This window comes from Hemicordylus capensis, chromosome 1, assembly GCF_027244095.1.
Source record: "Hemicordylus capensis ecotype Gifberg chromosome 1, rHemCap1.1.pri, whole genome shotgun sequence".
NCBI classification, from domain to species: domain Eukaryota; kingdom Metazoa; phylum Chordata; class Lepidosauria; order Squamata; family Cordylidae; genus Hemicordylus; species Hemicordylus capensis.
Window position 1 is genome coordinate 312307602 of NC_069657.1, and position 72089 is coordinate 312379690.

Consider the following 72089-nt stretch of genomic DNA (forward strand, 5'->3'; position numbering starts at 1 on the left):
AACGATTGTTAGCTATGCCGCTTTGGATCGGACCACAGATATCCAAGTGTGTCTGTTCCAAAAGATCCTGTGATTCTCTCTGTGTCTTTGCAGAAAAACTGGGTTTCACTTCTTTATTAATTAAGCAACAGTGGCACCTGGTGGCCATTTCTTTACATGACTCTGCTCTGAAGTCATTCATCAGTCCATTTTTCTTAAGTTCATTTATCACATTCATTTCTCTATGCACTAGTCTTTTATTCAATATGTTAGAACAATTCTTGTGCTTGCACAAGGCTGCAAGCCTTGCCTGTTCAGTTACACAGTCCAATTGAAAAAGACCTTTACGCATATAGGCTGCCATAATTAAATCAACATCTTTGGTAATGTAGCAAGCTTTGTCCTCAAAAGTAACCTTGCAACCTTTATTGACTCCATGTCCCACAGAGATCAAGTTACACTCCATATCAGGGACTAAGATGGCATCTTGAATCAAAATGTTTTCAATTTTTCCATCAAATTGCCTACAATACAATTCATCTGGTCCTCTCCCTGTCAAAAAAAAGTGTGGTTCCATCATCAGTAGCAACAGAAACTTTGTTTAATTCATGTCTAAATGTCTAAACCGCCCTGAGCCACTTTTGGAAGGGCAGTATAGAAATCGAGTAAATAATAATTATTATTAATAATAAATCAATAAACAGTTCAGGATGATTCATAATATTCTGGGTAGCATCTGAATCAATAATAAAATCATTTCTCTCATTTGCAGTCATTCTCACATTATAGCTTTTGTTCATTTGGCTGTCCCTTCCTTTGTTCTCAGAGTGACCACAAGGTCTGTTGGTAAAGTTCACCCCCCCCCCACTCCTTGTTGCACTGTCAGTCTCCTCATCTCTGTAGCTATGGTAACCAGGCTTCCTGTCTTTGAAGTTCCTTCCACTTTTCATGCCTTTTAACTCTGGGCAATTAACTTGTAAATTGAAACCGTTTGTTTGTTTGCTGGAGAAAGCTGTAATGCTGTTGCCATGATTTGCAGAGTCTGCCTCTTGCTGTTTAACATTACAATCTCACAGGCATGCAACCACATTTTCCAGTCTGAGTTCATTTTCAGAAACCTCCAAAACCATTCTGAGAAAATTATAACTTCCTGGCAAAGATTGCAGAATCATTCCAATAATCATCACTCACGTTTTGGATAATTAATCCAAATGCTCTTTCATTCCATGCATCCCACTCTGCCTGGGGGCCCGCGCCTTCTTCTGGTCTCTCTTGTGTGAGGATTCCATTAAGCCCTTTCGCCATTAGGAGCCTCTTCATCTTCATGACCCATTGGTCATAATTCATCCCATTCAGCTTGGAGAGACTGGCATTGCTCACATCTGGATCCATTGCTATCTTTCTGATTCACTCATTCAGCTTCGCTTTTGGGCTGCTGGGCCCATAACCCTGTTGGGGTTTGTGATTATTTAGCAAAGCGCCAAAAGAAGCTACCCACTCCAGTTACAGAGTAGAGTGCTGAGTTTAGTTGCTGCAGTCATTTAAAGAACACACATGAAGATTGTTGTACAATCTAAACTAAATAGGTTTATTGGTGAAGTACATTTGAGATAGGAAAGGCCTAGTCCTATCTATCAGCTATCAAATCAAATCAATATTTATTACGGTCACAGACCAGTATACTGTAACTATCAGCTAAATAATGAATAGGGAGGGAGAGTGAGAGATGTTTCCATTGTCTCACTAGGAGAAAAGGAAGAGGACTGACTCTTCACAGGAGTCATCACAGGAGTCAAGGCAGGGGTCACAAAGTAGAGGTAAAGCAGGTAAAGGAGACCCTCACTAACTACCTCTACCCCCAATGCCCCTTGTGGTAATAAGGATAGTTGGTACAAAAGGTCGATGCACTGGAACTCCATCTCCAACAAATTGCACAGACATTGTAATGAAATACAGGGGAACAAGATCCTGCCCACTCATCTCACCCCTCCACACATTCAGCATATCTTCTGGAATAAATTGTAGACAGTGCCAAAAGATCTGGACTGTCCTAGAATCTCTTAACAGTCAAGGTATAAGGTTTGTTAAGCGACCCTCAATATGCACTTCTCTTTTAAGGACATTAGGGGCATCTTCCTGGATCAAATCAGATCAAGATCCAATATTCTTTGCAAGTGTAACTTCCCGTTACACAAGCATCTCAGCAACAAGCAGTTTCTAGCTAGTACACTCGAAGTCAGGCAACTAGTAGACTGCAAGCTACCTTCTGTTCCACCCCACCCCCACTCTTTTGTGCTACTAAAATATTGTTAGCTTTGGTTTGTTTGTTTTTAAAGACATAAGAACATAAGAACATAAGAACAGCCCTGCTGGATCAGGCTCAAGGCCCATCTAGTCCAGCATCCTGTTTCGCACAGTGGCCCACCAGATGCCGCTGGAAGCCACAGGCAGGAGTTGAGGGCGTGCCCTCTCTCCTGCCATTGCTCCCCTGCAACTGGTACTCAGAGGCACACCCTTGAGGCTGGAGGTGGCCCACAGCCCTCTGACTAGTAGCCATTGATAGACCTCTCCTCCATGAAGTCATCCAAACCCCTCTTAAAGCCATCCAGGTTGTTGGCCGTTACCACATCCTGTGGCAGAGAGTTCCACAAGTGGATCACGCGTTGTGTGAAAAAGTACTTCCGTTTGTTGGTCCTAGACCTCCTGGCAATCAATTTCATGGAGTGACCCCTGGTTCTAGTGTTGTGTGAGAGGGAAAAGAATCTCTCTCTATCCACTTTCTCCAAACCATGCATGATTTTATAGACCTCTATCATGTCTCCCCGCAGTCGTCTTTTTTCTAAACTAAAAAGCCCCAGGTGTTGTAGTCTTGCCTCGTAAGAAAGGTGCTCTAGGCCCCTGATCATCTTGGTTGCCCTCTTCTGTACCTTCTCCAGTTCAACAATGTCCTTTTTAAGATGTGGTGACCAGAATTGTACGCAGTACTCCAAGTGTGGTCACACCATAGTTTTGTATAAGGGCATTATAATGTTAGCCGTTTTATTTTCAATTCCCTTCCTAATGATCCCTAGCATGGAATTGGCCTTTTTCACAGCTGCCGCACATTGAATAGACACTTTCAACGAGCTGTCAATCACAATCCCAAGATCCCTTTCCTGGTCCGTCACCGACAGCTCAGATCCCATCAGCATATACTTGAAGTTGGGGTTTTTCGTCCCAATGTGCATCACTTTACACTTGCTAACATTGAACCGCATTTGCCATTTTGTCGCCCACTCCCCCAGTTTGGAGAGATCCTTTTGGAGCTGCTCACAATCCGTTTTGGATTTCACTACCCGGAAGAGTTTGGTATCATCTGCAAATTCGGACACATTGCTGCTTACCCCTGCTTCTAGATCATTTATGAATAAATGAAAAAGCACCGGTCCCAGTACAGATCCCTGGGGGACCCCACTTCTTACTTCCCTCCATTGTGAAAACTCTCCATTTATACCTACCCTCTGTTTTCTGTCTTTCAACCAGTTAGCAATCCACACATGTACTTGTCCCTTTATTCCATGACAGCTAAGTTTCCTCAGGAGTCTTTGATGAGGAACTTTGTCAAAAGCTTTTTGGAAGTCCAGGTAGACTATGTCAACTGGATCACCTTTATCCACATACTTGTTGACACTCTCAAAGAAGTCCAAAAGGTTGGTGAGGAAAGATTTACCTTTGCGGAAGCCATGCTGGCTCACTCCCAGCAGGGCCTGTTCTTCTAGGTGCTTTACAATTTTATCCTTGAGACAACTGTTGTCTGACTTTCATGATTACTGACAGTATCTAAGAAGACCAGTCTTGGTGTCTGCAACTGCAATCCAATGGGCCATGTAAACATAGGCGAAAACCCCATAGAACTGAACTCAGCAAGGCTTCCTTTTGAGTAAGCATACCCAGCACGGCCCTTTGCTTCCACCTCAGCAGCTTGGATACTTCACCGTCCTACGGCTCTGCTCTCTCCTTTCTACAGACTCCCTTGGGTAAAGCTTACCTGCACCTCACCAACTCCTGGATATTCTTGCCCTTCTTCTTCTTTGTGCCACCATCTCCCTGGTAACTCATCGTCAGGCAGCCACAGAGCCTGCACCCGTAAAAGCCTGCACCATCCCCTCCACCCACCCTCTCTCGCTGTCTCTCTCTCTCGTGTCAAGCCAAGCCTGCCCCATCCTTTCCCTCTTTCTTTCCCTTTCTCCCCTCTCTCTCGTAAAAGGGGAAAAGAAAGATGACCCGTCAGCCGAAATCATCTCCCATACAAAAAAATGCCCTCCCAAAGCCCAGGCACCACAGCTCACGACAACGTTGAACAGCATGCTGTCTTCCATGTCAGCCAATCAGTGGGATGCGAGAAGGCCCACAAAGCAGAATGAGACTTCTTGTCTGAGCCCAGAGCAGAGCTGCTGCCACCACCCCTGCCCAGGTGGCCTACTGACCATTCCTTCCTTCCCCTTCAGGGATGTGCAGCACGGCCCTCTCCCGCCAGCATCATCTCCCAGAAAGAGAAGCCAACCACCTCTTTGCTCGCCTGTCGAGAAGGCTGGAGGCAGGAGCTGGCCTTGGAGGTGCTGGCACGGGGGTGCACAGGGATCGCAGGCACAGGGGCACACCAGGATTGGGCCTGGTGGCCCAGTCTGGTCTTTGCCTTCCCCCACACCTGCCCACCCGGTTGTGTAAATTGTCTCACTATCTCACAAACAAAACAAACCACAACTCAAGGAAGGAATGCACCCAAGTTCTGCCTTTGTCAATCTGAGATCCAGCAAAACCAGATAGTTATACCAGTAATAGCACAGCATATTATACTCAGTGCTGACTAAAGAAAACCACAAAATCAAGCCCATCTCTCCTGATGTATCTTCAAGAGAGGAATAAGGGCTCTCTCTGCCTCGCAGTCCCTTTGAATACATTTTGAAATTTCCTCCTTTTGTGTCCCCCCTTCCCCCCAGCCAAAGGGGGAACAGTTGCCCATGACAACACTTGATTTGTATGAAAAGAAACCAACCTGGAAGCAAGGAGATCGCAAACCAATTGGAAACCAGAGCAAGGCGATCAGCAAGGGGGAAACCAGCCTCAAAAATGGTACTTGAAATGTTTCGATCAAAACGGGGTTATTCTGCTCAAATCTTGAAACAGGCCCTCTTTTTTGAGGGTGTTCCTTGAAACACTCAAAATGCTCGTTTTGCAGTAGGGATGTGCACGAAAATCTTCAGCGCCAATGGGGGTAGCACTTTAAGGGTGGGGGAGGGTGTACTCACCCCTCCCGCCGCATTTCCCCCGCCGGCGCGCTGTTGATTTTAAGCCCCTCGGGGCGGCAGCGTTCCTCCCTGCCGCCCTGTTTCCCACGTCGGCCAGAAGTGGCCGGAAGTTGCAGGCGCGCAGGCGCCCGTCGTGCATGCGCACCCTTCTGTTGTGTGCACGTGCATGCACGACGGGCGCACACACGCTCGCGACTTCCAGCCGGTGGGAGAAACAGGGCGGCAGGGAGGAACGCTGCCGCCCCGAGGGGCTTAAAATCAACAGCACGCCGGCGTGGGAAATGCGGCGGGAGGGGTGAGTACACCCTCCCCTGCCCTTAAAGTGCCACCCCCGTCGGCGTTTCGGCGCCGAAACCGCCCCCAGCGCCAAAATGTTTCGGAGGCCTTCATAATGGCCTCCGAAACGTTTCGGGCACAAGCCTATTTAGCAGTTGAAACATTTTGCAGTCAAAACATTCTGCACATCTCTAGTGTTCACCTCTGTATAATAAGTGCCTGAAAGATTGTTCAACACCAGTACTGATAAATAAATGGCTTCTACAAGTGGGGCATAACTATTACCTCAAAAGAATATAAAAGTTATGTAGTACTGTTTGGGATGGAAGATTTGCATATTTTTGAAACGGGGAAAAAGAATTCACTGAACTGCTTGTCCTCATAGTCCTGATGTAACATCTAATCAGTTTAACAACAAATTAAAATTTTGAACCTATCCCATTATAAATCCAGACTAACTGTCATAGCTAAGCTGTTTGCTTATTTTAACATGACTTTATTGGTGACCTTCAGTGGAGATGAGTCATGGAAAATGTAGTCTGAAGTTGTAAAGTAAAATGGGACTTGGTGGCCACACCCGCTAGCATTTAGCATTGAGCTACTACAAACACTTTGAAAGCTGATGAGAAAATTAGTATATGAGGGTGTTCTTGAGGTCAGAATTAGCACTGTTCTATAGAACATCAGGCTATGGGGAAAGATCTGAAAAATGAAGCGTCTATGAAGCATTGAACCAGAGCAGCTTATTCAGTCACAGTTAAAAAGGTCAGTTTTAGATACTTCAGTGTCTTTGTTGTTGGTTCAAGTCTGAAAGTCAAAATCCAAGAATAGGGATGACACAGCCATAATAATTATTATGTTTGTTAGAAGTGTTCAGCAACACATTTAAAGCTGTGCAGAAAAACAAGTGGGCATTATTACCTTTTTTCTAAATCAGAAAAATGTGGAACAGAGCAACTTGCTCAAGTCCACAGGCAGATTCACTGACAAACCAAAGAGCATATTAGCGCTGTTAAACACATACATGGCAAATATCACTTGGGTTCTCTTCCCTTGCAGGCGAATATGTGAACTGATCCAATTGTGACCTCTCTTCAGCAGTGAGAATCAATGTTGTGATGCCAATAGCAAACAAATCTCTGGCTGCACACATGTTTCTGTCCCACACATGTGCATCACTTTTTCAGATCATGGCTATTGTGTTGTACCATCACCCCTCGCCAACCGCTAGGGTTCCATTCAGGCAAAACCTTGCCATTGGCAAATTCATAGTTGGTGAGGCATTAAAGTCTATGGGAAACAGGGTCAGGGGAACCACAACCGCAACCAGCCCTAAAAATAAAGGGGGAAAATACAAAAATAATTGTTTAAAAAATCATTTTTAAATCCTGTAATATCGCCTAGAGTCACCAAGAAGAATGAGCAGATCAAACCCCTGGGAAATTTTTGAACCCCCCAGAATCACTCAAAAAGCATTTAAAATTGGCAAGGGACAGCAAGGTCAACAAGGGTCACAAAGAGGAATGAGCAGATCTAACCTCTGAACCCCCAAATCACTTAACTCCCCCATCACTAAAAAAAACCTCGCCAACTGTGGGTACTCAGGTCGTGGTTGGCAAGACCTGTCACAATTTCCTATTCGCATATACTCAAAACCGCAGTTGATAAAACCGTGGTTGGCAAGGGATGACTGTATCATGCTTTGGGAAATTAGTTTGCAATTAGAGGTATAATATAGATTACTTAAATTTGATTTATTTGATTTATATTTTTAATGTTATGTATTTATTTATTTTTACATTTATATCCCGCCATTTCTCCAAGGAGCTCAGAACAGTTTACATGCTTATTTTTATCCTCACAACAACCATGTGAGGTAGGTTAGGCTGAGAGATACATGACTGGCCCAGAGTCACCTGGGTCTTCCCGGTCCTAGTCCAACACTCTAAAAGCTCACAGTATCCCCCCCTCCCCCGAAAAAAATATACCTTTTCCTAAGGAACTTAAAATCTAAAAAAAAAATGAATGAATTGGAGGATAAAAAGGGCCAAATAAAATCAAAATGACCCTGTAAACATAAAATCTATTTTTAAAAAAAGAAAAGAAAGAAAGGCCCAGTCCCAAATGACTTGATGATGGTGTATCTACCACTCTGCTCAAGAGAGAGGCTGGTGTTATCTCCCCTGGAATGCTCTTTTTCTTTCAGTAGCAGCATTAGCAGCACCTGCTAATGCTGGTCAAGTTTTGTTTCTCTACAGAAAAACATATTTTCACAAGTCTTTTGTTTCCTAGGTGGTGCAGAAATTGCTCTTCAATTTCCATAAATCTCTGAAAGATCTTAGCAATCTCTGCAAATGAACATTCTCCCTCTGCCATTTTTAAAATTTGTTACTTCTCATTGGTTACTGCCTTGTAGATAGAGGCTCAGTTTCAAGCAGGGAATTTCCACATATTTAAGGTACAAGAACAGCAATAAAAGTGCTTAGGCTGTAATCCTAAGCACACTTATCTGGGAGGAAGCTCCACTGAACACAGTGGGACTGACTTCTGAGTAACTATACATAAAGGATTGTGCTGTAAGATTTAAGTGCAATTGTAAATTCATCTTTGTCATGAATCAATTTTTAAAATATATAGATCACTTAACTCATTTATTTACAGTCAACAACCAAATAAAAACTACAGCAAAGAACAATACAGTACAATATAATAACATCAGTAAAAATTAAAAAACCAGTTTGCAAACACCTTATTTTACACGCCTCCAAACAAAAACAAGCAATCCTATGAGTAATTTCTTTATGCTTATTTTCTAAAAAATAAACAATAAAATGTTCCTCAGTCCAATCCAAATGTTTCTTTTGATAGGGGGCGATCTGAATGGAATGGGCAACATCATAAAAAGGGCAGTTAAACAAAGTATGTGTTAATGTTTCCACCTCAGCAGCTCCACATGGACACAAATGTTCCTCCAAGGGGATCCCTTGAAATCTGCCCTCTAAAACAGCTGAAGGGAGGACATTAAAACAGGCCTGAGAGAAGACCCTTCTCAGCCTGGGTGTAGGTAAATGTGTAAGGTACGCAGCTGGCCTCGGGTTATTTGAAAAGCTGAGATAATTATATCTGGAAGCAATCAGGCTAAGGTCACTCTGCTTTTCTATGTCTCTTACCCTCTGTGTAATGATTTTGTTGTTGTTGTTGCCTGATCATAATTTAATGATTGTATATATTACTCCGAAAAGCCACAATTACCCAGGGTGTCATGTATATTCCTCCTCCAAGTGGAGCATAAATCAAATATATATATAAAAAATATTTCAGACATTCACAAGTACAGGAGGCCCTCAATTATCGTGGGGGTTACGTTCCATAATACCACCGCAGATGCTGAAACTGCAATAATTGAAACTTTGTGCCTATGGGAATGATGGGGTTCAGTTCCTTGTACATTAAACAAAGTACTAACAAGTTGTTCTAGTAAGAACTTATCTACCTACTTTCCTTTTACTACCCCTACAACTGGATTAAATTTGGTCCAGATTGGTTAGGTAGTTCACAAATTAGCCCACTTTCACAAAAAATGTTCATGTGTCTGCCACCTTGATTTGAGGTGGATGACATCATCACAAACTATATGTTTGAGGTGTTCGTACAACTATACCAAATTTGATCCAAATTGGTTCCTACTTGCATCTCAAGCATTCATGTGTCCGCCATCTTGATTCGGGGGGATGTCATGATTATAAACTATGCCCTTGAGTCGTCCCTTTGTGTCCCTACACATGTAGCAAATTGGTCCAAATCAGTTAGGCAGTCCACAAGTTAGCCCTCTTGCACCTCAAACATTCATGCGCCCACCATCGTGGATTGGGGTGGATGACATCATTACAACTACACCATTGAGATGTCCCTATGTGTTACTCACTACAGCTGTACCAAACTTGGTTCAAATCAGTTAGGCGGTCCACAAGTTAGCCCTCGTGCACCTCAGAAGTTTAGGCATCCTCCATCTTGAATTGGGGTGGATGACATCATCACAAACTATGTGGTTGAGGTGTCCCTATGTGTCCCTACAGCTATAGCAAATTTGGTCCAAATTGGTTAGGCGGTTCACAAGTTAGCCCTCTTGTGCTTCAGATGTGTACACATCTGCCATCTTGAATTGAGATGGATGACATCATCACAAACTATGCCATTGAGGTGTCCCTATGTGTCCCTACAACTGTATCCTATTTGGTTCATATTGGTTGAGGCATTGAGAAGTTGATGGGGGGGTGGGGGGAACAGACACATGGAACACCAAGTGATTTTATAAGTCTATCTGAAAGTAGGCTAAAAATTACCAAAAAATAGATTAAAAAACAAAACAGAAATCAGAGAGTACTACATACCTTGGTCACTCCTGTTCTCCAACTCCTCCAGTAACATCCTCAAAAAACAAAACAAAACAATATCTTTCAAATTCCACAAAAACATATCCCATCAGAAACACTGCCTCCAGAAGTGCCTCTCTCCAAGCTAGAAATACTACCAAAAATGTGAAATGTGCTCACAGGAACAGCAAAATTTACTCCAGCAATATTTGAACTGTGAGTAGGTGAAACTGGGAATGCAGAATCCACAATAATTGAAGGCTAAACACAAATATTGTAACATGCTAAAAAGTATGATTAAACACCTTTAGAATGACATTTTTTAAAAATAAAAAATCTTTCATCCTAAAATGTTTATATGAATGAGTGGCCTGAGTTATACTAGCCAGAGTAGCATGGGAGGAGAACCTCATTACTGCAACCCTGCCCAGTCCATCCTGCAATGTTAGTGTGTTCTTCTCATGTGATCCTGACCCTCTTGCTTGGTTCCTCCATTCTTGTGTTATCAGAGCAGTGTGGGAATTAGCTACAGCACTTTTAAGTATAAACAAGACCAGTGTCCTATAGAGTTAAATGGGACTTCCAGTTGTTATGCTTAAAATTGCAGCCACAGAATGTCATCTTCTGGAAGTGTTGATAAAAAAATTAAATCCAGAAACAGTCATTAATAAAGTAAATCAATTTCTCCCACTTGCAGAATAATCATCATAATTCTAATAATCTTCTTAGATGCTAAAGTATGAGCTTAAAATAAAGAAAAGCTTGGTGTGCTTGCCACTAGATGACACTGTTGAGATACATTTAGTTTCCCTTTTTTCTAATTTACTATGTGGAAGGAACTTCCCATGCCAAAATATGCCATGTTTACAAAATTTGCTATTATTTAAAAGATGGATTAAAAGTGCCTGCTTTCCCACAATTACAGGGAAAGTAAAATTGCCTGTTCTAGGTTTGAAGTTAAATACTCTAGCAAAGATTTCCAATATATGTGGACTTTATTTTTTATTTATTTGTTTTTTTAAAGCCGGGGGGGGGGCAGGGTGTTCCCAAGTAAATCCTGCATGTTTCTGTTAATATGAGTACTTGTGTGTTAGCATTATGGTATTTGTCACTTTCCTCTTTTTTGTTAAAAGGCTGGATGACATTTTTTTAAAACTAGAAAAGTGTAGCAGCAGAAGTATTTGACCTCCAGAGAAGCTTTTAGAATGTAAGAGTTGTTGTGTTGCTATCTCAATAAGTACCTCCGACACCCATGCAGCTATATTTCACACAACATCATAACCAGAGCTGCTGTGCTTGCTGCAAGGAGTGGGTAAATCTCATTTCCCCAGAAACAAAATACTGCTGATGGAAGGCTGGGAAGTTGTGGTATCTGCACAAAAGAAACCCTTTCTTAAGGACAGCTATCTCACTCCCCCACAATAAATGAGTAAGAACTACATCTTTAGCCAATTATATAGATAAAAAATAACACCTTATAGTACATTTATTTTTGCATACTTATTGTATGAAAAAAAACCAAATAATAATCTGATGAGGCCGAGAGCTCAGTGGCATTTACATCCATGTATTTAGGATCTGACTGTAAATGATAGATTTGGATTTTCCTGATCCTTCTGGCACAGTCCATGCTCATTTCTGTGGTGACTCCTAGCTGAACACCTGCCTAAGGAAGTTTTGGAGACTGGATTAAAAGTTTTGGAGTCTGGATACATTCTTTTCTTCATCTTTCAGCTGTGCTCAGTTGTATGGAGTCTGCAGTAAAGACAAGGAAATTAGGTTAAACAGTTTAGCCATCAGAAGAAAAAGAGCAAATGTCTATGTAAGTAAGGACATCAGTCAGAGAGCACAATATACCCTTTTTGATTAATCACCAAAAAATACAACTAGAAACAATTACACCCCTAAAGGTCCACTCCTGGTCTTCAAGTCTGCATATGCAGCATTGTAGTGCACATTCCTAACTTCCCCACAGGTATACTGTTATCTTTGATAGCACCACTTTTCTGTGCATGGAGAAGTAAGTTCCAGAATCAATCCACACAGCATGCATGGATTAGGAATCAGCATGCTGAATGTGGACATCCTGCAACAGGAATTGTGCAGATCACATCCTTTTGCATATAATATACATAGAACTCAATCCAGTAACTTCTGTGTGCCTGTTTCTGTGCATGAGCTGATAAGTGGCTAATAAGAGTCTGAATCAGAAAGTTCCCAGTTCAGATTTTGTCTCTACAACAAGCTTACTAGGTAATCTTATGCAAGCCACTGTCTCTTGAGAATAAACAGCAAACCTGGAATATGGAGATGATGATGAAATAATAATAGTACTGAGCTATTTATAGACTGGAGCTGTTGTAAGGAAGACTGAAATAATGTGGAACATTTTAAACACTCTAAAGTATTATTATTCACCTAAAACATACCAGTTCAGGAAGACCACTCCTAGGTTTCTTTGTTTACCTGTATATATCATGCAAAATAAAAGAACAAAGCTTGACATACCTGAATGTTGTTGCTCATATAATAATATGGGGAAAACAGAATGCAAACCAGTGCTGTGGGGATATGCCTTTCGTCAACAAGACCAAGATGTGTGCATGCGGGTATGTCTTAACATTATTGTAGAGTGGAACAGGACTAAAAAAAACTATTTCAAATTACTAGGTGCCAACATCAATTCTCTCTCCCACCTCTTAAAGAAGCTAGCATTAAAGTTAGTCCTGCATTGAGCTAATTAAAATAATAATAATTCATTTTCTCAGTGCTCAACATCCTGCAACCTGGGATTTCTTAAGCTCTAATGCCCACAGGAGGCAAGCCTAGTCTCTGAGAGATTCTGCAAAAGAGAATGAATCTTTTTGTATATAACTAGAATGTAATACGCATTAAAGTATCTGTCTTTTGAATTTATTTATTTATTCATTTACTCATTTGTTCATTCATTCATTCATTTTATTTAATATACCACCTTACTCCAAAAGCTCTAGGCAGTTCACAAAAATAAACACAATAAAAACAAAATAAAACAAACTGTTAAAACAGCAATTTTTTTAAAAAATCATTCAGAGATTACTAAAAGCCTGGCTTAAAAAATGTGCCTTAATGGCTCTTTTCAAGGCTGGTAAAGAAGTCAAACCATTCATTTCTATAGAGAGCAAATTCCACAGCCCAGGAGTGACTAGAGAGAAGGCCTGCTCCAGAGTCACCACCAGACAAGCTGGCAGTATACAGAGACAGACCTCTCTCCATTATCTTGGGGATAATAGGGGCAGTGGGGATCATGCAGAAGAAGGCGCTCACCCAGGTAACCCGATCCTAAGCTGTTTAGGGCTTTAAAGGTGATAACTAGCACTTTGTATTTTGCCTGGAAACCTATTGGTAGCCAATGCAATTGCTTTAAAACAGCCATAATATGGTCTCTCTGAGACAAGCCGGAGACCAATCTACCCACTGCATTTTGAACCAACTGAAGTTTCCAAACTACATGCAAAGGCAGCCCCACGTAGAGCACAATGCAGTAGTCAAGCTTAGAAGTTACCAGAGAGTGGCTGATCAACTCCATAATTAATATATTAATTATTTTAATTCACTACTTCTTTTGTGTGATGAAAAAGCGTTATCAGTGAAAAGCATTGCTTTTCATTGTCTGGAAGCTTTAGAGTATTGGTCAAAATACTGATTCAATAGAATCTACTGTTGTTTGAGCACAAGGGACTGAGGAGAGTGCTCAGGACTAGAGCAAAAAGTGGCCATTGTGCCACATGTTGTGCTACTCTGTTGCCTAGCCAATCACAGAATTGGACTGTTCACCTGATAATTCTAGACTATGACTGTAGTTTATAATCTCGCCCCTGCCCCCGACACATACTATATCAGTGGTAGCAACCTGAGGCTCTCCAGCTCTTGTTGGACTATAGTTCCCTAAATTTTCTGGCCATCAGTTTCATTGGATGACCCGTGGTTCTAGTGCTGTGTGAGAGAGGAAGAAGAACTCCTCCCTATCCATTCCTTCCACACAATGCATACTGTTATAAATCTCTATCATGTATCTCCTTTTTCCTAAACTAAAAAGCCCCAAATGCTGTAGCCTAAGGGGGGGTGGTGCTCTAGTCTAGTCCCCTGATCATTTGGTTGCTCTCTCCTGCACCTTTTCCAGTTCTCTATAAAATCCTTTTTGAGGCATGGTGACAGAACTGCACACAATATTCCAAATGTAGCCATACCATATATTTGTACAGAGACATGATATTAGCCGTTATACTTTTGGTCCCCTTGCTAGTGGTCCCTAGCATGGACCTGCTTTTTTCACAGTTGCTGCACACTGAAAAACTGCTTCTTGTTAGGCTTGTGAATTCCAGGCTACATCTCCTGAGGTAAGAGTTCATCATGTTATGAAACATGAAAAGTAGTTTTACATGGCATCACATACCAGGAGTTCAGTGGAGGTGTCATGAGCATGAGATCTAAATTGCCCGTTACATTGACTCATAGCATGTTAAGCAAGTAGCTGTAATGGAAGAAGCTCCAGAATTGGCACTTTTGCGTACTTAAGCCAAGAAACAAAGCAACACAGAGTCCAGAATTAAAGAGTAGGCAGAACTAAATACTCACGGGGTCAGCTCATTAGGAATATTGCTTGGCACACGGAACAACTGGCAGCCATTATAGATTCCCCCCCCCCCCCAAAAAAAGCTTTTTTAAAGAAACAAACAAAACTAATTAGTGTTGGCATAAAAAACAGTCTTCATAAACATCATGTGCTGTTTAAAAAGGGCTGAGAATGCAAACACACACCTGCAGGTAAGTCCCTGATCTTCTCCCACTCATCCTTTCATTTTGGATCAAAATGGAAATTAAAAGATGCTTTAATTATATAAACATAGTTACTCCTGTCCTTTAACTGCCTTTTTTAAAAGGCCTTTAACTGTCCTTTGTGTTATAGTTATCTGAGGATACTTGCAAGTATCACTCTGGTCTCTCTTGACCCTGAGTGCTGTGAACATGTTTCAGAGTCCTTCTTTTAGCCCTGCCTTACATCAGTCCTTCTCTGTTTTCTCTGCTCCTTTTTTCAAGCTTCTTTCACACCTCTCTTTCTTTATCAATCTGCACCCATCTTTCAGCTCCTTAACTCTTGGCTTCTCTACATCCCAGGACCTCTTTCCAGTCATCAGCCTGCCCTATGTGAGCTTTTTGTCCCAGCCAAAGAGACAACTTTCCTTTCCCTCATAGAAGTTGGACTGCAAAAAGTTTAATTCACTGAACAAGTGAACATTTCATGCCACCATATCAATTCACCTAATTATTGTCAGTATAAGAGACATTACAATAAGTTTCCAATTCTCTATAATTCCTACAAAATTGACCCTGGCAAAGCTTCCCCCTGGATTTTTTCACTTTGGGGCATTGAAGAGAGTGAGGCTTGCATAAGAAAGAAGAGCTTTCTTAAAAGCCATGTCAATCTCAGTGCAATAAAATGCATGCCAAAATCTGATAATATTCAATCGGAATATCCATGGAAATGCCATGGATGGTTTGTGCAATCTACATGTCATTGCACAGCCAGTCTTGATTAATATCCCTGATTTTTTTTTTGAATGAAAATTAGCCTATCTCTCATACTATGTGCATACAGATATGAAGCTCATATAATGTTCCATATCATGTTTGGAAGCCAAGATCAATGTGAATGGTTTCATTAAACAAAACTACCATCTTGTTCTCAGTGGCAATCTGAACATGGTTAAAGGTTAAGAAAAGGTTAAGAAAATCGGCATAAACCTGTTTGTTCTCTGCAGGCATTCCTTCATTAGATAAAGAAGGGATGCGAAACTCAGATATTCTTCCCTCTCCCCTTAACCTTATTTCCAGACTTTGATTTTAGGGAAAGGAGCCCAAAATGATTTAAAAAGAAATTGGATAGTTTAATGTTAATACTGAATACTGAAGCCTATCTTCAATAAGCTGATATGACTTCTTCATGACAGTGGCAGAGTGGGCAGTGCAGCCTTCCAACCAGCTGAAGAGACATTGTCACCAAATGGGACTTGAGAAAGCAAAAAAAAAAAAAAAAAAGTTTGAAAAAGGCATTTGGAATACCAACAATGTGAGAGTAAAGCTGTGTAAGGCAAGGGGCATTAATAAAACACTGGCATACTGAATAGTTGCTGACTGCTTACTCACTTATTACAGTTACTCTCTGTTAGAATATTGGCATATAGGCGCAGTACTAAAGGCAGGGATTTTTTATTCGATCCACTTCAGCAGCCTGTTAATAATACAGAAGGAGTTTGGTCTGCTTATAAGAGCATCATAGGAGAGGTGGGCATATCCTTATGTGAACACCAGGCTTTGCCTCCACAAAAGTCTGAAGTGAAATTTCAGGTTCCTCCTCAGGCAAAGTTTTTGAAGCATTTTGAGGTGAAACCAAGGAACTTTAATACGACTAGTATAAATTACTTCTCCATGTCGACCTCATCAGGAAAATGTATATCTTCCTGAAATGCCTGCCTGGAGGTGGTAATGGGCTGGATAACAAACTGAGGTTGAAGCCAAATAAGACAGAGGTACTGACTGTGGGGGGTTGGGACCCAAGAGATGTTTTAGATCTGCCTGTTCTGGGTGGGGTTACACTCCCCCTGAAAGATCAGGTATGTAGCTTGGGAGTGCTCCTGGACCCAAAGTTCTTCCTGGTTTCTCAGGTTGAGGCAGTGGCCAGGAGCACTTCTTATCAGCTTTGGCTGATACATCAGCTACGTCCATTTCTAGAGTTCAGTGACCTTATAACGGTGGTACATATGTTGGTAACCTCCAGACTTGACTACTGTAATGCATTCTACGTGGGGCTGCCTTTGTACGTAGTCTGGAAACTACAATTGGTACAAAATGCGGCAGCCAGATTGGTCTCTGGGACAACACGAAGGGACCATATAACACAGTTTTGAAAGAACTACACTGGCTGCCTATATGTTTCCTGGTGAAATACAAAGTACTGGTTATCTATTATATTAACTAGTGATTTTAAGCCCGTTAAATTAACGGGCGCTAGTAGACCTTTGGGGCCAGCTTTCTCTGCCTCCTGTGGCTGGACGGCGTCCTCCTCCTCCCGGCCGGGCCCTCCGCCTCCTCTGGCTGAGAGTGGGGGTTCTTTTCTGAGAGTTGTGTTCTTTCTGCTCTGTGTGCCCTCATTTATTTTATTACTGTTTGTGTTGGCTTCTGGGTGTTTTGGCGGGAGGGGGGTATTGTGCTTAGTGCAAACGTGTGTGTGTGTGTGTGTGTGTGTGTGTGTGTGTGTGTGTGTGTGTGCGCGCGCGCGCGCATTGCAACCTTTTCTTTATTTTCGGGCTGGTTCTCCCTCGCCCGGTCTGGACCTGCCCTCGATGTTTCTCCCCTCCCTATGGGCCCCGGTCCCCGCTTCTGCTCCTCCTTCTGCCCTCCCCAGTCCCCGCTTCTGCTCCTGTGGCCGTTTCTCCCTCAGCTGGCCACCGCCTCTGCCCTCCCCGGTCCCCGCTTCTGCTCCTCCTTCTGTCCTCCCCGGTCCCCGCTTCTGCTCCTCCTTCTGTCCTCCCCGGTCCCCGCTTCTGCTCCTGCGGCCATTTCTCCCTCAGCTGGCCACCTCTGCCCTCCCCGGTCCCCACTTCTGCTCCTCCTTCTGTCCTCCCCGGTCCCCGCTTCTGCTCCTGCGGCCGTTTCTCCCTCAGCTGGCCGCCTCTGCCCTCCCCGGTCCCCGCTTCTGCTCCTCCTTCTGTCCTCCCCGGTCCCCACTTCTGCTCCTGCAGCCGTTTCTCCCTCAGCTGGCCACCTCTGCCCTCCCCGATCCCCGCTTCTGCTCAACATGGCCGCCTGGTGCCTTCGGCCATATCTTCCTCGGACGTTCTGGGCATGTGCTCCGCGCATGCCCAGAACAGCCGAGGAAGACACGGGCGCAAAGACACGGGAGCACACCCGGGCTCTTTATTATAGAGGATTCTCCTGGGTGTGCCTTGGAATGTGCGTCCCAGAGCCCAGCTGACTGGATGGGCGGCAGACGTGCCTGATTGGCCGAGGTGCACCCAGGAGGATTGGTTGCCGTGGTGGTGGCCCAGCTGTGGAGGCCAGTGGCGGCGGGCCCAGCCACAAAGGCAATGCCCAGGAGGGGTGAAAGAAAGGTGGGGCAGAAGTGGCATTGGGGAGGAGAGGTGGCTGGGCCTGGAAGCAGAGACTGGGGCAGAAGTGGGGGGGAGAGGTAACTGCTGGCCCCAAAGAGCGCACAGATGCTCTATGTGGGGTCGGCTAGTTATCTATAAAGTCCTCAATGGTTTGGGTCCAGGCTATTTAAGAGACTGCCTCCTTTGTCATGAACTCTGCTGCCTTTTACGATCTTCTGGAGAGGTCCAATTACAGTTGCCACCAGCTCATCTGGTGGTTACTCAGGACCAGGCTTTCTCTGTGGCTGCCCCAGGGCTTTGGAATATTCTCCCTGCTGAAATAAGAGCATCTCATTCTCTGTTTTCAGGAAGAACCTCAAGACTCTCCCTGTTTTCACAAGCTTTTAATTAGAATTAATTTTAATAATTTTAATAATTTGTTTTATATTGTTTTTATTATGTTTTATCTATTTTAATTTGTGATTTTAATATTAAAATTTGTACACCGCCTATTGCTGTACATATCAGGTGGTATAAACATATGATAAATAAATATGAATATGATTTCTCAGAGGGGTTTGTGCATCCCTAAAGACCCTTTGTAAGTGGCTTAACTAGAAGCCTCCATTTATAAAGATACAAGGAAGAGTCCAAGTGGCCTTATACATTCTTAACTTAGACTGGATTTGTCCTTTGCTTCTTTCTTAATAAGTCATATTGCAAATGAGAGGGTTAAGTACTACCTGTCTCAATTTCGTGTTTACATTTAACAGTGTAAGATTCAGATCTAGTAAATGTGTTCCAGTTATAATTCGTCTACATTATTTAGCTGAAGATGACAATATGAGCAACCACTGGAATAGTTATATTCCAAAGATCCCTTTTCACGTATCAGCATCAAGACTGAATATATTTTTAAGTGGTGTGTGTCTGGTAGTAAACACTCTGACTCACTCCAATTGTATAAAGTAGCTGATAGTCATGTGAGTTGTCTGTGGCACATCCAGATTTCTGGGGTGAAAAAATGCAGTTGATCAGTAGACATTCCACTTTGCATAGCAAAATTAAGTTATTCATAATGAATATTGTGAACCCCATTAATTTTCTGAAAATGGTTTTCTATTTGAATAGCATGAATTGACATTTATTAAAGTTAATTTAGATACCTACTAAATCACTTCCAATGCTCTCATTAGCTAACCTAGAAGACAGATATTGAGGGCCATAAATTTGCAGCAGCCAATAATGGATTCCAAGAAAAGCTAAGAAAAATAGCTGTGGAAATGATGCAAAATATACATAATATAACACATAGTGATGCACAAAACAAAATAAAGAAAAACTTGATAACTATGATAGAAACCAATACCAAGCCCCATATACAGATTACAATAGCACAGGAGCTTACCAGCCTGACAGAGGAAGCACAAGCCCTCAAAGATGAAATCGATGTGCTACATCACTCTTCGGACAGGGTGGGGCGGCTGGAGGCCATGGTGGATTCCTACAAGAAGAAGCTGGAAGACTTGGGTGACCTGCGGCAGCAGGTCCAGCTGCTTGAGGAGCAAAACACTGTCTACATGCAGCGTACCTGTGAGTTGGAGGAGGAGCTGAGGCATGCCACTGAAGACACACAAAAGACAGGTGCAAGAGCTTACAGGCTAGACCAAGAAAAAGAATCTCCATTAGGAATCACACATGTGAATGCTTCAGTGGGTTTTAAGTTAGAAGTATATATTTGAGATGGATAAATTTTAAATGGATAAAGGGCTCCCCTCACGATCAATTTATGTTGGCAATATAAGGAAGGTTTTGTTTAATGCAGGATGTCTGATATATTATTTATTTATTTATTTTAAATGTTTACACCCCGCCCCTCCAGTAATGGTTGGGGCAGCTCACAACATCAATAAAATAGATACAATCTTCTTCTTTACATTTATTTCTCTAAGACGTACCCGTGGCTAATCCCATGTGTGGCAGCTCTTGTGAAAGTTTGAGAGCAGCTGCCAGATAGCCATGGGTATGGGGTGATAAAATGGCGGCGGGCAGGGAAAACATCGGCCAGGCCGGCCAGTGGGGGAAACAGGTTGAGAAGGAAAATGCCGGTGGAGGAAAATGCTGGCAGGTGGAGAAGGAAAATGCCAGCCTGGATGGTGAGGGAAACCACTGGCGGCGGACGGGCAGGGAGGGAAAGCACCGGCCAGGCCAGCGGGCAGGGAAGAAAAGTGGACTGGGAGGAGGAGAACGGACTGGGGCTGAAGGAAGGGCGAAGAAGCACAGGCTGAAGGGGGGAAGGAGCACGGACTGGGGCTGAAGGGAAGGGGGAAGGAGCATGGACTAGGGCTGAAGGGAGGGGGGAAGGAGCACAGACTGGGGCTGAAGGGAGGGGGAAGGAGCAACTGGGGCTGAAGGGAGGGTGGAACGAGCACGGACTAGGGCTGAAGGGAGAGGGAAGGAGCACAGACGGGCTGAAGGGAGGGGGAAGGAGCATGGATGAGGGTGAAGGGAGGAGGAAGCAGCATGGACTGGGGCTGAAGGGAGGGGGAAGGAGAATGGACTAGGGCTGAAGGGATGGGGAAGGAGCACGGACTGGGGCTGAAGGGTGGGGGGAAGGAGAGAGTGACTTTCAGCTGAGAGTCGTACTTTGGCTGCCGTGGGCCTTTTGATGGGTCTGGGCCCCTGCCCAGTGCCTGACCAGAAATGTGGGGTGGACAATTTTCCCATACATTTTTGTTTTTCTCTGGTGGAAAATTTCCCATTTCTAAAATTGCATTGGCTGAGATCCAGGCTAGTCCTGTGCACATGCAGCAGTGTGAGTTCCAGAATACTGCTGCACTGTTGCTTGAGTGGAGGAAGGGGCAACCTTTGTCTTTCCTCCCTTCTCTCTCCACAGAACCAGATTAACATATTTGTAGGCCCTAAGCACTCCCATAATTGTAGGCTCCCAAAATAGATGTATAGATAAATATTTTCATTGTGTACCATGTACAGGTCCTCTAATATGTCCCACAATATGTCTAATGTTTCAGAATGGCCATCCACAGGGCTGGATGATCCATTATTTCCTTACAAGAAGATACAGGGTAGGGTGGAGTAGGGTGGGGAGAGTTTCTTACAAGTTACTCTTACTTTTTCAGTTCAAGGCAAGAGCATTAATGTTAATGTTTTAACATCTGCATGAAACCACTGGGAGAGATCATCAGGAGGTTTGGTGCTGGGTGTTATCAATATACTGATGACACACAGATCTACTTCTCCATGCTGACCTCATCAGGAAATGGCATGTCTTCCCTAAATGCCTGCCTGGAGGCAGTAATGGGCTGGATGAGGGATAACAAACTGAAGTTGAAGCCAAATAAGATGGAGGTACTGACTGTGGGGGACTGGGACCCAAGAGATGATTTAGATCTGCCTGTTCTGGATGGGGTTACAGTCTCCATGAAAGATTAGGTGCATAGCTTGGGAGTGCTCCTGGACCCAAAGCTCTCCCTGGTTTCTCAGGGTGAGGTGGTGACCAGGAGCACTTTTTATCAGCTTCGGCTGATATGTCAGCTACATCCATTTCTAGAGCTGAATGACCTTAAAACTGTGGTACATATGCTGGTAACCTCCAGACTTGACTACTGTAATGTGCTCTACCTGGGTCTGCCTTTGTACATAGTCCGTAAATTACAATTGGTACAAAATGCGGCAGCCAGATTGGTGTCTGGGACAACATGAAGGGACCACAAAACACCAGTTTTAAAAGATCAGCACTGGCTGCCAATATGTTTTTAGGTGAAATACAAAGTTCTGGTTATTATCTATAAAGCCCATAACGGCTTGGGTCCAGGCTATTTAAGAGAGTGCCTCCTTTGCCATAATCTCTGCCGCCTGTTACCATACTCTGTAGAGGTCCGGTTACAGTTGCCACCAGCTCATCTGGTGGTGACTCAGGACCAGGCTTTCTCTGTGGCTGCCCCAGGACTTTGGAATATGCTCCCTGCTGAAATAAGAGCATTTCTTTCTCTGTTTGTTTTCAGGAAGAACCTCAAGACTCTCCTGTTTTCTCAGGCTTTTAATGAGAATTAATTTTAATAATTTAAAAACTTGTTTTAATAATTATTTTAATCTATTGTTTTTATTATCATGTATTTTAATTTGTGACTTCTGAATATTTTAGATTTTGTATACTGCCTAGAGATGTACCTATTAGGTGGTATTAAAATATAATTAATTAATTAATTAATTAATTAATCAATAGATCCATCAGGTCTTGAACATGCATTCACAGATGCATTTCTATTGTTCTCACATATGTAGGCCCACAAGAAATCTGTGGTATAAATGATCAGTGCACAAATAGAAGACAATTTGGTGACAGGTTTCCCAAATGTTAACATTGCTTTTAGAATGTATCTTGCCATTTTTGGAACAAACTGTGAAGGAGAGCGCTCTTTTTCAAAGCTGAAATGTATGAAGAACTTACTTAGGTCAACCATGGGACAGAAACACTCCTCTCAGTTGAGAATGAGCTTTTGCAAAAATTGAAATTGATGTGTAGTCCGTGATTTTGCTAACAAAAAGAGCCACAAAATTGATGTGCATTTTAAGTCAAAGCTAATATCATTAAATTTAATTTTTTGCTGTCTTTTCTCATTTTTTGAATCGTCTGATATTGGGGGGTGGGGGTGGGGCGCTAAAACCTTTTCATAGGCCCTTGGGAGCTTTGTAGGCCTTAAGCACTATGCCTGTTGTGCCTGATGGATAATCCAGCCCTGCCTCTCAAGATCACTGTGTGTCACCAAAATGGGTAGTATTAAACTCATGTAGCTGCACATGTGCAATGCTAGTCTGGATGTCCAGCACTGTTTTGTAAAATCCATCCATAACAATGAATAGATGCCAATGCAATATTAGGCAAGTTCAGCAATTTCAAATTAGTAATTAATGTTTTCCAGGTGATTCCTATACCTAGGAACTGTGAGAGAGCCAATACGTGCTTTATTGGTTTATTGAGTTCTCTAATTAAAACAACTTTTTTTCACATAAAGCTTTGAATTTGTTTCAGTATAACAATTAAAGCACATGAAATGTCTTTATTGATTCCCCTGTTCCAAGGTTTCAGTACATCTGTACAGTTATTTATGTATTTATGTATTTATTTATCATATTTCTATACCCCCTGATATGTACATCTCTAGGTGGTGTACAAAATTATTTATTTAAAATATTTAAAAGTTACAAATTAAAATATATGACAATAAAAATAGAATAAAATAGATATTAAAACAAGGTTTTAAAATTATTAAAATTAATTCTAATTAAAAACCTGCAAAAACAGGAGAGTCTTGAGGTTCTTCCTGAAAACAAACACAGAAGGAGATGCTCTTATTTCAGTAGGGAGCATATTCCAAAGTTGAAAAACTTTAGAGATACATCAGGAGAATTTGGACCTTTTTTCCATAATAAAAATGCACATTTTATGCAAATGAGGGAGATTTGCATGGGAAATTTTTCCAAGTCAGAATTTCCCCGAAAACCCACATCTCTGTGCCTGACAGCCAACTGCTGGAAATTCCTATATAGCCACTGTTCTCAAAGCTTGAGAGAACTTCCCCCAAAATGAATGAGTCCATTGTCCGATCAAGTTTCTGTGCCATAAAGGCTAAGAGTCCTAGTTACTCAGCTCTATGGACAAGCCTGACCCAGAAGCATTTAGGGATCAGGAAATATAATCTGATCTGATCACCACTCTGGCCTATGGATACAAGGAGCCTGCCTTTGTTTGTTCGTCCAATTTATATACTGCCCTTCCTAAAGTGACTCAGAGCAGTTTACATTAAAACACATAATAAAACAATTATTATTTTTTTAAAAAACAACACGTTTAAACCAGATTAAAATTAAAAACTAAAATTAGATATCATTAAAAGCCAGGTGAAAAAGATGGGTTTTTAAGGATCTCCTGAAGACCTCCAAGAAAGATAATCCTCTTATATCCATGGGGAGCATGTTCCATAACCTATGGGTACCAACTGAGAAGGCCCAATCCTAGAATAGGTTAGATGACTGTAACTCTTATCCCTTTCTCTTTGGCTATCATCCCTCATCTCTCTCTCCCCATCCCTCCATGCTAGGATCCTCTCAAGTTAGAATTCAGCACTGTTCCTAAGGACTAGCATCCTGTAGTTGAGATCTTTGTCTTGGTCCTCCAGCTACTACTTGCTCCTCCAGGAGATAGCCAACTACAGCTTTTGTCTTGTTAATTTCTGTTCTTTAATAAACTTAATCTCTATTTCCCAAGGAACCTGTCTTTGCTCTATTGCTCCTTTCTGGAGCTTTCTGGCTTTCTGGAGCTTTCTGCCTACCTCATAAAATAACATGGCTGTATCCATGTTCGCACCCAATTTGAGTTAATTTTCCCACTTAAGCCAAAGCATAGTCACAAAGCATAGTAAGTGCTTAGCTACTAGCTATTTTAAAGCTGAGGAGCTACAGCAGAGATGCAAAACTAAAACACAGGATCCATGTGTGACTGTCAAGCCAGTGTTGCGTAGTGGTTAATGTGTTGGACTAGGACTGGGGAGACCTGAGTTCAAATCCCTGTTCAGCCATGAAACTCACTGGGTGACTCTGGGCCATTCACATAACTCAGCCTAACTCACAGGGTTGTTGAGAGGATAAACATAACAATCTACACCACTGTGGGCTTCTTGGAGGAAGAGCTGGATAGAAATTTCTTTATTATTCTTTATTATTTATTTATTACATTTATATTCCACCCCATCCAAATGGCTCTGGGCAGTGCACAGCAGCAAAAATAAAACCAGCAAACTAGTCCTTTAAAAACAATCAATACAAAACAATTTAAAAACAGTATAAAACCATTTACCATTAAAACATGTAGTGATCAGCCTCCCCCCCCCCCAAAGAGTTAATAGGGAGCGAACCCTTATCTTGACTGACATGCTGGTGATCTCCAGGGCAGCCAGGGGGGTGGGACCTAGAGAGTGGTTGCTGGGAATCCGGGGAACAAGAAGGACAGTCTTTGTTGGAGAGAAACATGTACGGAAAGGCTTAATGAGAGGCAATGGAGTTTCACTCCCTCATGGTCAAAACCAACTTGGAGGTTTCTCTCAAGGAATAACTCTGTAGATCCTTAAAAAAAAGGATTACAGGAAGCTTGATTCTCATCAAGAACTGGGTGAGTTCAAGGAAAAGGGAATTCAGCATAGGGAACAAGTTATTTAGTCAGACTGTGCATTAGGAACTTATATTTATTTGTATGTGTGTGCTTTTGCATATTCCTGATACTGTCCTATTATTGTTACCCATACCGTGATTAAAATAAGAAACACTAGCCTATGCCCACCCTACCTAGGGCCTGCCTTAAGAGACTCTATAAACATTTAAGTGTGCCTAAGACAACCTATTTGTGTATCCTACTAAGTATTTTTGAGTGTATCTAAGAAAGCTAGAAGCCTCAGACTGAAGCGGTCTGTAGTCATTGAATAAAACTGGGGGGGTTAGTTCTTTTCTTTTTACAAGCCTCTCTGAGTTGGTTTTTAACTCAAGAAAGGGCAGGGTCTGAAGGGGGATTTCTCTGGTGTAAACATGTCCTCAAATGTTCAGCAGCTATCAGTTTTCTCACCACATGTAGGCTTGCATGTGGAAGATTTTTGTACTTATCCAAGAGCCAAATTAAGAGAGCTTATTTTTTCCTGGGTTATCCCACCCCAAGCCCAGAGAGTTTCTGTAGACAAAAGGGGTGGCGGCGACAGCATTTTGAACCTACCGATAATACAGAATAGTTTTAGGAGAAGCCTAGCCAGGCAGCTCAGCACGGATGATTAGGCATTTCTTTCCCTCGCGTGAGCTTGCTCTGAGACAAACGCTGTAATCTGCTCCAAAATATTTCAAGCAGTTTAAAACCCCTGGAAGGCCAGGCCAAACAGTTAGGTTTCAAGGGCTCTAAAGGGCCTTATAAATGTTTAATTAATTAACTAACTAACTAAATCGCGAGCCCGGTGGTTCCAACGATCAGCAGAAAGTGGGCTAGGTTCCCTTAGCCCGCTTTCTACTGGTTGTGGGAATAGCTTCACTCTTGCATTTTCCTTTCTTAGTTGTACCTGGAGTGAAGGAAAGGCTGGAAAATGGGTCAGAGAAAGTATGCCAAGAGAAGAAATTAATGGCAGGAGTGGACAATACTTGGACAGGGCCCCACAAGAAGGTATTCCTATGATTTCCAAGGCAAGCTGAGAAGGAAACAGCAAATGACTTTGAGACTAATAGAAAAGCAAAAGTAGTGGAATTTATAACTCTCAGATATTATATATTCAGATTTTGGTTTCCTATTTCCTATTCTAGTCTCTCTTTTAGTGCTTCCATCTACCCCAAACTATTTATGTTATCAGAATGTCTGACTCTTCAGCTTCAAATTATCATTTCAGCTCCTAACAATTCAAAGTTTGTATCACTGGAGAATTCAAATACATCTGAGTTTGTATCTCATTACACAAGCACTATCGAAGGCAGGCTTGCAACTGGGCAGCCCTCACTGGAAGCACAGTTTGTGAGAACTAGCGCTTCCATATAGAGGCCAAACTACTCTATAGTCCTCCGTGAAAATGCCCAGAAGAAGGCTGTCTGCTGGTGACGCAAGGGCATTACATGATACTCGTGAGGAAGTCACTGTGTGAACTGGCTCAATTTTATTTTTAAAAATAGTCAAAACAAATTGTGAAATGGCCCTCCTTACACTGGGTTGCTTTTCATTGTTTAACTTTTATGATTTTTCAAGCCTAGACTAGACATAGGACTTAGAAAACGGAATGTCACCGCTGAGAAAACCCTACAAACCACTGCTTTAAGTCACTTTTGCACTTTCCTTATCATTGGTCCTGTAGGGTCCACTTACATGAAATAAAATAAACAAGTATCATAGGCATATGACAGACAGGCAGAAAGAGCTCACATACTCATATTATGTGTGTGTAGAAGAGAACATGTCAGCAGGTACAGTTCATCGTGTCACAGTGCCACAGAGGATAGAAAAGCTGTGCCTGCCCCGATATTTTCTTTTGCCTGGCTTGAGCAGCCCTGTTCTCTCCGAACTGCATCTGGTCACTCCCTTTAAGAGTGCTTCTACCCTGGTGGTTCCCCCCCACCTCCCCTTCATTATTCCTATGGGCCCTGAAAAGATCTGTGCAATGCACAAAGGCTATGCCCCCAATCTGCCAGTGCAGATGTTCTCTGGTGTCAGTTCTGCATCGACCACAAAGGCCCTTAGTTCAGAGTTGTATTCTCAGTGGGCCAGAATCCTGATGGAACAGCATTAATGGACTTTTGTGTAACTGGGAATCCAACCTCCGGTTACCGATGGGAGCTGCAAATTAGGGATCAACAGTCAGCATGCAATATTCAGCCACCCTGTGTGACTTCCCAGAGTGCTCTTGTTAAAAGTAAGTTGCCCACTGTAAGTAAGTTGCCCACTGTATCACCAATAATTCTGTGGTAACAATTATTTTGTGATTGTTTAGAAAGAACATAATTGGATTAATCTGGAGATTTGGCCAAACCATCCCTCAGAAGCTTCCTGGCAATCAAAATGTATCTCCTGAAGAAAGAGGCTAACATAGACAAATGTTCTTTCCCTCTCCCTCCTCAGGCAATGAATGGGGGAAGGAGGGAGCATAGCTGGAGGGTGGCAATTAAACACATCCCTGAGATCTCTGGTTGCAATTTGTGTCAAGAAGAGTACTATGGAATGTGGACCTTCCAGAAGGCTTGTAAAGGCTCTTCTTCAGCCTCAAGTTTAACTCTGCTTTGTCACTGGATAGTAATGCCAGGAAGGAGGCTGCTGAAGGCCGGAGCCTTGGAGACTGGCAACTTCAGAACAGATGGCACTGATGGATTGGTCCTAGAAGCCAGAGAAACACTGTGGACCAGTTCAGACGACACATGCTCATGCATATTCCTAGGTGGCTAGAAGCAGTCTGCGTAGTGCATCTATCGACCTGCCCCCACCCCCGCCCATGTAAAGCAGCAATAGCCAGGAATTTGTTTAAGCAGGGCTGACTGCCTTTACCTGAGCTGCCTGACCTTGCCCCCCGCCCCCCACTCTCATGTCTCTAACCTATCTCCGGAGGCTGTTGCGAGGACGAAAGTGGGGGACCGCGTGTGCTGCTGAGGAACCGCGGGATAACCATGTAACAAAGAAACTTCTTTCCAGGGCCAGAACTCGACCGCCAGCAATGTGAAGCAGTAATGAACGAGCGAGTACCTCTGAGCGTGCGTAGAGTGCTACTAGAGGCTCCCCCGCCCCATCCATTTTTCTCAGCGGTGGCCACCGTCCCCAGATGCTTTGGTATCATAATCAAAGGCGGCACACACCTAATCGAAGCGCAGCCGTCAAACAGAACAGTCCCTCTCCCAGCAGCCTCCCTCTAGGAAAGTGCCACCACAAATCCACGGCCAGGGGGTGGCGAGAAGGATCCGGATGCAACAGAGGCGTGGTGCGCGAAGCCGGGTGGCCTCGCCAGGGCAGTGCCTGCCATTGGTTTCTCCTGGTGGCGGAGGCTGGGCTAGACACAGCAAGAAGGGAGTGGGAGGGAAAGTTGTTGCCTGCGCCATGCATTTCGCAATCGGCGGTCGAGTTTGCACGGGACGGGTTAGCGGCGGCGCGGGAGCCCCAGGCGCAAGAAGCAGCAGCCAGGTAAGGAGATGCTGGCGGCGGCGGCGGCGCCTGCAGCTGGTAAGCCCCACACTTCCCAGGCGGGGCGGCACCCCTTGGGGCTGCGTAGTTAGAGGCGCCGAGTGAGGCGGCAAGCATTCTCCAGCTCTCCTCCTCCTCCCCGCCCTCGCCCCGCCCGGAAGGAGCAAAGAGAGAGATTCAAAGACCCGGGTCAGGGTTTGATTCGAGTACGGCGCGATCCCGTTTCCTTAGAAGTACGTCCGATGAGGTTTGCTCTGGCTTGAATGTGCACCAAAAAGACTGCGGCGCTCTCCCGATCCTGTGCCTGCTTTCTCGGAAGTCAGCTCCCCTCGGGAGAAATCCACGGGACTTCGCAGACTTCCCCGAGAAGGGTTTATTATATAGGATTGTCGCCTTGGGGCGAAAATAAGAGAGGAGACAAAACCGTGATACTCTAGAATCTGGGCAGAGGAGTTTTGTTTCCTGGAGTGGGGAATCTAGTGGAGGTAGTCAAAAGTTGGAAAGGAAGGAGATAGGAGGGGAAAGCGGGGATTGCGGGCGGGAGTTGTTAAAACTTGCACCAAGTACACGAGATCGTACCATTGTACAACGTGCACGTTAACGGGAAAAGTAATACTTTCGGCTCTGTTGTTACGCGGGCTGATGCGGATGAGCACCCTACTTCGGCTATAAAAGGCACTGCAAAGAGCGGGAAAGCCAACACTTCTGGATTTGGAGTAGCATTAAGAATCTGCATTTTTATGTGCTCCTTGATTTGAGACAGCTGGAGTTTGAGGGCAGTCAGTGGGACCGGGTGAGAAGGAGGTGCTGGGAAAATGAAGGACATAGAACAGTATTGCTGGACCAAAGCAAGGTTAGTTTAGTTCAGTATTGTGTTTAATCACAGCCAGCCAGATTCCTGGGAAGTGTGGCCATATTTTGTGGTAGGTCAGTAGGTCTCCATCCAGCAGCTTTTGGATATATGGCTAGTTCTTCTTGGGTGGAAGTTGTCTCCCTTTTCAGAGAAGGCAAAGGAGGAGGCAGAGATTTGTCAAATGCTAGATAGAAATTGGTCTAACAAGAGGAGTCATTTACCGTACTCATTTTGCAAGGTAGGAAAAACCAGGCAATCCCAAATTTCCTTACACAGGCGGAAAACCTGGTGGCTGTATTCAAGGGACGGACATGTCTTTGTGGCTTGGCAGAGGGTAATCAGATAGTGCTCTTGAGGAGCATATATCTGTGGGTGGAGAAGAGTATGGAGATAGAGTGCTTTCACTGAGGTTGGTTGTGAACTATTTCTGTTGCTTTTATCCTCCCTTTTTGCTTTTTCTTCCAGGGGTGGCTGCATGTGACAAGGAGGAAGCAAAATACTTCAGCATTAAGCACTCCCGGGCACGTTGTGTGAGTCCACTCTCGCGGCAGTGCCAAGGGTACTGCACTGGGGTCGAGGGGAAGGGGCTTCTTGGCTCCCCTTCTCCCAGTGGCATTGAATGTGCCAGGAGGTTAATGCCCCTCTCTCCAAGTTTATTTTCTTCTGCCCCGCCAACTTGACCCAGGCACCGGCATTTCAGTGAGTCCAGCAGAAGAGGAGCACACAACAGCAGAAACAAGAGTGTGAGTGCTGCCACAGAGCAACCCTTGGCCGAGACGGTGATGCTGGGCTGCTCTCTTTGGGGCTCTGTACCCCACACACCAACCGGGGAAAGGAGAGGACTTGGGTGGGCTGAGCTGCTGCTGCTGCTGCTGCCGGTACTCTCCGGCTGGGCTTTGGCTCAGCAGCCTGCCGATTGCCCTGAGCTTTGCGAGTGTTCAGAGGCAGCCAGGACAGTGAAGTGTGTCAACAAGAACCTAACGGAGGTGCCACAGGACCTTCCCCGCTATGTGAAGAACCTCTTCCTGACAGGCAACCAGATCAGCAGCCTGCCATCTTATGCGTTTTTCTCGGAGCCCTTCCTGAAACTCAGTAACCTCAACCTGAGCAGCAACAACTTGGAGCGGGTGGAGACGGATGCTTTAGCAGGGCTGCCCAGCTTGAAGCAGCTGGATCTCAGTGGCAATCCCCTCACTTGGCTCAGCCCCGCAGCCCTTGGCAATACAAGCAGCCTCTTAGAGGAGCTGAACCTGAGCAACTCCCTCTGTAACTTGACTTTTGTGAACCTTGCTGAGCTGTTTCAGGGAGGAGCTCTTCTGAACTTGAAGCGCCTGGATCTGTCTTCTAACTGTCTGTATTTCCTGCCTGTAGGCATGTTCTCCTCCCTGGCCAACCTGCAGCACCTGGACCTGCACAACAACTCCCTGGTGAGTTTGCGTAATGTGTCCTTCCAGAGCCTCCATCAGCTGCAGAGTTTCAACCTCAGTGACAATGCCCTCCTGTTCCTGGAAAACAGCACCCTTCTGCAGTTCCACAGCCTTCCTGGGCTCACGAACCTCAGCCTCGGCCACAACCCCTGGCACTGTGACTGCCGCATTGAGGACTTGGTGGACTGGCTCAAGGAAAGCATCCAGGTGGAGGACAAGGAGACCCTCAAGTGCTCTTCTCCCGTCAACGTGCAGGACAGCCCCTTAGTGATGATTGACTTGTCACACCTGAACTGTCCTGTACCAACAGATAGTCAGCTGCAGACATCTTACGTCTTCCTCGGGATAGTCTTGGCCCTTATTGGTGCCATTTTCCTCCTGGTTTTGTACTTGAACCGAAAAGGCATCAAAAAGTGGATGTACAATATCAGGGATGCCTGTAGAGACCACATGGAAGGCTATCACTACAGGTATGAGATCAACGCAGATCCCAGGCTAACAAACCTCAGCTCCAATTCTGATGTCTGAAGAAGCACTGTGGGAAAGCAGGCCAAGCACACAATAGCTATGCATGAAGTGTAGACTTTTTAGCTTTACATCTCCCCCTCCCCACACCCACATGCTTGCTGCCCCTCTGCACACCCTCTTAGAGACATCACAGACTTACTTGTGCCATGCCAGAGAATGATGCTTATCTGAACTACAAAATTCACAAGTTTGGTTTCATTATTATTTTTATTGCCCATAGTCAATTATGCATGGTATTGGGCAATGTGTACACAACATAATTCTGTCTCCCTGCCTGATTGCTTTGCAACTTGCTATCGACCCTTGCTTGGAAAGATCTCTCACCGTCTAAAAAGAAAAGAGACATTTTCGCTTTCCTCTCTCTTATGTTTCCAAACCATGAGAGCATATTTTAAAAGCACCATTCAACAAAGGCTGCCTCAACTTTCTTTTGGGAGCAATATTTTATCCATCGATACTAATTTTGGTTTGTAAGCATCCTAGTTGTAAAGAATTCCAATAAACTACAAGCATGTTAGAACACTTCTTTGAAAAAGTTCTCTGTACAAAAAAGCAAATAGGGAGCATGCCGATTCTTGGTGATTTTACATAGTAGGTAAAACCTCAAAACCTCAATAAAGTATTTACTGTTTTTAAAAGGTACAAGCACTTGCTATTTACATGAAAACAGGATTTTTTAAGGACCCCCTTCCCCATAAACTGCATATGAACTGAATCTGAACTGTTAAATAATTCAATAAATGTTCTTACAATAACTTCTGTTTTGCTGAAGTATGCTGTTTCAATGCTCGTATCTGGAAATGAAGCACAGTATAGGATAAACTTCTGTAATAAACTCATTTTCCCTTTGCAAAACATGGCAAATGCTAAAAAAAATTCATTTATTGTTAAGATAATTCATGTTTGCTTAGAAGTGTTTTCATCAACGTAGTTTACCTTTCAGTGAGACTAGGAATATACAAAGCTATAATAACTTGAATGTGTTTATTAAATTGCATGTAAACTGTAATATCTTTCATTTTACAATGTCATTTTTCATATTCTGTTCTTAAAATGACTGCTGTTCAACTTGCTTAAATGTGCCAAGGAGGGTCCATTTAATTACCGCTACAGTTCTAGAGGTATTACTTTTGGAACTGTTACTGAAATTTTGCAACTAATTTCCAAGTAATTGTCATGACCTGGCCAAAGATAAGCACTTATGCAGTCCTATGCTATGTATATTCCTCAGAAATACATTTTAGTGAGTTCAATAGGATTTACTCCCAAGTATATTTGCACAGGACTGGAGTATTAAAAGGTGCATGGATTTCAGTGGGAAAAATTAAAGCATATCTAACTTTCTCCTATTGAAATCAATATTACTTAAAAGTGCTTAATTGAGGTTCTGTCATACCTAATGTGTTTAAGTTTGGGATAATAAACTGTAGTCATATCATACATACTTACCATTCAAGTGTATCTTTGTTCATTTGGAAGTAAGAGTTTCAGTAGGGCTTACTCCCAAGTAAGCATGCACAGGATTGTAGCTCAACTGGGAAATAAATTCTGTCTAAATCAATGTGATTTAGGACTTACAAACAGCAGATTGGGTAATAAATGCTACTTTGGATTATTGGAGCAGGAGACTCTCACATAATTAAATATTCATTTATGCATAGAAAACTGGTATGTTGGGGAAAGGATTCTAGTGTAGCTTTCGCCCAATGTACCATTAAACAAACCAACCAACAAACAAAAAACAAATGTAAGAATGCACACTGTGGTTTTCCCCTCCCAATGTAGCTATGCACAGGGCATTTTCTATATGCAGGGAATTTTTTAATATGTATGGAAAACCACTCAATTATGTTGGCCTCTCCTCACCAACAGTGTGAAGTTGCACACTCCATACCCAGGTGATAATAAGGCCTCAGTTGCAAGTAAATGTGTGTAGGACTGCAATTCTAAGCATACTTACTAGGCACCAGACACTACTGAACACACAGGACTTACTTCTGAATAAACATGTATAGGTTTGCTGTATGAATGGTAGTTTGTAATCTAAGTGTTATTCCTAAGGCATTATTGAAAGTCAAGACTGCAGATCTCTATAAATATATACAAAGATGATGTGTACAGCAGCTCTCAAAACTTCCTGGGAGATATATTATATATGCACTTTTATTCTTTTAACTTGTGCATGGCTATGGCTATATGTGACTGTTTTATCATAATGCACATTTGTACTGGTATGCTTTGAAAACCGCAATATCAGATGTACTTTGGATGCTGTGGACATCATAATGGTACAGAAGGTACAGGGAACATGTTATTAGTGACCAAGAACTTAAGACAGCAAAAGGAAACAAATTGACACAGTGTTCTAAACATCCTAATTGCTGTATCGACTCTTAACAGATTCTGACAGACGAGCTCAATTTTAACTAAGCAACTTTATCAGTTCTTGCTACTAGATACGTAAGCCCTGGGCTCCAAGTAGTAAGTACACGCAGTTTTGCTTTTGAGAGCTAATTATTTCAGCCAAGTCTGATAAAAACAGGTAACTTACTTAAGAGTGCAATCTTGTGTATATTTATTTGGAAATAAGTCCCATTGTGTGATTCTTATTTCTAAGTAAGTGTGCACAGGAATCTAGCTTAGTTATCAGAACTTAAAATTCTGTAGAGCTTAATGTCACAGTTGTTGCTATTAATCTCAGGTGTTCATAAAGCATACTGTCCCACTGAGTAACACTAAATCTCTCTTTGAGATGTTGTTGACTTTTAAATTCACATTTAAAAGTCAATACTATATTTTGAGGCTCAAGAGAAGTTAAGAACCATGGTACAAGGTTTTTGTAAATAAAATAAAGCTGCTTATTCTAACTACAGCCACTTTCTTCTAACTCAAGCTTAAATATTACCAGTACATGATATGGGAAGTTGCCTTTTATAAAATAGCAGGTACCAACTAAAAATAATTTTAAGAATGGCATAACTGCTGAACAAATTAGAAGTTTTGTGGGTTCACTGCTTTTAAATCTGAGTTTTTGCTGTAGTTCTCAACTAATCTCAGTAATGGTCAACATTTCCCCCCAGAGATCACTCGGCACTGCTGGGTTTCAGTTCTACTGCCCTTTCTTAAGCAATAATGCAATGTAAATTTTAGATTATCATATGTAAAATGTGTACCAGGCAAACAAATGAACATGTGCACAGAAGTTAAAAATAAATACAGTGACACATCATTTTGTTAAGAAAAGGCTTTGAACAGTGTCACGTGTGATTTGGATTTAAATCGAACAGCCTTTCATAAACTACCATACAAATCTACCATTTGTAATGAACAAATCTATTGTTCTTGTATCAATATCCATTGGACAGAGACTAATTATCATGTTAGTTTCATAAAAGTGCTGTTCACTTCTGTTTCAGAATTAAGTTCTCCCTTTGCTCTTCTGTGCATTTGTTAACATTAGGGATGTAGATGTCTGATACTGTTTTTCAAATGATAGGCACATAGAATTGTTTGTTTGCCAAATAATAGATAGACTTGTATTTCATAGAGCTTACTATATTTGCTGTGAAGTAATGCAGAGAGCTTAGTTATCTTACTAGGAATCAGAATAATACATATCAAATCATATATATTTTATATATTTTTCCAGCAACAAAAGAAAAAGCCCTGGCCCCAACCATCCACCCGCCAGTTTGAAATGCTTTATTTCTATCTTTTTCCTGGAGCTTTTGTTTTCGTATGCTATAGTTATTCAGCTTGTTGTGACATGCTGAGTGTTTCTTTGACAAGCGAAAGATTTTAGAGGGAGTTACAAGGTGTGCAATATCAAATTTGTGAAGAAGTAAAAAAAATGTATTCTCCTCTGGATAATATTTTTACCTTGAGGAATGCAACAAAATTCAACCTACCTCCTTTGCATTGAGTAACTTAAAGAAATCAGATTTATTTGCTAATTTGGAAATGTCAGATGCAAAACCCTGGTTGTTGACTTGCATGGCCTCAGGATTTCTATTGTCCCATTTGGACATAGAATGAAACCTCAGGTAGACAAAACTGTAGCTAATCTGTGAAGCTGGGAATCATGCCGCAAATGACTGACACTAACTGCGGTTTGTCAACCTCCAGCTTCTGGGCAGAGGAAGCCCTCCCTCTTCCTAGTCTGACTCCCAGCAGCAGCAGGAGGAGCAAGGAGATGGCAGAGGGTATGGCATCAACTCCAAGTGGTAGCCAGCGAGAAATGCGGCCTCCCTAGAACTGACACATTTATGGGCTGCTCTGAGCTGGCCTCTGTAAGGTGGTGGGAGGCGCTTGCACAGGAAACCCAGGTTATAGTGGTGGCAGAATTTGGACGACCCAATTCTGCCTTCTAACCTCAGGTTTCAGCAGCAAAATTCACTACAAACTGAGGGTTCAAATTCAGGGTTGGGAGTGCAAATGGAATCACGGTTCAGTGACAAAACCACGACCTCACGCTTTCAGACAATTACAAATTCAAACCTCTGGTACATTTACCTCTGGTTTGGAGTTCTGTCTGAACAGGGCCTACATCTCTATTATGTTATAATACGATGACAAATACGAATACGATGAATATTTATATATCACTTTTCAACAGAAGTTCCCAAAGCGGTTTACATAGAGCTAAACAAACAAACAAATAATTTCCTATTAATTTGTGATAGGCACTAGCAACTATGTGTAGTTGAAAAAGATAGCTGAGGCCAGCTAGACCTCTTCATAGCCATGGAAATTTGGCATGTTTAAACTCTGCAGCTCTTCATGGCAACTTTTTCTATTTGCCAAATCATTCATAACACTTAGTAAATGTTTTCTGGATATCCAAATTAAACTTGCTTTGTTTGTCTTTCATCCACTGGCTCTTCAGCTGCCATCATAGCTTCCGTGGCATTCTACACATAGCAATGGAGGTATGGATGTCCACTTATGCTCCATTTGCTATAAAAATATCCTCACAACACACACACATCCAGGCAAAGAGCTGCCTAATGATGGACACCTTTGGCCATGCCAGCAATCCTTAGATTGCTGCATCCAGAGCCATTACCTGCTATACCTTTACGTAGCAATCCCTGCCTTTCATGTGTTCTTGTGCAGAATTTGTGCACATGAGAGAAGACAAGCAATGATGTAGATGGTGGTCCTTGCTAAGTTTTGCCATTAGAGGGCTTGGAAAGGAGTTGTTTATCCTCTTCTAAATAAGTAGCCTGTCAAATGCTTGAAAACAGTGGTCACATGCTCCATTAAATTAACGGTATCCATTTCCCCCCAGCTTTATGGCTGCACATATGATTTATGGGAGAGAAAGGGAGGGGGGCCCTTGATGAAATTCACAAGCCCTGCTGCAGATCATGCCACCTCTAGCCTCCTAAAAGCAGCTGAGGGTGCAGAGGCCCCCTGGGCAGCAGCGATATAGGAAGATGCTGAAAGGCATCATTTCATAGTGTGCGGGAAGAGGCAATGGTAAACCCCTCCTGTATTCTATCAAAAGAAAAACACAGGGCTCTGTGGGTGCCAGGAGTCGGCATTGACTCGACGGCACACTTTCCCTTTAAATGCACTCGGTGATTACAAACTGGATCACTAGACTATAGATTAACAAGATAATGCACAATATACAAGATTCTGAATAAAGACTCTGCAGCTGAAGCTGTGTTTGGATGCAGTGGTTGTGCTCAAATATCTATTCTCTTTAGAGGTTTCTAGTGCTCTGTCATCAGGCACTGATCAAAGGTACACCACCTTTCATTTCACTGAAGCACCGGGTGCTCTCAGGCCATACGACCATTTAGTTATAAAGCCCTCACAACAGTAGGTTGTTAATAAGAATTCACTACAAAGTAGCACTATATGAAACTATTCCGTGTTGAGGTTTCTTGTTTTAATCTCCCAACTCAGAATTTGATTTTTTGTTTGTTCAGATCTCTTGCCAACGAAAAAGCAGTTGGATGACTGCAGCTAGATGTGGATACATATTGTTTTGTATTCCCTCTTAAAGTCGTGACATTTAAGGAGCTCAGTCAAAGCTGGCACAATCAGAATCTAACTTAATTTTCTTTCTTTCTTCAGCAGCTGAATGGTCACAAGCTACAACAATAACTCTGTACATGTGATGAAGTCAAATAAGATTTGGTAAGAGAACATTTTCAGTTTGAAGCTTCTCAGTTCCTTTTGATCTACTACAGAAGCAAGGCTGAGCTCACAGCTGCCGTCGTGAAGGAGCCCTTGGTAATGTCCTTGTCAACAATGAGGATGACAACATGGCTTGGCAGAAACAATTATTATTTGCTTGAGACAATGTTCTGTCATTGTAATTGACTTGTGGCCATCTGTGTAGTGGATGAGAGTTCCTATAGAAGCCCTTATGGATGCATATCTTATGATACATCCTTGGACTTCTGCACAAAATAACAAGAAGTATGTGCTTCGAGGCTTGCTGCTCAAGGGTTTCAGTTGCAATATATCTGTGATGACAAAATGCTGCTTGTTAGAAACATATGGATGAAGACATAAGCAATTTTGCTAAATAGGAATTAGAGGGGAAAAGGAGACACGTCTCAGGCTTTGATTAGCTCACTAGCAGGAAGGTTTAAGAGGAGTCCATTTCCCTTTTCTCTGGCCATGATTATGGTTGTGATGTGCCTCTGACCCAGAGGTGCTCTTACCCCTGGACTTTGGGGCCAATGTCCAGGGCCTTCACAGCCCCTGGGCCCTCCAAATCTTCTTTAGTCTGTCCCAGGTGGTGTGGTTACCCAGCCAAGCATGATGATGCTTAATTTGCAGGAGAGGGGGGCCTCCAAAGGCCTTTAGGTCCAGGCTCCAAAATTACCTAGGTGCACCTCTGCTCTGACCGAGGAACCACGCGGGGCAGGGCTGTTTCCGACATGCCTATACCTGCATGTTCAAGGTGGTGGGCAGAAAGAAGAGTGTCAGCACCTTGTTTTGTTTTAAAGACTATTAGCTTGCTCTTTTGGAATGCAAGAGAAGTACTTGAAGGGGTGGTGGCGGCGGCACCATTCCTTTTTTTTGCATTTTAAAATTTTTATTGGTTTTTACAATATCTTAACAGTCAAATTACATTTAATTAAGTAAATATTGACTTCCCGCTCACCAATCTGCGCGGTTCATATTAGCTCTACAAATCTACCATTTCTATAATAATTCAAAACACATATAGTCCACATTGCAAACTCGATTTTACCCTACCCAACCAGCTGTTATTACTAAATTTCAAACCCTGCTGAAAGGTCCATATTTGAAAAATAGTTCTTTAAATAAAGTAAGTATGGCTCCCAATCTTCGTTGAAACATTCCAGGTTTTCATCCCTTATGAGTGCTGTAAGTTTTGCCATCTCAGCGTATTACGGCGGCATCATTCCTGGTGTATTGCAGGCCATTTTAGTGCTGTAAACATGAGCAAACCATGCTGCTCCTCATTTCAGTTGAATTGTGTGAGGGTGTAGCCGTCATGCAGACTGTCCTTCCAAACTGTCCATACAACATTCTTTATTCCTATGTTCAAAACATCCTAGCTTAAGGTTGGGTAGGATATCTATCTCAGTTATATGAGCCTGTGATTCTTTGATGCTTTTTAACCAATTCATTCCCTATTCTATTTGTTAATTTCCATCTCCTCACCCAGTATAGAAAGTACTTTAATCAGTAGCAGCAATATGTTCCATCTTCTCTCCCTCACTGCCATCTTCTTAATTAGTTAATATAATGGTGATTCTTTTTTCTTTCCTTCCTACCCAAAGTTCATATTTACCAAAAAGGTAACAATAATATCTATTCCTTCTTCTCTTCCTTACTTATTTTTAGTCAGTTTTAAAATGGGAAGGCTCTTTCTGACTGATGTGTTGCACATATTTTCTTTGGCCGACTCTAAAATGGCAGCTTTTCTTCTCTCTTCCACACTACCAAGCACCCAGGGAGGCAGCAGGTGATTAGCTATGGACTGTGTGGTCCTGAACTACTAGTCAAATGAACAGAAAAACAGTGGACAGGCCAAATTCATTTTCACTGTGGCAGATATGCTATTGAACTTAAACCGAATGTACCACTGGTGGGGGCGGGGGCACCAAATTTCTTTAGATTTGAAGCTCTAAGCCAAAAATAATATGGTAGTTGGGAATCTGAGATTTAAGCTTTGGAATTCAAAGCTGGATTCCACACATGAAAGCGGAAATTGTTCCCATTGTATGCCAAAATAAGGAAAGGAAATATCTTCCCCCTTCTCTCCTCCCCCACCATACACCATCTTCCTCCATATTGATTCTGCACTTTACTCTGGAGACTCAGACTTCTGAAATTAGGAATATAACTACTTTATGGTGAGTGCCAGTTTTGGACCTTGTGTTGATTTCCTGCAAATCTACGAACGTAAAACTTGCAAGCAACACAGGAACCAAGAGTGCCAGAGTTTGGCTAATACTTTAAACTGGCATCAGCAGAGTTTGGAGAGATCAAGAGCTGAAATGGAAGGGCAGGGGCAGCAAGGGGAAGACTTGGTTTCACATTCTGAAACCAAAACTGGGCTTGAAAATAGAAAGTGCTCAGGAGGGAGTTATTGCCCCTTAGTACGATTGCATTCCAAAGTGCTGCCTGTTGGTTATCCCAAGAGTAGTTTATATCCACCGGCAGAATTCTTTAGTTGTGTGTGTTGTATTGAGTGTCTGAAAATGTCATTGGTATTGCATTGGTATTGCCACACATCGGGCCAGTTCACACAACTGAGAACTGGCCCAACTCGCTGCTTATCCCAGGATAACTCACCCAACACACCTTGATTTTCGCTCACCTGCGAGCAGATCAGGGTTAGCTAAATAGAGCCACCACCACCACCACCACCACCACCATTTGGCAAATGATCATTTTCAGAGAATTTAACCAGGATTTTTATCCAGGATTTCACAGATGAGTGAAATTCAAGAGTGCCCCCGGTGAGTTAGCCTGGTTCTTAGTCTTGTGAACCGACCCATTGTAGCTCAGCCATCTTTCCTATCAGCCTGGGTATCTAAGAGAGCGTCTTCTTCACTATGAGCCCTACTGCTCATTGAGGTCATCTGAGGAGGTCCGTCTCCAGTTACCACCAACTCGTTTGGTGGCTACACAGAGACGGGCCTTCTTGGTCGCTGCCTTGAGATTGTGGAATGCGCTCTCTGCTGACATACAATCCTCCTCATCTCTGGCAATTTTCAAAAAATACCTGAAAACCCATCTTTTCACCTAATCTTTCTCAGTTTCCTAAAAAAAAATTAGGTTTTAATCTCTGGTTTATTTTTAAATTTTTAAATTGTTTATAGTTTTTTGTATATGTTTTTAACTTGTTTTATGCTGCTGTTAACCACCCAGAGACAAAAGTTTGGGGTGGTATACAAAATTGATAAATAAATAAATAAAAATAATAAATAATTACAAATTGTGTAAAAGAAACCTATCAGGCAAGGTTTTAGTACTCTGACTCTAAGCTAATTGGTCATTTGAACATATTGAACTTATATCAGGCATGGGTTTTCTGTCTGACTGACTGAGCATACGCCCAAAGTTAAAATTATGCTTAAATGTTATTGGCCTGGTGCTAAACTGCATATACTTAGTATTCAAAGGAGCTGACTCAGGTAAATATGCATGAAGGTCAAACTAGATGATATGCCATTTGCATTGTGTGCTTGATTTTTCTAAGGTAAACTGCACTCAGAGAATGATCCCGCTCAGTACCATGGTGGGGAAAGCTTTTCTCATTGCCTTCACAACAGTCCCAATCCAGACTGGGCCACCTGCCGCTGCTATTGGCCCAAGTGAAAAGGTCATATTGGCTCCAAGGTCACAGTTGTGCAAAATAGTGTTGATTGTGTTGTTTTTAAAATTTGAGTTTTCACTCATACACTCTGCCCTCCCAAGCCTCCTCTAGTCTCATACGACTTGTACAGGTACAGCTTGAAAATTGAGCAAATGACAGTGTTTAGCAGACTTCAGATTTGAAGTCAACTTTATTTGACTTCAGTTCAAACCAAGTCAGTTCAAATTTGATTCAACTTTGTTAAAGTAAATTGTGTTCTCCAGAAAACAATGTACAAGAAATTGTGATTGAGGTATTGGTTCCTTATTGGATAAATTGCACAATCCATCTGGAATGTCTCCTATGAGAGTCCTATTGAAATGAATGGCAGTTGCATAAGAGCATTACCATGTTGCTACATAGCTCCAATTCATTTCAATAAGAGTTGCACAGTATAGTTTCCTGGCAGATTGCACCCAACACCTTTTCCATCTCTTGCAGTGATGCAGTTGATTGATGGCATGTTGGTGAAATGTTGTATCTTTACATCTGCACTCTTTCTGAAATGTTGCATGAACATTTACACCGAGTGTCTGAAAATGCCAAGTATTATAGCTACTGAGATATTTTAAATGTTTGAATTTGTTCAGGTTTACATATTCATTGAAAAAAGAATCTTGTGCAATATTTATTAAAATGTAGATATGCACAAGAAGATAAAATTTGCAAAAGGTTGATTATAGATCAAAGCATATCTAAGAGATATTTTGGTTCATATCCTTCACCTGAGCAAGTCAGTTTGTCACAGATCATATTGAATTGTAGTTTTGTATCGAATGTATTTTTGGTAATAATAATAATAATAATAATTAATAATAATAAAATTGTCATTGTCGTGCTGCATGTTTACACTAACTGTGGTTGATAATTTTATATACAGATTATTGGAATAGTTTTGAGAAGTAAATTTGGGAAGTCTAAGTGAAATGTTGCTTTGCAGTTTGGTTTTTTCTGACTGCGACTTGGTTCATTTTTTGCTTTAATTTACTTTTTATAAATAATTGCAAAAGATCTGAATCTCGGTTATGTAACCCCACAGTCCCATTTATGCTGTTCTACCTGAGGCATGTAACCTCTTCCTACAGCTATAATTCTGATCACATCAATGGTGGTACAGTTCTACACATGCATCGGAGCTCCTTTGCCTGCTCGACTGGGGTGATTAGCAGCAAGCCAGAAAAATACAAAGTGGGATCCACATGTTTAGTTTGGCTTTTTTCTTTTTACCTTTTTACTAAGCATAGTCACTCCAAACTGGCGTGTAAGCTGTTTTTAATTTTTAATTCCCTGAGATGTGTGGGAGAATCCCTACTGTGTACTCACAAGCCCCTGTTCATGAATAAAGAGGCTCATTAAACTGCAGCCATTATGTAAAAGCAAATCCCATTTAAATAAGTATTTAATATTGGGATGCCAAATTTACAATTGTCTGAAATTCTGATTCCTAGTTTAGCAGCAGGTAATTAGTTCTCTTATTTATCCAAATTTCTCACCCCCTGAAGATTTGTGTGCACATTATATTTTAATGGGATTAACTCCAGGGATAATTGCCACTGGTCCCTATGTCATACTGAATGTTGTTGTTTAACTAGCTGTTGGATTTTTACTTAATTCTATTGAGTTCTTTCCAGCCATTGCTTACAGATAGGTTGGAAGCTATATAAAATCCAGCAATTAAGTCTGCAGTTTCCCTTGGACAAACAAAACGAAAAAAGAAAATGTAATATGTGCCTCATGCCTGAATGTTTGTCTTTGATTAAAACCCCTGCACCACTGTTGTATTCTTTCCAGTATCTTTTATGTTTTGTTTAGAAGTTTGTCCCAGTGGGGAACCTGTAGAGATTATGTGGGGTGGTGTCAGAAAGAAAAAGAGAGGGAAAAGAGAAAGAGAAAATGGAGTTGTTTCTGAATAAACTCTTAGTTAAATCTAGACAAGACTACTTTGTGTTTGTGAGGGAAGCACTATAAAACAACAGTTTTATAAAACAGGTTGTGAGGGAAAGCACTATAAAACAACAGTTTGTTCTGTGTTGGTTTGATTGGCAGAGCAGAACATTTCCTAATCTTCAATAAACAGTAATCTTCTAAGAATTGGCCATAGCGAAATTTGCAAAAATAAAAAAAAACACAAGCTCAGCTGAAATCAGAAAAATCAGGACTGTAACTTCATTTTGGATCAATAAATGTGTACAAGAATAGGAAGTCTGAGATGGCAAATTGCTGACTCTGGAATAGTCCCTATTCAAGCTATGCACTATGAACTAATTTCATTGTAAATCCTGTAAAGGTTGTACTATTGTTCAAGAGTGTTTACCAAATGAGTTGGTATGATTGAATGCATTGCTCTGAAATAAAAGGATTGTCGCTTTATTCATACTCCAGAATTACATTGAGATATTTGTTCATTCTGTAATTTGTTTACTCTGCCAATCTGCTATTGGCCCATCTTTGTTCATGATCATTATGTGGTTACAGCTGTCTTGAGATCCTACATCTCCCTGCTGCTGAAGATTCTCCTGTCTCTTCCTTTTCTCAACTTGATGTTGCCTGCTTTTAATATTATCTTCTATATATACAATTCTCTAAGGCGTACCTGTGGTTAATCCTGTGTGTGAGAGTTCGCAAACAGAAGCACCATAGTGATTGGGCAGTGGGATTCCATATGCATATAGGGAGGAGGAGCCTGTGATAGTTAAGGTCAGTTGGGATGCAACTGTTACTGGTTGGAAGATGTTCTTGATTGTGGGGGGGGGGGAATAGAGAGAGAGAGAGAGAGAGAGAGAGAGAGAGAGATACATACACACACATGCATACATACACACATTATATATATACACACACACACATACATACATACATACATACATACATACATACAAAGATAGTGGGCAGAGGTCTGCGAAGAGAGGGGTTGTGAGGGAGGAAAGAGCCCCTTCTGGAGAAGGACGCTGCTATTGTTTGAATTAGTAAGGAAACAAGATCTGTTAACTCAGGAAGGGAGAGAGAGAGAGGAGGCGGGGAAGAGGGACAGAGGGGAAGAGCAAGTGGAGGAGAGAGAGAAAGAGAAAGAAGGGAGGGGAAGAGAAAAAGAAGGAAGGGCAAGGGATGGGCCCAAGCCTGTCAGTGGCCTGAGGGGAATGAGTGGCCATGGTGGTGCCTATTGGCAGCAGGGAAGGGCCCAATCAACCACTGCTGCTGTTTGGGGCTACCGAGGCCATTTGTATTGGGAGGCAGGCCTGAGGGGAACGAGCGGCCATGGAGGTGGCGGCAGCGAGGAAGGGCCCGGTCAACCGCTGCTGCTCCTCCTGAGGAGAGGAGCAGGAGCGGGAATCGGGTGAAGGTGGGGAGGTCTCTGGGGATAGGGGGCTGCAGTCTATCTAACAGGTTCCAGCAATGCTACAGCCGTGACCAAGAGGGGTGAGGGGGATGGGGTAAAGGGATGGAGGAGTAACCAAGAGGGGTGAGGGGGATGGAAGCAACCGGAAGGAAGAGGAGGAAAAGCAGTGCGGCTCAGGTGAGGGTGCAGAGATCTCTGAGGTGAAAGAGGGACTGTGGCAAGGGGTGAGGTGAGGGGAGCAGTCAAGTACTAGAGTGCAGATGCTCTGCGCGGGTTAAGATAGTTGTATTAATATTATAACACTGTTGTATTCCAAATGTTTCTCTCTACTTGTTTTCTCTCTTATGAGCACCATCTTATAAAGGATGTTGTCATCAAAAATAAAGTTATCATTTCTTGAGAATGCTTATTCTCAAGAAAAGCAGATTTAATGTTGCTGATTTAATGCTGCAGATTTAAATTCAGCTCAGGCAATATAGGTCTACTGGCCAACATGATACTGAGCCTACCATCACTGGTACGATCTGCTGCATGACTGCTGCAGACTCATCAGCAGCCCCAACACTGTTGAGAACAAGCGGGTGTACAATTAGTACTACCACAGTTATTCCCAATGGGAATAACATGTATTCCTCTACATGTGTTGAAATTATGAAAAGCCAAAGAGGACAAAGAAGGTTTTTTAACTGACTGATGGAAGATGTGACTTAGCAGGGCTCAAAGAGAAAATGGTTCTTCCTTGAGAAGGAAGAACTGAGAAGGCCCTGCCTTGAGTGGCGGAAGATCTTACTTCAAAGAAGGTCAACTGAAGCAAGGCTTCTCCTATCCACCTTAAACCATAGAGATATGGGGGCTGTTCTCACGACTGCATGTGAGGGCGGGTGAGGGGGAAGGCAGGGTTCAATCTACCTTCCCCCAGACAACTGCTCACAGCTTGGGCAGTATGCAGGCCACACGCCCACACAACCAGCGTAGGGCTGTACACGAACCTGTTCAGCATCCTATTCCTAGAACACTGAACAGGTCCGAAACCCCCACGTTCAAACCAGTTCAAGCGCAGGGGTGGGGTCTCCTTTAAGGTGTGGGGAGGGTGCTCTTACCTCCCTCACAGCACTTCCACCTCCGGCGCTGCTGTAAAAACTGCTAGTGCAGGGCAGTTGTATTCCCTCTAGCAACCCCAGTCAGCGTAATACCGGAAGTGGCAGGCGCACGTCACGCACGCGCCTCCATGCCCGACAGTTCCGGTTTATGCTGACTGGGGCAGCAAGAGGGAATACAGCCACCCTGCGCCAGCAGTTTTTACAGCAGTGCTGGAGAGGGAAAGATGGTAGGGGAAGTAAGAGCACCCTCCCCATGCCTTACAAGAACCTCTGCCTGCCTCCCAGGTGTGCACGGAACCGTGCACACCCCTAAACCAGTGCTGCCAAGAGCAGCGCAGATGAATCACCACACTGCTCCTGGCAGCGCAGGTAAACAGAGACCAGGACTCATTGTGCCAGCCTCCGTGAATCCCACAATGCATCATGTGACTCATGCGATACATTGGGGGATTCCCTCAAGAGATGGGTGCTCTAGGCTGGGCTAGTAGTAGCCTGGCTTGTACACGATTCTGTAGCCCGGGTTAAGGGAGTTTTCATTCCCTTAAATTCAGCCAAGAAGCAGGGCTAGGTGGTACTGCCCTGCTGGGATTGAGCCCAATCTCAGCATTTCTCACGCATAGCCTAAACCGGGCTGGGCGTCCCTTATGATGTCCTTTCAGCCCTATGATGTCCCTTCAGTCATATGTGGCCTGGGCTCAATGGGGTCTTTAAAAGTGAGAAACAATAGTTACTTATGTTTATATCAAGTGGTTATGAAACCAATTGTTCATACTCTGTTTCATACAGTGAAATGTGAAGAGATCCTTTCCCTTCAGCTGCATTCAGGTTGGTAGCTACAAAACACGATTGGATGCTACCTAGAGCACTTTAGCTTCACACACATTTTCAGTCTTCTTCTGCCAGCTGCACTCTATTGTACTGGCTTTCTGTGGATCTATATATAGTATGGGAATGCTTCAAGCAATATTAATTTTAGAGGTTATCACTCAGTGCATTCTCATTTAACTATCAAATCAGCTATCTCACCATAGCTTTAGTTAATCTACCAACATGAAAAAACAGTGAATTACCATTTCAAATCAGAACATACAAGAGATAGATGTCTTTGAGCATGACTTCATGTAGATTCAGCAGGATCCTTACTCAGTCAAACAAGTGATGAAAAAATCTCATTGGAAAGAGAGGGATTAAAGTCTTCTCCACAACAAAGGAGATGACTTTTGGAATCCAAAAATACATGCATGTGCAGGAGACTATCGTATTTACAGTTGAATCTTTGCTGCCAGATCTTACTGCAGCAGTACCCAGTGCTGAAGAGCCAAACCTTTGTTTAGCTCTGTCCTTGTAATAAATTATTTAATCAATGAATGCTTTCATTCATAATTGCTGTAGTGACTTCTGAAATATATGTTTAGGTGCTTGGGGCTGATAAACAAGCTGAAGTAGTCAGTATTCATCTGCCACTTTTTCATAAAAATAGCTTGTCAGTAACTAGAAGTGCAGTGTTTCAGCACACTGCGAAAAACCCACTGCAATTAATGAGGGTTGTGTGAAAGCAATGCTGGAACTATGATATGGCATAAAGACAGGAACCCAAAAGCTGTCTAGCCACACCATTGCTGCAATGTTGTAAATCAACACGGAAAATCAACGCATGTCATCTCAAAAGTATGTCAACAAGTATGATTTGATGACATAAATCAAATCAAAGTATGTCAACACAAGTAGAGACCACACACACTGTGGAAAGGTTTCTCCAGATGACAAATGTGTCAAATGCCCCTGTAAATTTTTCCTACTGGGGCAAGCGGCCACTTTGAGGGGCCTAGTTCACACAATCCTTTGAATCTAGGTTTAATGTGTATTACCGACATTAGCATGATTTTGTGAACACACCAAGGCAGGAATCTCAGATTCATCTCAAGGTATAAACCACCTTGCTATATGTTCACACAGTCACACGAATGTCAATAACTCACATTAAGCCTAGATTAGAACAATTGTGTGAACCAGATCAGTATAGAGCAAAGGCTTAACCCCGCTTCTGTTGCAACATGATCCTTATCCAACCCCCACCCCAGCCTGCTGATTTAAAACTATTTGTTTTAAATGGGAGAGCTGATCTTAGATCTCTAATGACTTATCTACTTTGACCTTTGCTACTGAAAATAGCACAAAGAGGTGGCATACTGCACTGCATCTCATGAACTGTGATGGAATGTTTGCCTTCCACTAGTTCTGTGCTTTGAACATGCTGAATCTGAATCCTGTGTGTTGGTCCACTTGAAGAAGTATCGTCCAGACTAACACTGTATTCTAGCAATCTTAAAACCATCCCAAGTACTGGCAACTTTATTCAGAATGATGGGAGGAATAGTCCCTATGAGTGATTTCCTTTTAGGGAAAGCGCTTGGTGGGACTACCATATATACTCGAGTATAAGCCGATCCGAATATAAGCCGAGGTACCTAATTTTACCTAAGAAACCAAAAAACTGATTGACTCGAGTATAAGCCTAGGGCGGGAAATGCAGCAGCTACTGGTGAGTTTCAATAATCAAAATAAATGCCAATAAAATTACATTAATTGAGACATCAGTGGGGTATATTGTGACCAGTATGTACTTTATTACAGGGGGACATTTTAGCACGGGCAGATAGATGACTTGAGTATAAGCTGCGGCTGATTTTTTCAGCACATTTTGAGTGCTGAAAAATTCAGCTTATACTCGAGTATATACGGTATCCCTCCTATTGAACCCCATGGATACATCCCCCCAAACCCTGTGTGCCAACCCAGTCATCATCAGGGCTGGGATTTCCCATAAGTGCTTGGCTTCCTGTAAAGGAGCACACACACCCAGAAGCATGCAGTAATGTGCAGAGATAGCTGCACTATGAGTCAGGACCGGACCGGGGGCACTGAGAGGGCGGTGGAAAGCATGTGGGGAGGGTGCCGGGTTTTGAGCAGAATGGGTGCTTAAGGGTGAGAGTATTCACTGCTGCTGAGTGCGGCGGGGCACAGGGCCACCCTGTGGGTGGGGCGCACCGGGAATATGCCCCGTTGCCTTGTGAGCCAGTCTGAGCCTGCTATAAGTGGCCCCCTCCATGAGACACCAACATGATGGTGCACATTATTCGGACACTTCCTAGTGTTCCCATGCAAAATAATCAGGGGAGGAGAGGGCTCCAGAAGGGGATAAGGGTGGGCAAGTGCCCCCTCAGACAAGTAGTTTGTCCCCTCTGCCCTTCCTTTCTGTTTCAGAAATTCAGTATCTATCTATCTATCTATCTATCTATCTATCTATCTATCTATCTATCTATCATATTTGTACGCTTCCATCTCTGGGTGGTTTACAACAACGTAAAACAAATTAAAACAAAACTAAAGCCTTAAAATGACTTAAAACTACACGTCTAGATCAAAAGCTTGGGTGAAAAAATGGGGCCTTTCTCATGATCAAGCCTCAGAAAGCTTACCTGCCCTGCAGACGATCATCCTGTTGGTGCTGGGCATGTGGATGGCATACCCAGACGCTCTGCCGTTGCCCCACTGGCAGTCCGGGTGCACAGGACCCACTCTGCTGCTCCCCTGACAGACACTTTGCCACTCCGCTGGCATGGGAGCTGGGAGGCATCGCCCCGGCCCCCGGAAATCCCACAGTGCACCACACTATTGTGCAGTGCATTGTGGGGAACCCCCCAGCAGACGCGTAACTATACGGGGGGCAGGCAGGGCACGTGCCCTGGGCGCCACCCTGGTGGGTCACGTGGGGGGGGCACCAAAAGTGCCATGACCCCCCCCCCGATCCCCCCTTCCCCACAAAAAATTTTTTTTCAGGACGACGGAGTCATCTTGTGCCCCCTGGGATGGCTTGTGGGGAGTGTGAGCGTGGCGGCGGCGGGCAGCGGCGGATCGCCTGCTCAGCCATGGCGCCCAGTGGAGGAGGCGGCCACGGAGAGCGAGAAGACGACGGCAGTGCGGACGACGAGGAGCGCTGTGGGTGGCAGAGTCAGTCCCCTGTGGGTGGGAGAGAGCAGCCCGGCTGCTACCAGAGCCGCCCAAGGGCAGGCGGCGGCAGCGGGAGCGCCATGATGGCTTCTCCCCACACCAGTCGGCAAGCTGCAGTTCCAAGCTGGAGGCCACGCCTGTTCCTTCTCCTCTCTCCAGGCGCCACCCACGCCATGCTCGGAGGTGAAGGGGAGGACCCGCATGCAAGTCCCGCCCGGGATGGCCTGGGAGTGAGCGTGGCAGTGGCAGCGCGGCGGATCGCCGAGCCAAGTACAGAGCGATGCCGAGGCCTGCCGTGTGGCCCAGTGTCGCTTCCCATCTGCGCAGGCGCACCTTGCAGTTGGGAAGCAATGCCGGGCCAGACAGTAGGCCTCGGCGTCGCTCTGTACTGGGTGATCCGCCGCGCCGCCACCCGCCACCGCCACGCTCACTCCCAGGCCATCCCGGGTGGGACTTGCATGCGGGTCCTCCCCTTCACCTCCGAGCATGGCGTGGGTGGCGCCTGGAGAGAGGAGAAGGAACAGGCGCGGCCTCCAGCTTGGAACTGCAGCTTGCCGACTGGTGTGGGGAGAAGCCAGTGTTTCAGCAGCAGATAAACAGGGTTAAGGGAGCGCTCATTTCCTTAACATCATTTATGAAGCAGGCTCCCTACCACCAAGGCACCACAGAGAGCCGGTTGGCCCCGGCGGTTCCTGCGGTCAGTCAAGCTCGGATTTACCTGCCCTAGCCCAGCCCTGGCTGCTCCTGAGAACAGCCTTAACGTGTCTTTAGAGACTTCTTCAAAGTTGTCAGAGATGGGGAGGCTCTTATTACAGCAGAGAGTGCATTCCAGCGTCACAGGGTAGCAACAGAGAACACTCACCCCTGTGTAGCCATCAGATAAGCTAATGGCAGCTGCAGACGAACCTCTCCAGATGATCTCAATGGGCGGTGGGGCTCATTTTGTTAGCCCCATAATGAATGGGGCTAATAATATGTGGGACCTAGCCCGCCCGCCCATAAATGCCTCTTCTGTGCCCCTCCCTCAATTTTTTGTCTGGTGCCGCCAGTGAAAATAATGTGCTTATATCATTTTGCATAATATGTGCATTGCCTCTCTTCCTGATCAATGTCCTTTCTTCATTCATTAGCAGAGACTTAAAAACAAGTTCTACTGAATTTCTGTCATTCACTTACATACTTCGCTAATTTAGGGCCAGTTCAAATAAATAATACATCTACTACTGACCTAACCATGTGCAATAAGGATGTGTGTGTACCATGAGCATGCATGTCCTCCCCTGAACCAGTGTCCCCCGCAACCCATTCCCCCTGACCCATCAATTAGGGAAAGGTATTTCACCATACTAGGAGTGGAGGAGAGAAAAGGATGTGCACACCCATGGCACAAACACACATTCTTACTGCATATACATGTGTTTGGACTGGCCAGAGAAGTATTATCTGAACTGGCATTTTTTTCTTCTAGCAATATAAAAACCTAGTTACACCACAAGCCTAAGTACTAATAACTTTATAATTTGATTACAAGTTTCCCCCCTTATTCCAATTTCTTAAGCACACAGGAATATGACATCCATGTATGAAATCTGATGGAGAAAGTGTATTTTTATGGGGAAAATATATATATTTGGGGAAAATATTATATTTCTGTTCCAGGAAGGAAAGTAGAATAAATTAAGTTGAATTATATGTGACAGCAGAGGGGGAACAGCTGCAAACAAGCAAGACAAATTGCACACTAAAGATTGAAGAAAAAAATCCCAGAAAGCAAGAAATGCTCCAAACAAATTCACCCCCCAACCACCCCAAAACCAGGGCCAGCTGTATCTGAGAGAAGCTGGCATTCTGGCTCTCAAATATGGCAATCAAATATTGAATAGAAGAAACAGGCACTTGTAACCAGAAAGAAAGAAAAAATCGTTATGGGGATAGTGTAACTATTTGAATCTATGGCTGGTTATAAGTGAATTCATTTTTAAAAATGAATTCACTTCATTCAAATCATTATTTTATTCTGTTTGACCTGCAGCAGTCTAGAGATTCAATTTAGCGGTATATTAAAACTTGTCCTACTTGGCATTGGCGAGTAGATGTTAAAATGTACCGAAGTAGAATATAAAAATACAGGCTATCCTGCAAGGTTGTTCACATGACCAGCCCTACCTGGGTTAGAACTGCCCTACCCAGCCAGGGGCATAGGGAGCTTGCCTGCAGCCGGAGGATGAAGCCCTGCCGATTGGTCCCCTGCCCCTTTCTATTTTAAATTGTGCGTGCCCCAAGCCATGCCCCCTGGAGATAATTCAGCAGGAGCTGACTGGCCCCATCATGGTATTGGCAGCCACCCCACCCCCTGTGTCTGATGTCAGATGCAGCGGGGGTGGCTACTGCCCAGGAGAGGGTCCATTCACACCCTCTTCCATCTTCCCTAGTCAGCATTTCATTGAAATTTCATTGAAATGCTGACTAGCTGGGCTTCCCTCCCCGCCACCAGCCCAATGTTTCAGTGAAACATTGGCTGGGGAAGAGAGGGGCATGCCTCACATTCCCAGAGAGTGAGTGTTTCATCTTCTGGCTGGGTGCAGGAAGGGGCAAGGTGGTGCCTTGGCCGAGGGAAAGGAAGTGCCTTGGCAGCCCTCCCAGACCCTGTTGTCCAAGGGATGGCCATCCCCCCTTGCTCCATTGTCCCCTTGGCCCTGTACCCAGGTAGGGCTGTCTGCCAAGTAGTGAGGTTGGAGGGCATGTGCGCACCCTCCAATCTCACCGCCTGGCAGCCTGTTCAACCATAGACCCAAGGGGGAAGGAGCATCCTGGCAGCAGAAATTCTCCCAATGTACCATGCTGCTCGCATATTGCATTGTGGGATTCCTGGCAGCCGGACTTTGCTTCCCCCAGCTCCTGATTGCCATGCTGCTCACCACACTGGCGATCATGCTGGTGTGTGGCACAGCAAAGCCCCGAGGGAGCCCTGCACATGTGGAGGAAGGTAGGTGTGATCCTGCCTTCCCTCCAGCCCTCCCAAGTCCCAGCCCAAGCAGTCGCGTGAACAACCTTTATGTCTCTTAAACAACCAAAGGAAAGCCATAATTTACTACATCAAACAATTCCCTGTGTTTTATCTGAGCCTGCTCCGGTGCAGACGAATCAGACAGTGAGACAGCTAATCCATAGTTCTTCCTCCGAGTTTCAAGGCAATACACACCTTATGAGGCAGTCCTGTTTGTTGTGGGAACACGAACCGCAGTCTTCTGAAATATATAATATAAAACACGAAGGGAAGATATCTGTATTTACAGTAAACACATGCTAAGGACCCCTTTTCCTCCAGACTCGGTTCTTCACACTTCAGCCCTTTTCATACATTCATGTAGGGTTAATGGAACGTGCATAGGGTGGTGAAGCAGGAGCAGGGGATGTGCACAGATTAGGGGTCTAGCGTCCGGCTGCTCTGCCACCCTACACACTTCATTTAACCCCATATGAATATATGAAAAGAGCGAAAGTGATTGTATTCAAAAGTGGGATGAGGAGGGGGTCAACAGCAGGAAAGCAATTCCTTTCCCCTGCATTACATGTGGACTCCACACTGTGCTATGGTTTTTGAATTGGGACTTGCAGGGCTACTGTGAAAAGGCCAACATGCAACTAATGGATTCCCTGAATTAGCTCTTCGGTGCCCATGTGATGTATTTTAGACAAGCCAACTAAAGCAAAGTAGAAACATTTGCTACTAAATGGATTATTATTATTTAAATAGAAAGAATGCATGTCTCTGGGCAATTTGCAATCACTAGAGGATCATTTGGAAAGGTTAAGAATTCCAAAGAGGCCAGTGGAGCCGTTTCTTACAGAAGTTGTCAGTTTCTTATATTCTCTGGTGCTTAATTTTACTGGCGTTCCAGCTATTGTCTAGTTAGATATTTAATATGGCTCACTTGAAAATATCAATATCAATCTATTGTGCTTCTGCAGTTTATTCCTCCAGGCCTCTTTGGGAGGAAAAAACAAAGAAGCACTGACTGTAGTTTCACCTCTAGCAGCTGCTGGCAATCTTTGGCAGCATCTCTCTCTCTCTCCTATAATGCTAACGTATTCTTGATACAGCTGCTATTAGATGTTAGCCTTTCCAAAAATACCCAGTAGCCTTAAAAGGAAAGTCTGTGTTCTCTTATGTGGAAGAAACTCCTGCACAACTTTTTTTGACAGTTGGGAATCCACAAGAATATGTTGGGGAAACTCTTTTATGTGCAAATACTTTCATGTGTCTGAGCAATCCCCAGTGGTACTCAGGCATATGGCTTCTGCTCCAAGTCAGCTCTGGCCTCCATTTACTTTACTGCCATTTAATTAATTAGATGGGCATGAATTGTCCTGGGATTCTTTAGCCAACTGTTGAACAATGTGGATACTCATTACATCATTCAGCTAAAAGGTTAAAAAATGCACTGTCTTAGAATGCATCAGTTTCTGAAGGCTGATTAATTCACCAATGCCAAGGCTACTCAGACAAATATTAAGGGAATGCCCTGGTTCATCATAGATGCTTCCAGAAGAGTACATGCACCCCCTGCAAATGGCCCTATCCAACCCCAGCACAGCATCGCTCCAGTGGCTGTTGCTGGTGTCTTGTTGTTATTGGGTTGTTGTTTTTTGTTTTGAAGATTGTGAGTCCTTTGGGGACAGAGAACCATCTTATTTATCTATCTGTCTGTTCTGTCTGTCTGTCTGTCTATGTAAACCACTTTGAGAAGTTTGGTTGAAAAGCACTATAGAAATATTCATAGTGGTAATAATACCACTGGTACACAGGAAGAAGTACTTCCTTATAGCGCGGCATGCTAGAGATTGTCTGATAGCATTCCTAATTTATTTATTATTATTTATTTATTACATTTGTACACCGCCCCAAACTTTTGTCTCTGGGTGGTTAACAATAGTATAAAACAAGTTAAAATATATACAAAACCTTAAAACAATTTAAAATCAACCACGAATTAAAACCTTAATTTATTTATTTTTAGTTGTCCCTATGGTGAAAGTGCTTTACCACTGAGGTATGGAAGCATACACCTTTGGGTGTAGAGAAAAAGAGTAAAGGATTATAAATTGTAGTTGAATGTTCTAGGTTGGAGACTGTTTAATCAAATGGACAGTGAAGGTGTGGAAATATATAAACACATAGGCTCACTGGCAGAAACCCTGATTCACAATGTGTGATCAAATTATAGAGAAACACATCCTGAAAGCAGAGTGGAAAGCCTCCTTTAATCCCCTCCTCCCTTATGTGAGCAGCAACAGAGGCAGCTTGGCAGAGACCTCATCATTCTGTTCTTATGTATCCCAGTGGCACACTCCAAGCAACAGGTAAACAGTTCTTTGAAAACAGTTGAACAGCCTTATATGGGAGATGTTCCTAGGATTGGAGGCTATCTTCAGGGCCAGAAGGGAAGCCCCCAGGATGGGCAAGCTTGAAAACCAGAACAATTTCCTGCCCCAACCACACATCCTACAATCACTGAATCTGTGAAAAAAACATTTATGCGGAGCTCACAGCCAGCATGTAGAAAAGTTCAATTCTCAAATGTTTGGGCAGTTTTCAGGTTTGGCACCAGCAGGCATGATCCCATTCCATGTGTTCATTTCTTGATGGATGAGCATGTAGAACAGGTTGGGAATCAATTCATCTATGCAATTAAACACACTCAACCGTAACTGGTTCGAAAAAACAGAATACATATTAGGGTGTGTGTCCCGCTCCATTACACCCCTGGAGCAGAGGAAGTGTTGAACTACGCTTCCATTGGTACAGGAGCTCTGCCCCCTGTGTAGACCCCAAGGGATGTTCTGAGGGCATGTGATATGGCAGTCATGCTAAAGCTAAACAGGTCTGGGTTTGACCAGTGCCTGGACAAAGCCCTGTCTAGGTGCCCCATGTTGAGCTCTATGGAAGAAAGGTGGACTATAAATAAAGGTACTCCATTGCTTCTTGAATTTAGCAGTGTTGTAACTGTTGTAACTTTACTTCAGTACCACCTAATGGCGCAGCGGGGAAATGACTTGACTAGCAAGACAGAGGTTGCCGGTTCGAATCCCTGCTGGTATGTTTCCTATGACTATGGGAAACACTTATATCAGGCAGCAACGATATAGGAAGATGCTGAAAGGCAGCATCTCATACTGCGCTGGAGGAGGCAATGCTAAACCCCTCCTGTATTCTACCAAGGAGAACCACGGGGCTCTGTGGTCACCAGGAGTTGACACTGACTCGACGGCACACTTTACCTTTACTTTAACTTTACTTAGGAGACACATATTTTAAATGAACTGTGCAAGACTTATAGTGTAGGGACTAAGAGATGGATTGGTCACATGGTGACAAACAAGTTGTACAGATGAAAGGGGGTCTTAACTGCAACTTCATCTGGAACTTGTCAGTGCTTCTGCTTAGAATCTCCAGAGACTACTGCTGAAGAGGAACATGTGTACACTTTAATCCATGCCTGTTTCCACTAAGAGTCTTATTCTAAAACAGACTGGAGAAGCCCATAGTTCACGGTGTGTGTCCAATGGACTTACAGGTTGCTTTTGAAGGGCTGGCTCCAGGTTAGGAGGCCCCCTCCTATTTCAGTAAGGCCCCTCTCCCCTTCCCTTGTTGGGTAGTGAATCTTTGTTTCTGTTTCTGCTGCTGGTTCTCCTGTAGCAAAAGTAGAACCAACATTTTCCTACTCAATGTGCACCTTGCACCAGCCATTTTTTCTACCCACAATGCTTTATTATGCAATATCAGGGGGGATTGTGAGTTAAAAATGGCAGGTGCAATGTGCCTGTCATCTAGAACAACGTTTTGTTAACAGAAACAGAATTCACCAGGGGTGGAGCCACCATTGGGCGAACGGGTTCAAAGAACCCAGGCCGCCACCAATCAGGGGCTGCGAGCGCGGCCCCAGACACACGCCCCTCCGTGTCTGACGTCAGACGCATGGGGTGCTGGTTTAGTTCCCGAGCGGGGCTCCGCGGCCCCATTCGGGAACTAAATGGCCGGCACTGCGTTCATGGTGTGGCCAGGAGCGGCTCTTCCCTGCCTGTGCTGCGAACACAGCACCAGCCTGGCTCTAACTCCCGAATGGAGCAGTGCAGCTCCGTTCAGGAGTTGGATGGCCAACGCTGCATTCGCAGCATGGCCAGAAGCGGCTCTCCCCTGTCTTTAAGGCAGGGAAGAGCTGCTCCTGGCCATGCTGCAAATGCAGCGCTGGCCTGGCCCTAACCCCCGAACAGAGCCGCACGGCTCCATTCGGGAACCAGACCACGCCCCCCATGCCTGACGTCTGACTGGGCGGGGGGATGAGCGGGGCCACCGCTGCAGCCAGATGAGCGGGGCCACTGGTGGACTGGCTCCACCACGGGAACTCACCATACTGCCATGGTAAAGCAGGGTAAACCAAGCAACAGTTGGCCACAGATAACTGTCTGGGCCCAATCTTTCTAATGGAAGCCAGGGTAAACATAACTAGTGGCCTCGTTCACATACTCATTTGAATCTATGTTTAATGTGGGTTACCAACAATAGCATCAGTGTGTGAACCCATACCAAGGTGGTTTATGGTCCAAGACTAATCTGAGATCCCCGCCTTGGCATGGGGAAACACAATAATGCTAATCTTGGTAACCCACATTAAATCTAGATTCAAATGACTGTGTGAACAATCAGTGTTTCCTGCAGGAGCTAGGCCCTTGGCAGCTGATTGAATGTTCCTCCTTATGATTCTGGCCTTGGTTTGCAATATTAGTCCCATGAAGTTTTCAGATAATAATTCTCAGAACTTCCAATACTGCATGAAAGAGATTTTATCTAGGCCTCTGTGTGTAGAAGAAGCCCTAGGGGTGCACAGTATTAACACATTTGTAAGTAAGGACTTGCATACTGGGGTATTAATTTTAGTTGTTTAAATACAAACCCATTAGAGAGCTTTCAAAATGAAATATAATACACTACTTAGGGCTAGCCATACTCAACAGAATAGTACACATTATCCCCAGGAAAACATTGGTTCTAGAGAAGTCAGCATAGCTGCAGGCATGCATGCCCCTGTATTAATTGCCTTCATTAACATTCATTACTTTACAGATAGCATAAAGAATGTTTAGTTGATGAAGGCGGTAAGATGAGAATGCAGGCAGGTAACACACAACACTTTGGAAATTGTGCGCCAAGGAGCAGGCCTCCTGAGGTAACAGTACAATACCCTGAGATAACAAGATGAAACACTGATAGCCTTTCTTTGAAGAATGGCTCCCAAGGGGTTCATTTCAGCTTCTGCGTTTTATTGCATAATACTTGGGAGTAAGAAAGATATCATGTGACCAAGGGCAAGGGAGAGTGCTGAAGAACAGCAATTAATTTACTTCAAACTCCAAAACAATTTTAAAAAGTACTTGTAACCCTGAAGAATAAATATGGTCATTTCTCAAAGCAATACTGGACTATTAGTAATATTAATAGTAGTTCTAATATTAGTATTAGTAGTTAGTATTAATATTATTAATTAATATTAATATTAATATTAATATTAGTATTAATAGTGTACCATGATAGTGGACACACTAGACCTCCTTGCCAGCTGGTTGCTGAGATGCTTGCAGAGAATGCTGGACTAGATGACCCTTGTTCTGACTCAACTAGACACCTCTTATGTACTTCAGGAAGAGTGAATGTCTCAGGATCACTTTTATTTTCTTTATTTATACATACATGTGCCACTAACTGTTAGGAATGTGCAAGAATTTTTGTTGTTGTTTCATTATTCTATTAAAGGTCCAGCTTATTTAAGTAGTCATTGTTCTCCCCCGCCCCCCCCCCCCCATCTCCAACCACCACCACTTTTCATTTCATAATCACTTGTGTGACCATTGCAGGCCATGAAGGTCCTCTATGTAGCAACCACCATATTATTTTCCCACAATAGTCCAGATCAACATTGTGTCAGAGGCTTTGGGGGAAATAAAATGGTGGCCACCATAAAAACATGTCATTCCCCCACTGGTAGCTGCCGTTTCCCCCTCTGCAAGGCCCTGCCTGGACTGATGCTGCATCTGGGATATTGTGGGAAAATAAAATGGTAGCTGCCAACAGTGGTTGAGAAGAGGACCTCCACTCCCTTGCTGAAGAAGAACGAGCATGGCTTCTGCAAGGGCAAATCTTGCCTCACTAACCTTTTGGAGTTCTTTGAGAGAATACTCTCACAGTATTCTGTGACAGTAACAGGCATGTGGATAAAGGTGATCCGGTTGACATAGTATACTTGGACTTAACAAAAGGTTTTTGACAAAGTTCCTCATCAAAGGCTCTTGAGTAAACCTAGCAGTCATGAAATAAGGGGACAGGTTTCTTTTGTGGATTGGTAACTGGTTGAAGGACAGGAAACAGAGAGTAGGAATAAATGGACAGAATTCACAATGGAGAGAAGTAGGAAGTGGAGTCACAAACAGATTGTGAGGAGCTTCAAATTGGGTGAGTGGGTGACAAAATAGCAAATGTGGTTCAATGTAAGCAAGTATAAAGTGATGCATATTGGGGCAAAAAAAACCCCACCCAACTTCACATATACACTGATGGGGTTTGATCCATCAGTGACTGACCAGAAGAGACATCGTGGCGTCATGGTTGACAGCTCATTGAAAGTTTCAACTCAGTGTGTGGCAGCTGTGAAAGAGGCAAAATTCATGCTAGGGAACGTTGGAACGGGGATTAAAAAGAAAAAAGCTAATATTATAATGCCCTTATACAAATCTATAAGGGCATTTGGAGTACTGCATACAGTTCTGGACACCATATCTTAAGAAGGACATTGTAGAACTGGACAAAGTGCAGAAGAGGGAAACCAAGATGGTCAGAGGCCTGGAGCACCTTCTTTGTGAGGCAAGGCTACAGCTTCTGGGGCTTTTTAGTTTGGAAAACAGGTGACTACAGGAGACATGATTGAGGTGTATAAAATTATTCATAGAGTAGAGAGAGTGGACAGAGATAAATTTTTCTCCTTCTCTCACAACACTAGAACCAAGGGGGTCATCCCATGAAACTGAATGGAAATTTAGGACCAACAAAAGGAAGTACTTTTTAAAAAAGTGCATAATTAACCTATGGAATTCTCTGCCAGGGGATGTGGTGATGGCCACTAGCTTGGATGGCTTTAAAAGGGGCCCATTCATGTCTGCCCCATTCATTGATAGCATGATATTTTGGACATGAATTATATTGAATTCAATCTTTTCAACTGGACACATAGACTATTTTAATGAAATTTTATTGATCATTTTTCATTAACTTTATTGTAATATATATATTAACATAGTTTGGAAAATTCTTAATCATTCAGTTTTATTATTATTATTATTATTATATTAAAACATTAGTATATAGCATTTGGATTCTTTTTTAATGTCTAGATACCCAGAGCAAATACAAATCAGCTGGACAATGCATCAGATAATTTGCATAATGTGTAGATTATTTGCAAGATAATTTGCATAACAATCAGAGATGCATCAGGCAGAAATTCATCAGGGGCATCTCTAGGAAGTGATTGGGGAAGCTGTACCTGTTATATGACTGCCTGGATGCATCCTTCCCCAGCCCAATGACCAACTAAAAGACCAAGGCAAAGTGTAGGTGCATGGAGCCTCATTTTTAAAGCCATATTAATATACTAGACTGTACAAAGTCTTTACAGTTTATATGGTGCAGAAGTCAAGATGGGCATCTTAACTTGCAATTTCCATTCTTTTTAGAGCTTGAGTAAAAATGTAAAGCATCTTAATTCTAATCTCAAACCAAAGTTTTTTGGGTTCCTGTACTTCCTGTCCTGAATTTCCAGGCATTTTAATACTAGTATAGACTGGAAAAGAGCAGGGGGTGGGGATAATTCATGGTGGCTTAAAGCAAAGTAAACACACACACACAAAACAAAATAATATCTGTAGAAAATAAATGAAGACTATACCAAGTTTGAGATATTAACAGAAACAATAGAACAAAATATACACTGAGCATTTAAGTTAAGGCTGCAATCCCATGAACACTTGGGAGCAAATCTGATTGAAACCAATAGTACTGTACTTTCTTCTAAGTTGGCATGCATAAAATGGATTACACTATAAAACCAAAAACCTTAAACATTACAATATACAGGTAGGCAGTGATTTACATCAAAATCAAGCTTTTCTCTCAGCTCTCCTATAGAGATCCCCTGCTGACAAAATAAAAGGCAACATGCCTCAGAGCGATTACTTATTGTGAACCTCAGCCAGCCAGCATCCTCAGATTCACCTGCCTTTCTCTAAGCCCAGTGGTTGAACAGAATAGTGACCTAACGTTCTGCTCCTTAACACCATTTCTACAAGGGCTGGAGTGTAGCTTTTTAAAAAAAGAAAGAAAGCTGATGAAAGCTGAGGATCCAGGCAAGCTAATGGGCTAACCAGATGCCAGGGAACATGCTTAAAAATCTGGTAAATACCCAGAATTCTGGAGGAGATGGCAACCATAATCTAGTGGGTCACTGTGGGAAACAGGATGCTGGACTAGATAGGCCTTGGGCCTGGTCCCGCAGGGCTGTTCTTATATAAGGTAAGCATCCTCTCACCCCCAAATGGGTAACAAATAAGGCTCCCAAAATAAGCCCCATGTCGACTACATCCTATTTATTTCAGAACAAACAGAAAATGAACCAAATGGGCTGTATTCGTTTTCTTTGTCTGTTCATTCCAAAACCAAATGCACACCCATTCCATCTGTGCACATGGTGCCTTAAGCTGCATAGGCAAAAATTGGTCCTTTCCCCCAGGAACATATTACACTTTATGCCTTAACTCATAAGAGATCCAGCTTGTCTGTGCATTCTTGCTTCATATTTTAAAATGCATCAAAGAACCACAGGGCTCAATGGGCCAGGTTTGTTTGTTTTTTAAGGGTAGTCCACACAGGGCTAAATTCAGCCAAGCCCACCCATGCTTAACAGTATCTGTTTCCTTCTGAGTCGAGAGTACTGGATGTTTAGGGTGCCTTTGATGATAACGTATTCATTTACAACTGTGTAGGGTGGTGGTGAACAGATGCGAAGCAGGCACACAGAAGCAGTGCTTCCCCTAAACAACTCCCCCAAAGCAACAGCAGACTCAAGGCTGCTTCTTCTTGCAAGTCAGTTGCAAAAACTGTGACCTCTTTGTGTGGACAATTCAAACAAGCCCAACACAATTCAAATGAAACTCAACCATGAAACTCACTGGGTGACTCTGGGCCAGTCATGTATCGCTCAGCCTAACCTACCTCACAGGGTTGTTGTGAGGATGAAAATAAGCATGTACACCGCTCTGAGCTCCTTGGAGGAACAGTGGGATATAAAGGTAACAAATAAATAAATAAATGGAAATTGGTGCAAGGCAAAGCACTTGGCCACAACTTTATTCAATAAATTAAAATATATTTACTCTAGGCCGTAGCCAAAGATGGCCGAGGAGGGGCAAATCGTTTAAGCCCACCCTACTACTTGTGGCTGACCCCAGCTCATTCAGTTCACTGCTGGGGTACAGCCTGTCCTGCTCTGGGTATTGATCTGGGATGGGGCAAGGACCAAGCCCAGCCACCTAGCTAGGGCCAATCCCAGCCCCAATCATGTCAACCTCCCTTGCTGTGATGGCTGTTCCAAAAGGCCAAGTGGCCCTTCTGGTCCAGCAACCACCTCTTTCCTGGGGACATGTGCTCCCCTCACAAGTTGCTGTGCTACCGCTCCTGCTCTTTATTTCTGCCCCCCCTTGGCCTTTTCCATACAAAGTTGTGACAACGTTGCCATCACCTTACTGCCCTAACTAGCCCACCCTGACAAGGGCAAAAAAACCCCCTCAGCTGCTGTTCAGTGCCAATGTGAATAGCTTGAAAAATCCCCCCACAGCCCCTGGAAACAGCAATCAGCTACACCCAGGCCGGCCTATCTGCATACTAAGAGGGCTGGATGGTTTATCTGCCGTCTGCTCGTGAAAGAAGAGATCAAGATGGCTCTGCCCCTTTATATACCCCAACTCTTCCCACTTCCCACTCTCCCCTGTGAGATGCAATTCAATAATTAATCCTTTCTTTCCCCCAAACCAAACAGACCTCTTCTCTCAGGGTCCACACAAACCACCCCCTTGGGGCTTGCTCATGTGATGGGCCCATTCTATTCTTCTGGCCAAATCCAGTTGTATCCATTTTCACCCATACGGGACATTAGTCTGTTTAGTCCACCTTATGTTTCTTTTCCCATTAATCAGCATTCACTATTACTGGCCAAGCCACTAAAATAAAACTTTTGACACTGAAATTAATAATCATAACTAGCTGGCCTGGGTCCAGAGCATCTGTTCCTCTAGTTCTCCCTCATTTTCGGCCCCTCGTTCTCAGCCCTCCCCCCTCCTCTTCCCTCTTCCCCCCTCCAATGTTTTTTTCTCTCTGGATGGATGGCCACCTGCTTTTTCCAGCTGGCTGCCACTTTCTCCCCACCACCACCACACACACCCCAGCCACCACCACCACTTTCACTTTCTCTCCCCCCTGCCACTGCTGCTTTCTCTTCCCGCCTGCCCACCTACCTGCCCATTCGCTGGTCTGCCTATTGGCCTGATGTTCCCTGCTGCCATCACATTCCTGTCCCCCTCCCCTCGCTCACGAACTCTCACAAGAGCTACCACGCATGAGATTAGTGACGGGTATGTCTAAGAGAATTATAGAGAGAGAGATGCTTCCTTACTCAGTTTGAAAAACCATTGGACCATTATTCCTCACTTTTTTCATCTTTGGGTTTCCCCCCTCCACATTTGAAGTTGCACATAACACAACCATTCTTCGTAGCATTGCTCACGCTTGCCAGGGATCCATAAGCAACCAATAACTGCAGCCATTATTGTCAGTAGTTATGGCTACTGTGATACACTGGGGAATGCTGTGCCACCCACCAGGAAAGGAATATAATAAAGGAAGTCCTTTGCTACTTGAAATTCTGTAGTCCTTCAGAGCAGGGGATCAGAGATATGGCTCCCCAGATTTTGTTAAATGACAACTTTCCAAGACCCTACCACACAAGCATTTGGCCATGGGGACCCCATTTTGAGAACTATTGAGTAATTCAATCTGAATGTCAGCCAATGTCTCTATGATTTCTACATGCACATTATTCTCTGGCCATTGTCCACTGCTCTCACAATGTACAAGGCACTTTGGGTTGGCATATGTCTTCACCCTTGCCTCTTCTTGAATTTGTTTTATTTAGTTATAGCTGGGGCATTTAAAAACAAGTTGTTCTAGTAAGAACAAATCAACCTACTTTCCTTGCACTGTCTCTACAACTGGACTAAATTTGGCTCAAATTGAGGTTCAAAAGTTAGATCTCTTGCACCTCAAATATTCATGCATCGACCATCTTGGATCAGGTTGGATGGCATTATTACAAACTATACCATTGAGGTGTCCCTGTGTGTGTCACTCACTACAACTGTATCAAATTTGGTTCAAATGGGTTGGACACTCCTCAAGTTAGTACACTTGTGCCTCAAAGGTTCACGCGTCTACCACTTGGATTGGGGTGGATGACATCATCACAAACTCTACCATTGGGACATCTCTATGTGTCCATACAGCTGTAGTAAATCTGGTTCAAATCAGTTAGACTGTCCACAAGTTAGTGCACTTCTGCCTCAAAAGTTTACATGTCTGCCATCTTGAATTGGGTTGGATGATATTATCACAATCTACATCATTGAGGTGTCCCTCTGTGTCCCTGCAGCTGTAGCAAATTTAGTTCAAATCGGTTAAGTGATTCACAGGTTAGCTCACTTGAGCCCCAAATATTAATGTGTCCACCATCTTGAACTGAGTTGGATGACATCATCACAATCTATGCCATTGAGGTGTCCCTGTGTATCACTCACTGCAACTGTACGCAATTTGGTTTAAATCGGTTAGACAGTCCACAGATTAACCCACATTCACCTCAGATGTTCACACAGCCACCATCTTGAATTGGAGTGACATCATCACACACCATGCCATTTGGGCATCCCTATGTGTCCCTACAGCTGCAGCAAATTTGGTTCAAATCGGTTAGGCGGTTCACAAGTTAGCCCACTTGTGCCTCAAAAGTTTACACATCCGCCATCTTGGATTGGGGTGGATGACATCCTCACAAACTATGCCGTTGAGGTGCCCCATGTGTCCCTACAACTGTACCCAATTTGGTTCATATTGGTCCAGGCATTGTGAAGTTGGGGGTGGGGGCGGAGACACATGGACACACACACACACACACACACACACACACAGAATACCAGGTGATCCATAAGCCTACTGGAAAGTAGGCTAAAAAGTAGTGACATCTGTTCTGAAGTTTTATTTATGAAGCAATAGCAAAATTCATACCTGCATTCCATTTTCTGATACCATACAAAAGTAGTCTCTGCTGGCACTGATATTTCCAACATTTTCAGGCTTTCTTCCATTTCCACATTGTTCAAGACAATACTACGAGATTATGCAACAGGGTGACTGGATGCAAAGGAACAAAGTATTCCTGTACAAAAATATAACAATTGTATAGAAAAGGGTAGTTCAGCAGCCTCAGCTGTTGTCACCTCCATGATCCCTGCATGACATGCTGCACAAATTGAAATTCCTCCTTCTACATAACTCTTAAAGGTACAGAAACACTGTCCTACATTGCCTCTAGTCACTCTCTTATGCACAAAGCAATGAAACATGATATCCTGACATTATTTTCAGTCAGTTGCAACATGATAATCCCAGAATGATGGGAAGGGGGGGGGGAATCTTTAGTCATTTTTATTGACAAATAGCCACTATTGATATTAACTGGATTAATTAGCCAGCATTCACAAATGAGATTTTCTTCTCATCCAGAAGAGAACCTGACCGCACAATATCAGTTGTCTTGACTAGTGAAACTTGGGAAGGCTGCTTCAGGTATATTATCAATGTAACCAACAATTCCGTCAACTGTCTTTAGTTTGTCCTTAGTTTCCCTGGTGACCTAATGTTCATCATTCTCAGGTGCATTTTGTACTTCCTGAGGTTAAAGCAAGGAGAAGCACACACCACAAGTTGTCTTAGTCCCTTCCCAGAAATCGTTTTTAATGAGCACATTCACTCCTTTCAGGGCAATCCTTGCCCGTTCACTTTGCTCTGAGCGAGAGCACCTGGGAGTCTTCAGTGAGGCTCTGTGTTGAAAGCAGACCAAAAATAGGGCTGCAAAGGAACCCATGATGAATGGCTTGCCTTTGTGAGTCACCTTTGAAGCATGAACTGGTGGTGCACTCAATGATCTTGCTTCTTGCTTCTTGCATCTTGAGGGGTGAGAAAAGGAAGCAAGCCACTAACAGCCATAAGAATTTGAATGCAACACAAGAAAAGAGTCCTTTTATCTCTACAGATCCAAAACCAAAGTTAAAAGGGCAGGGGAGGGCTCAAAACCCACAGCTGTTTTTTTTTTAATGCAGTTGTTGTTTTTTAATAGAATGAAGGCTGCACCAGCATTTGCTGTCTGGATGTGAGAGGATGGACATCACGGTATCTCGTACAGTAGAGATGGTGTGGTGCCTTCAATACCAGCACTATTCTGAATTCAGTGAGGTCATTCACACAATCAAAAACTGTTCTACCAGGGTTTGGGAACTAGGATTGTGCAGAAGCAAAGTAGGAGGAAAAGCTACCCAGGCTTTCCTTCTACCTTGCTTCCACACAACCAAAAATTGGGAGAATACACAGCTCTCAATCCCAGGTAGAACATAGTTTTTGATTGTGTAAATGACTTCATTGTCAATCCCAACCAACGGTGCCTTTTGGGGAGGGTGGGGGAGGCATCTAGTATTGTCATGTTGCAACTAAGGTTGCCGAGTGACCAGAAAAAACCTGGTCTAACTTATTCCTGCGTCCTTAACAACAGCATGAGCTCCAGGAATCAGCAGGTGAAGCTTGTCACAGTGGGAACATACTCACTGTTAGTAGCAGGAGATCAACCTGCTGCTAAAGGCACGGGTAAAAAAACAACAAGACCCATGTTCAACTCAGAACAAGCACTTATCTTTTAAGGCACGAATCATACAGAAGATGAGGACACTCTAGTTGCTTTCCCTCTTTCCCCCACCAGTGTCCTTTGCCATTCTCTCTCTCTGCTGGGAACTGTGCTTGTTCTACTGCATGTGGAGAAGTGGGGGCAGGGCGAAGCAAAAGCACTAGAGGAGCAAAGGAGGAACCGAGGGGATTAGCAACTGAAGTCTTGTTTTCTGCTTGGCCGGTGCATTTAAAGATTTCTGAGCTGCAACCCAGAAACTCTTGGGTGTAGCTTCTGAAGGCACGGAAATGGGAGAGGTAGGCAGGTCCGAAGGGCACTAGTCCCCACCTTCCAAAAGTCAGAGGTGGAAACTACCCATGCCTCCTCCAACTCCCTCCTATTTGCCATGGGTGAGATTGTGCAGCATATGCTCTTTCCTCACACCACTAGGCAGGCACTATTCCTAGTAGCGGACAGCAGACATAGGCATCAGCCTTCAACCTGACACAGGGGTGGTCTGGGAGGTGGGACTGATCTCAAAGAGAGCTTGTCTTTTGGCACACTGCGCTCAATTCCCTTGCCAAGCTATCATTTCAGCTATGGAGAGAGATTGCTTTGGGACCCACTTTCCTTAATAGTCAGCGATAACCACATCTGGAAGTGGCCACATCTCAGGCTGGACCAATGAAGCTATTTTTAATCTGTGCTTAATGGTGAGTTTTTCTGAACTGACCAGAGTGTAACTGTTTTCCATACCAGCAAACAAGAAGCGATTCCCTCTCCAATTGGGCCATTTCAGATATTCCACTGCAGAACATCCACACATAAATGAAATTTGGCAGGTAGTCATGGCCAGTTCTTGCTCCCTGACAAGAATACCTGCACGCCACATGTTTGCAAACATGCCATTATCACATCCATGTTCCATTTTAGGTGCACACGTGCAATGTACATGTACATCTGAAAAACAGAATGTGTGGAATAGCCCCCAGACTGACTCACAGTCAAACCCCACTTTACTTAAAGAATAAAGCCCTGTTCCAGTGTTATAAAATGGGAGATGCTGTAATGTACAGCACGCCCAAAAATGCACTCTAAAATCCCTGCCCCATTCTGATGCATTCCGAAGTCCCACCTCCCCCTGTCCACATTCCACAGTCGCAAACTTTGCCTGCAGAGACCAAAACTATACTTGAGAAATGATTCTTCTCATGATTGGAACACTAGGGTACCCCAGCATTCTGTATCATGGGAAGCAGTGTTGCTTCTAAAGATAAATGCTGTAACCACAGACAGCAAGGGTGAGGTTTCTGTTATGTTTCCCCACAATAACCATAGAACCGGAGCCCTTTAAATACACATGGACCATACGCAAGGGACAGCACTGTATACTGTGTGTCTTTTGCCATTTAAATTGTGGGTGCTTTTTGTACCCAGATTTGAAAGCGTGATTCACCCCCTACCCATTATTATTATTATTATTATTATTATTATTATTATTATTATTATTATTATTTCTTGTTTACACAGTCAGACAGGTGTTATTGACTGGTTTGTTTTATCCAGACATCGAGTCCTTCCCAAGGACCTGGGATGGCTGAATTTTATCATCAGTACTGTTGGTTATTATAGATATCGTCGCAAAATATAGGCTGTTCCCAGTAAAGCTGCTTTTTGTAATTGGCTGATGGTGATTTCTGTGGCCCCTATGGTGTTGAGGTGCTCTTCAAGGTCTTTTGGAACTGCACCCAGGGCACCAATTAATAATAATAATAATAATTATTATTATTATTATTATTACATTTATATCCCACTCTTCCTCCAAGGACCCCAGAGCAGTGTACTACATACTTGAGTTTCTCTTTCACAACAACCCTGTGAAGTAAGTTAGGCTGAGAGAGAAGTGACTGGCCCAGAGTCACCCAGCTAGTATCATGGCTGAATGGGGATTTGAACTCAGGTCTCCCCCGTCCTAGTCCAGCACTCTAACCACTACACCACACTGGCTCTCGTATACAGAATTAATTAGACAAATGGCATCATTTGATTACACCATAGTAATTTACCATCCCTCCTGGTAGGGGTTGCCAGTCCCTTGGTAGTTTTGGAGCTGGCAACCATTTCATCTTCCATCTTCATCATTATTCCTACTTCTGTTGCTTATCGTACTGAAATAGAGCAGCATCATGTCAGCATCCGGAAAGCAGGACTTATTTGCAGCAGTTACTTGGGTAAAGCTTGAATCAAAGACGGGATGTTAGGTCTCTTCCTGTTTCTTCCCAGCTGAAGAAATCAAAATGAGAAAAAGCACACTCCTAAAATATAACAAAATTAAAAGATCAAACATGTCAGGCTCCCATATTATGACTGTGTGGTTGTAGACAATATCCTTCAAACCAGTTTCTGTTTTGGTGGGAAGTAACTGCCTTTAAAAGAAAGAAAGGAGAGAATGCAAGGACATATAAGGGAAGCCATGACAAGGAAAGGAACTCACTGTAGTCTGATGGATTCTTTTAATAAAGCACAAACCCAGTCAGATTATTCTCCAGTTCTGTCCATACAGGGTAGAAGAGTCTATAAAGGGTATTCTAGAAGATTCTATAAAGGGTACTATTAGAGTTTTTCTCTTTGACACTTGCAGAAGGAAGGCAAGTGTGTATTCACCCAATCGGCGGCCTAAAGCCTTGGAAGATACATAACTTGCCAAAAGGAGCTGTGGAGCAAATGATGATCGGACAGAGCGAAATTAACCTGGTTTTACTTTGCTGTTCACTGTGTATCACTGTGTGGAATTATGCTTTCAGGTGGACAAGAGATTCTCCTGTAATGTGGCCTAGTGTGCTCTGTGACTGCTGACGCCTGGGGCCTGAATTGATTCTGCCATGCAGCGAACAGGACCTGAGCCTGCTGCTGCTCTTCGGATTCTTGATCTGAACATTTATAAATAATGATATTTTAACAAAGACACCAGTCTCCAGTGCTCTCTCCTTTAAGAAAATTGACCCATCAACCCACAGATAAAAAACAAACAAAAATAATTATTTGGTGTACACACACACACATATGATTCACATCTTCATTACTATATATGTACACAAGCTGCTGGAAATATTAACAAAGTAAAAGATAAAGCTGTTAGAAGAATTAACTGAGAAGATATACTATCCTTTAGATAAATTTTTATTTGCAATTTTCAGACAGCCATGTGGAAGTGATTTTCCACCATGATGGTTTTTCATTTTATTCACAACAAATTAGGACAGGCTGGTTTGTTTCAGTGCACACACAAAGCAGGGGAATAAATACTCTATCTACCTATCTACCTATCTATCTATCATGTTTATATACCACCTGATATATACATCTGTGTTGACACAGAACTTTATGTAGCTCCATTGCAGTGAACATCAATGATTCTGAGGATTGCAAATTCCATGGGCGACCTTCAGACCTTTGATGCAGTAACACACCATTGATGGAAGTTCCTTCCATTCACAGAAGGATAGGTGCAATCATGGAAGGCGCACTTCTGCAAACAGAAAGCACCTTTGCATGAGTGCCACCCTCCTTCTGCTAGCAGAAAGAGCTTCCTTTAATGACAACTGCTGCAGCAAAGCTTTGAATGCTCATGGGTTTCACAATGGCTGACATGCTACACAGCTTTCCTAGGGTTGAGCAAGAGCTTGGTCCTCACATGGAGCCTAAAAATGAGCTGTGGGCAAGGTTTGCCTCACAGTGCAGCTCATAAAGAGGGGGGTTGGGAAGTAATTTTCACTCCTCTCCCCTCCCCATAAAAGTCCTTCTCATTGCCAGGAAGATGTCCCCAAAGGTCGTGCAGCCCTCGGGGACATATACCTAACAGTAAAAAGGACTTTTGGAAAGAGGGAAGAGAAGTGGAAATCATGTCATCTTTCCCTCTGCCAGCGCTGGGCTGCAGAGCAAGCCTTCAATGCAGCTAGACTACAGCTACTCTGTGAGAGCGGAATTCTTCTATCCTCACTATGGAACCACCTGCATAGTGGTACAGAAGATGTGAGGCAATGGCCAACATGATCTGCAGCTCTTCAGGGATGGGGCTGAAGGCTGCTTTGTGCACCTGAGCAGGCCTAAAGGAGGAGAGGAAGAGCAATTTTTACATCTTTCCCCCTCCCTCCAAAAGTTCTGTCCACTTGTATGGATATGTTCCTGAGAGCTGTGCAAGTAGAAAGAGTTTTTGGAGGGAGGGGGCAGACACAAAAATCTCTCTCCCCGCCCCCTCCATGCCCAGTCCACTGTGCAAAGCAGCCTTTGGTACACAGATGCTGAAAGCTGCTTGTGGATCCGCAGCCCTCCTTCTGTCACTAGAGCGCTGCAGATCATGGCAGCTAATTTTTCTAAGTTAATGCTTATACATAATATACTTCATCCCCAGATAGCCATATCACTAAGAAGTTCTTCCTAAGTTAGACATCCAAGTGCCTCTCTGGCCAAAGGTGCAGTGCAGAATTCAGCAAGTATAGCTTTCATGAGCTTGGTTCCGAAGCCACCTTGTAACAGCCTTGGCTGTATTCTTCCGGGGTGGGGGCAGTGGACAAAAGGAGAGGCAGGAAGGTAATACAGTAGGTATGAGGATCAAGATAGCTCTTCTATTGAAGGTGTTCACATATGGAAGAACATAATGAAGGTTCCCCCCTTTGGCAGGGGATTCTAGAGTGAATGTGGAACAGACATGAACGCCCTTCTCCATCTCTTTCTTTACTAGTTCAATTTTACAGGGCAATGAAACTTGGAATAGGGCCTCTCGGACAGATCTTCATGGACAGGGGGAAGACAAATTTGGGAAACACTCTAGGTTGTTTATACTGTGTATGCTCTGCCAGGACAAGCCTCTAGGGGGCTTCTGTTGTAGTTTCACTTTAAAAGGCTGCTGCCTGCCTGTACGAACTCTCTGTTAATAAAGAACCTGTTACTGAGGATTGTGTCCAGTTTGTGTATGACCTACTAACTTTAAAAAAGTCTTAGAAATAGCCTCATCCACTGGAATGGATACCGTGAGTCACAGGAGTTGCAAGTGGTGAGTATGAGTGAAGCTCCCAATCATCTCCTACATCCCACTCTTAGTCAAAAGGGCAATAATAATAATAATAATAATAATAATAATAAT

At 43.4% G+C, this 72089-nt stretch overlaps 1 protein-coding gene and 1 long non-coding RNA gene across 8 annotated transcripts; one reads left to right on the plus strand and one right to left on the minus strand.

The window, feature by feature from the left end:
* Positions 1 to 6607: 6607 nt before the first annotated feature.
* On the minus strand, positions 6608 to 28738 carry LOC128341051 (uncharacterized). Of its 2 annotated transcripts, XR_008314169.1 has the most exons (4): positions 28313 to 28738; positions 19454 to 19668; positions 9935 to 11671; positions 6608 to 6875 (listed from the first exon to the last, which is right to left on the minus strand). It is a non-coding gene; the product is annotated as an uncharacterized LOC128341051 (long non-coding RNA). The 2 variants fall into 2 exon arrangements; XR_008314168.1 differs by lacking the exon at positions 6608 to 6875 and having other exon boundaries at positions 8202 to 11671.
* Positions 28425 to 43787, plus strand: TPBG (trophoblast glycoprotein). Of its 6 annotated transcripts, none has more exons than XM_053287086.1 (2): positions 28425 to 28744; positions 30063 to 43787. In XM_053287086.1, the coding sequence occupies exon 2, from the start codon at positions 30380 to 30382 to the stop codon at positions 31550 to 31552; it is 1173 nt and encodes a 390-aa protein (XP_053143061.1). In that variant the 5' UTR covers positions 28425 to 28744; positions 30063 to 30379; the 3' UTR covers positions 31553 to 43787. The 6 variants fall into 6 exon arrangements, with proteins under 6 accessions (XP_053143061.1, XP_053143066.1, XP_053143062.1 ...); XM_053287091.1 differs by lacking the exon at positions 28425 to 28744 and adding an exon at positions 28753 to 28783; XM_053287087.1 differs by lacking the exon at positions 28425 to 28744 and adding an exon at positions 28852 to 28977.
* Positions 43788 to 72089: the final 28302 nt, after the last annotated feature.

Coding starts and splice junctions, on each gene's coding strand:
- TPBG (XM_053287086.1), top strand. CDS start 30,380: ATGCTGGGCTGCTCTCTTTGGGGCTCTGTACCCCACACACCAACCGGG.